Raw genomic sequence first — 52,720 nt, 5'->3', positions numbered from 1 at the left:
TTTTTAATGCACATGAATATCATTTTATTATCATTTTTTTAACCAAATATTTAGTTATTTTTGTCTGTAATCAAGTGCCACTCTAACATTTAATAAGTCAACACTAAACTTCTAAGAGGACACCAGCTGTTGTTGACAGCAGAAACTTTTGAGATTCAATTAACTAAAACATGTTTGTCAAATGCATTACAAAACACAACACTGGTGCCCCCTGATGGCAAACCAAGGACAGTGGTCAACTCCAAGAATAGTTCATACTGGATTTTATGCATGCATTCCAAAATCTATATAATAACTCATGGTCCATGTCAAGTTTGATGTTGATAATAAAAGCGAAAAACCTTGCATAATGACAACTTCGTGAAATGTCAAATCTTTTACACTGAAATTCTTTGTGGTCCCTAGAAGGAGTTTATGAAATGATTAGATTAAACAGAGAGATAAAAGATAGAGTGCTAAAATAAGACATGCAATGTACACTGAAGCGTACATAAAGACATGACAGACTCAACAGGATTTGGTGACTCTCTAAAAAGTGATGAAGTTAGCCAAAAATTGTGATCAGATAGTGAGTTCCAGGACTTTCCTCCTCTCAGAAAATGCTGTTTGAGCAAAGAATGTTTTACGAAATGAAACTTTACAGGTGCCACTTGATGCGGCTCTGGTTGATCTACAGTCTGGATGTATTTACTGAGAGGCTGAGGAACAAGGCCATTCAAACATTTAAATTTAAACTTTACATAATGAAAGTCATCAAAGTTAGCAAAACGCTTATATTTACTTGTGATGCAGCAGTGATGCTGCCTTCAAGGCCCAATTATAATGACCCTATGTCCAGATGCCAGGCAGTTAAACCATAGGACATATGAGAGAATAAAGTAATTTCTTATTATCTAAACAGACATATTTATTTCAAATCAAATTAGCAAAACATTGGGCTCAAATAATGTAGTGTTTGTGTTATGTTCCATGAAATTACAGCAGACTTTTTATTGGCTGGAGGTTCGGTCATGGTTCAGAAATTCACTTGATCCAGCCTATTTCCTAACTCACTCTAACTCATGACAGTAAGTAATGTTTTGTGTTTAGAATAATACCTGTGTTTGTAACTTTGTAACTATGCAGATGTTCACCAGATGAGGAGGGTCTGACAACAACATGTGATTGAGTACATTACTTTTTGCCTCTGTCTGTTGTGATACCCCAAAAATTGTATTTACATACTAATTAACTGCCCCATGTATTTCAAGGGGTATAACTTCAAGACACGTGTAATGTACATTTGTGTATTTGTATCTTAATGTATGGAGATGTGTACACACCTCTGTCCAAACCAACACTTAATTTATCAATAATGGAAAACATAGTGCATCTATAGAGGAAAAAAAAGTTAGTTATCACACCAGGCTCAGCACATATTTTTCATTAGCTAATGACTGTGCTGATAACGTGGTTACCAACTGTTTCAGTTAGCTCTGGGTTTTCCAACAAGAACTTGTTCATGTGACAGAGGTGAACTCATTAATTATAATTTCAAGATCATGAATAAATGATTGACATGAAATGCAAAGAAATGCTGATATCTGCAGGTAAATTCCGTTTAATCCACAAGTGATATTTAAAAAAGTGAAATGTTAATACTGATCACATAAGAAGAAAAGGCAAGAGAAAAAATCTGCCTGTATAAGGGGTTTCATTAATTGTGAGTATGTTTGCTCTTTAGACTGATGTTTAACATGTGATGCAGATAAATAAAGTTAAAATAATTCATAGTGCAGAGGAGAAAATATAAGTAGTAAATGTGTGATGAGTTCAGTCTGGCTAACATGTTCATTCATAATCAGGGGAAATTTTGAACAGTGCGTGGCAAATTTTTTTCTGTCATAAAAATTGTAGTTAAATTCAAAGGAAGCTAGTTGTGATGTATTTATTTAATGAAAGCAGCCTCTAATCCAGCTGCACCTAAACATGAATAGCTCATGTTAATATCAGACTCACATTCTAAATGTAGGCTGAACCCACACAGTTTGCAGGAATTTAATAAAATGACCCACTGCAAAAGAACCAGTTCACTTCATATCATAAGATAAGATCCACCATTTTAGGACATACTATGCGTCCTAATGCAGTGATCAAAATATCAAAATAAATAAAATGATAACTTCAGTTTGTTCATACCCAGTACACAGTAAGCAGCTCCAATGCAATGTCGTCTCTACATTTTTCATATTGTATAAATGCTTGGAAAAAAGGCAACAGAAAAAAGTACATATTTCAACTAAAAGCCAAGACAATATTAATAACGATAATAAATCTACACATAAATAAATGGCATTTTCATTTAAACATAAAATACCTGGTGTAGCACACAATAGTAGCTTAATTATATATGTGTGATTTTTATTTTTATTTTTCATTTTTTCTTTACCATTAATAAACTGATGATCCCTCGGATTGGTCTGGTGTCCCTGTTATAAAACTATACAGTTCAAACTAACTCCAGCTGCAGCTACTTCAATGGTGAAATATTACTTATACACTGCAGTATTAATTATCTAATAATTAGTCAGTGGGACCAACCAGTACTTTACCTTAATACTCTATACTACAGTTGTTCTGCTAAAATGTATATTCTTATACTCAAGTGGGATTTCTCATCCAGGACTTACTGTATATATTTGTATTTTATATAGTGGATAAATAAGTAAATACATTGTCCAACACAACATAAAAGGGAGACCACAACCAGTAATAAGTAAAATGTTAATAGCAAACACTGAGTGTGAGTTAAATCATTACTCAAGGGTTTTTTTTTTACTACAGCCATTTTGGATGTACCTTGTCATGCTGTAAACTTGACCGGGGAATTAAGGTCAAATTCTTTTTTTAAGGATAAAGTTTGCCAATAGTTTTTATTAATTACAACCAACTTTTGGGCAGTAAATATTTGTTTTTATGATTGACAGGATAAATTAATTATATCTTATCACAAATGTACACGTTATATGGACACTGTATGGATTGCTTATGGTACTATGCCAGCACAGGGTTGGATGTGAAGGAATTGTAAACCCACTCAATTCAGTTCATGTGGGAGACATTTAATACAAACTCAACAACTGAATGCAAAACTTGTCATAAGCTTGTTTGTCATCTGCAAAGTTTGTTTATAAGTTTTTGGTTCAAACAGATGATGATGTCCAGATGAGAGGTTGCTGTTGTTATAACAAGAAGAGAATGATGTGAACTGGGTGAAATAGCTGAGATGCTGTAATCACATAGATTATGTAGTTGTTGACACATGGCATCAAGTGGCTGTTATTTCCCTCCTCTCTGACGTCCCGGAACAAACAGGAGCTCTCTTGCTTTTGGTTTTACTTCATCAGACTCGTCCAATTCTGACAGGAAATGAGCCTTCAAGTTAAAAGCAAATATGTCAGGTTAGAAACGTGTGCAAAGGGAGGTTACGTTAGCATATTTGTTAATGTTGTTAAAGTAAAATTATGAATACCACGAAGTAGTACTCCTTCACAAGTAAAATTCACCCATTGAAAATCTTACTTAAAGAAAAGTGTAATCATATTCAAACTGATAATCAGATGTGAATTAAGTATCAATACTGTTCCTGATGACTTGATTCTCTGAGAGTTGAATTATTGTAAGTTAACTAATTATTTCTTCTCTAATTGTATATACTGATAATTAGTATCATCTGTGACCAAGCTCCTCTAATGACTTTTATGTAAAGTTTATAGGTTTATTTGTAATATGCAGGTTAACACAGGGTCAACAGGACAATGAAATGTGTTGGACAAGAAGAAACCGATCAGCTCAGCAGTGCAATAGTTAAATTAAAGTAAAATCAAGGTAGAAAGTGGTTACTATAAAAAAGTCAAACACAATACAATACTAAAACTACAGACATTCAAAGGTGCAGTGTGACATTCAATGCAAATGTAGTGACAAGTTTAACTTGTAAAGTAACCAGGAGCTATATTTTAGCTGTCTGATAATCAAAGTAAAGTAAAGTATAAGAAGCACAAGAGGATACCACTCATGTAAAATATAAGTACCTTATATTTGAACTTTGATTTACAGTAGTATTCTGCTAAATGCACTTATTTATGTTACAAACAGTGGGAAATCATATCTCTTTTGTAGTCTTCGCAGCAGGAAACGGATACATAATAATTTCAATGACAGTGTTCCAGAAGATGACAGCAAACGTTTCTGTGCTAGCCTTTTACAAACAATAGAATACAAATGTTAACTTCTGGACACCCTTCACATGCACACATATATATTTAATTTTGAAAAGGTTCCACCGGACGTTAGACACTATATGTGTCACTTTGATGCCAGCTTGTTAACTGTGTCCTGGTTCTATCCACAGTGAAAACACAGGGAAACGCTCTGCCTGCTTCATCAGCACATTTCATTCACTGGTATTGTATCGTGCTGATTTGACCTCCTCACTAACTGACTGTTTAGCCTTTTGTTTACTCTCGCACATTTCTCATTTGCCAAAGTTTACTTCTAGTGTTGGCCAATGGGGCTAGCCATCAGCTAGCTTAGCAGTTAGCACAGGATTAGCCCTGCTAACAATAGCAAACCACTTCTACGGCTAATAACTGTGGGTTTAGCAGCCGCGCGCTTTGCTATCCACGATGTGTCTGAATAGATCCACCGACACTGTAAATGGTTACGTTCGTTTGTTTAACGGGACAAATAGTGAAGTGCGTGCTGTGCGTTTAGCTCTAGAGCTAACACGACCTGAGTCGAAGGAACGTCATACCAGACTCCATTTACATCTTCGAACGGTTACGGTTACCTTGTTCATCTGCAAAGCCACTTTGCTGTTATCACTTGAGTAAATACACTTTTAACTGTATGAGAAGACACTCTTGAATTCGGCTCAAGTATCATACTTGAGTTTAAGTGAATTTCCCCACTTTGTGAAGTTGTATAAACGCAGCCAGCGGTTGTAGTACCAGGGCTTAGAAACGCTCGACGTTAAGTAACATGGCACGTTGTGTGTTTGTGCCCAGTGGGACACATGTCATGAGAAAGCTGCTTCCCTTTCCCTGAAGGAGACCGAATGAGTGAAACGAGTGAACAACACGTAGTAATGCAGCGAACTCCTATCCTGCGTGTTCCTCTGTATCCTGTGGGGCAGTACGCTATGCAGGGGACTAACGAGGTTTGCTCAAGTGTAACACGACTAATCGTATCTGTTCAGAATCCATTACAATAACATGCTAGTACTCTTGACTGAAACTTTGGCCCAACAGTCATGCTATCGTTTAGTAGGCGGTTTTCATTCAGCATCGATATAAACAGTGTTCCTTTTAGGTTAGCGTCACTTTGATCAGCCTACAAGATTAGTTCGATTGTCACTAACTGTTGTTAGTTACCTGTCATGTGTGGCATTCTACTGACTGAACGGCGTGTAGCTTAGCGGTCTTCAACCTGTTGTCATTGTACATGAATGCTGGTGTGAGGCTAAAGCTAGCCTGTTATTGTAGAGAGGGAAGTACAGTGTTTGTAGGCCCCAGACAAATGACAGGGTGAGGTAGTGGGGATCGTCTTTATTTTGACTTGTTACCGCGCATTGTGTTACTATATTCAGAGAGTCCCTCACATAGTTGAAGTGTGTGTGAATGGACCCATGAGCAGACTTGCTCTGTGCTGCGCTGACATGTTTCACTCTGGCGGCATGTTCAGGTGCTCCTGCCGCTCTCCACACACACGTGGTGGACTCTTGCTGTCTGCTGTTGACTTGGTCTTCTTCTTATCTAGACAGTATTCAGCAAACACTGCTCATTACTGGATGCAAGTGGATGGTCAGGATGTAATCTCATGGCGATTTTCTACCACTTCTGTTTTTCTGTGAATGTGTAGGTTGTGATCAGGACAAATGGAGACAACAGCAGTGTGTGACATTGATGTGGCGACCAGGAGAATAGTGGGAGGCAGTGATTCTCCTACGGACCTGGACAGCTCTTGTCAGGTAAACACTCAACATGTATTGTTATGTTTTGTTATTTGTCCTGCTACTACTGTGTTACTGTCAGTCTTCCTGTTTTTTAATGTCTTGCAAATAGCAAGAGTAGCAGGATTACAAAAATGTTTTTGTGCCAAAAACAAAGTGACACCTTTTCACAAAATCCTTTTGGCTAAACCACAACATCAGGACCAGCACGACAAACATAATTGTCCATGTCTGCCTCACTGAAGCCGTTTTCAGACAGGACCTCTGGAGGAACGTAGTGGGAGATTCTCTGCTCAGCTGCGTTCACAACAGCATCGGCTTCTCCTGAGTGTCTGTGGACTTTACAGTATACTGGGGGACCAGGCGGATAAATAATTTTATATCAGCAGTCAGTATTATGCCATTAAGGAGTGCAACTTCTTTCTGTTGGACACAGTGAATGTATGAGCTCTTATGACAGGTGTTTGCTGAGTTCTGCCTGCCTGCTGACAACTAGATGCCTGTTGCATTAACACCTACAGCAGACCTAAAGCTGGCAAAATTAGGTTTGAAATCAGGAACTGTCCGATCAAAGAATACAAGACTTGAGACTAGGGGTGAGCGATACATCGAATATACTCAATATATCGCGGCTTGTTCCATGTGAGATGTACAAAATGACTTTATCGCGACCATCGAGTACAAATTGTCACGTGAATGTTTTAAGCCTTCAGCATTAAATTCTCTTTGGAGTTTTGCTTCTCTCGCTCTCTTCTCATGCCCCTCTCAGAGCAGACAGCTCACTCCCCCGCCCATCCAGAAAACTCTATTGCCTGGATGTATATTTTTGTATCAGGAGAGGAGGAAAGAGAGCGTGGAGAGAGCGAAAGAAAGTGAAGAGCCCCAGCGAGTTGATGAGAGTTCAGAGACGTTATTGACAGTTTGTTCATATTCTTTGTGAACCGAACGAATCAGTTTACAAATGATGAACGTGACTGACGTGTATGTGCTTGGAGTGAGTTGGAGTTAACACACACACACACACACACACACACACACACACACACACACACACACACACACACACACACACACACACAGGTCCCAGGACTCCGCCCCCACTCTCTCACAGCCACACAGTGAGATGAGAGGAGTGTTAACGTGATGCAGGTAAAATAGAAATTTTCCTCCTCCACCTAAAGTTGTTTGAAGTTTTCTGATGTACTTCACAAAAAAACTAAATGAACACTCAGAACTGTTTTTGTTGTGTTAACAATGGAATATTAATTCATCCATATTTGCTTACTATATTTTGCAATTTTACCCTCAGGTGTGCATAAACTACAGGCTAATAACTTTTTAAGAAATGTGAAATAATTATCGGTATCGGCCATGTGAAGCTTGTAATTATCGGTTGATAAATAAACAAACAGTCCCTGGCTACGGACATATAGATCACAGACAGCTCCACAGCCGGGAGAAGGCCCGGGATCCGGGGCAGACACCCAGGGAGTCATGCCCAGCTCCACTAAGTCCACCGTGTGTGTGTGTGTGTGTGTGTGTGTGTGTGTGTGTGTGTGTGTGTGTGTGTGTGTGTGTGTGTGTGTGTGTGTGTGTGTGTGTGTGTGTGTGTGTGTGTGTGTGTGTGTGTGTGAGATCTCTGTTGTCGTTTTTTTAATCTTCTTCCGAAAATGAATCATTGACAAAAAACTTGTCAATGATCTGACAATCTTTTATTTATCATCAGCCCTAATACAAATGTCATGTGTGGATAAAGATATCAGGAACATAAACATCTTAGTGCTCTGTTTTAGTAGCATGATGGCGTCACCTCACAGACAGATGGAGCCAGTCGGCCATGCTTGAAAATCCACCTGTTTGAAGCCTCAGACCTGTTGGGAAAACTGAGGGTGGGTAAGAACTCATACCTGCTGTGTGTGTGTGTGTGTGTGTGTGTTAACAGGAAGAGGTTGCAGGGTTTGATTTGGCCTTGTGCTGTGCTGAGGAGGAGAGAGGGGAAACTCCAGGCAGAGAGGATAGTCCCAGTGATCTGGGGGAGGCAGAGCTTGATCCTGGAGGAGACCCCAAGAGTGGAGAAGACAAGGCCTTTGGTACAAACACTCTCCTCATTACATATTGTATGTGTGATGTCACATTTTTTCTTATGTCTTTGTTAACACCAGAGTTATATCCCTGTTAAATTTATTGTAAATGTATTATGTACGCGTCATTACCCAAACAGACGAAGCCCACAGTGTAACGTACACTGTATGTGAAAAGAGTTGCCCAGGAGAGATGGGTCCAGTTATACTGGATATAACTGTCTCTAGGGCTTTCTGATTCTTTCTGAAAAACACATTCTATGTACTTACTGTGTACATCAGCTTTAGTTTTCCTAGAAAATAATTAAAACGTCATTAAAAAATATTTTGTGTACATTCAAGGAAAAAAATATTTTCTTTATTCAGACAACTCGCATCTTAATCAATACAACATTGCTAATACAGTAGTTGTCTGATATCCTCAGTCTTTTTTCTATCTGAGTAATAAATAGGTGACCAGAATCTGCCTTTTGTTCAGGATAATGCTCTGGATCTTTTTATGAAGGTTGTCCAAATTACTTATCTGTCCCAGTCCTTTTTTTTAATGCTGTTTCCACTGACATCACATTGCTTTTAACAGAGCTTGTATTGACAGGAAATTCTAAAAGTTAACTCATCAATTTAAACAATGATTATAATAATTTTGCTCCATATTGGCTTTGCAAGGTTTTTTTCGAAGGGGGAGCATTTCAATATAATTATTCAAAAAAAAAACTAGCAGTCATTCTTACACCATTGTGTGAGCTTTGACATCATACTGTTTTTGGTTTCGCAATAACATCCAAGTCAGACAGGCATGTTGGTTTACCTGTCGCCACTTTAGTCTCAGGTTGTAGGTTCTTAGGTGGTTGTCTTCTCATTGGAAATCTACTTGAAAGAATTCTCCTGAATGTTTTCTGTTATGGTTTATATTCCAGGGAAGGAGGTCGCTCTGTTGATGCAGGCTCTGAATTCTCTGGCCACTCCTGAAGAGAAACTGGCTGCTTTGTGCAAGAAATATGCCGACCTGGTGAGCATCTGATTTTAAAACAAATTACTTTCTGTTCAGTTCTGTATCTGAAGTAGTCAGTAGTATGGAGGGTTTTAAGGGCCAAAACTAAATATATATACCTAAATAATTATATAAATAAATAAGTGTATAATTAAATGACTAAATCTATTTATTTGCTTATTTATTTATTTATAAATTTATTTATGAATTTTTTATACTTTTATTTATATATTTATACTTTTATTTATTTATACTTTTATTTATTAATTTATACTTTTATTTATTTATTTATACTTTATCCATAGCCTAACTTGCCGGACAGAACAAAATATAACTGTCAACTTCAGTCATTAAAAGTTTGGGGGCGGGTTAAAGGCTCTGATTGGCACAGAATATCTTCTTCTGAGTGTCTGCAATTGAGGTTGACAATTTTATTTTGTTCCTTCCAGCAAGTTACGCTATGGATAAATAAAAGTATGAATAAATAAAAGTATAAATATATAAATAAAACTATAAAAACATTAATCAATACATTTATAAATGTATAAAAAATACACATTTAGTCATACATTTAATTAAATAATTATGTATTTATATAACTATTTATGTATTTAGTTTTGGCCCTTAAAACCCTCCTTGCAGTACATACTTGCACACCTGAAAACACATCACATGACTTCTCACGTGCAAATGTCATGTGCGTTCCAGTGTAAACACGAAGCTGATCATGTTCTCTGCATTTGGTTGCTTAATTGCTCAAAATACTACAAACGAAGAACAGCCATTCTGAAAAGTGCTGGGATTTTCTTTTCTTGGACCAATGACAAAGTGTTATTGATATTAGTATTTCCAACGCTTAACATCTGCCACTGGTAGTCAAGGCCGATGCAGTTCTGTTTGAACTATGAGGGTGATCAATCAGGGAAGCATAAGTTGTGACTGATAAGCTTAAACACAACTCTGTAGATTTTAAATGGGGCCAGCAACATTCAAAAGTCTGTGGTAGGGGCTGGAAAACTCAAGAGTAGTGTGGATGCCAGATGTTAAAAAAAGTGATGCGCTTTAAAACTACAAAGTATTTGTGTAGCTGAAGGCTCAGGCTGCAGTCAACTGTTATTTTTTGATTATGAGAATATAGAAAAAGGCAGTAAGGTATGATTTAACAACTGGCCTGACAAAGATGTCAACTTAAAATCTAAGTGAAGAAACAAATGGAACAAGCTGTGGAATCTTTAATGTTGTCCAGGTAAACACTAGGTTTGTACTTCGTCTTGTGAAAACACAAAGCAAACTTTGTCCGGATGTCTACTTTTTCATCAAGTCAGTTTCATTAAGATTTGTTTTGCGACATTGGAAGAATATCATGCTTTAATTGCTAACCCTTTTTCAGGTGCAAATGCAACATGCACAATCTAAAAACTGTTATTTCCCAAATCAATGTTGCGTGGTTGTTATAAATTCAAGAAAGTAACAAAAAAAAACATGACCATATTTCACCATGATGTGAATCTTTCATTTTCTCTGTGTGTTCAGCTGGAGGAGAGCCGCTGCATGCAGAAGCGACTGAAAGCCCTGCAGAAGAAGCAGTCTCAGATTGTGAAGGAGAAGATCCACCTGCAAGGGGAGCACAGCAAGGCCATCCTGGCCCGCAGCAAGCTGGAGAGCTTGTGCAGGGAGCTGCAGAGACACAACAAAACTCTGAAGGTACAACTCAACCCACTGCAGCCACACATCTGTGTCACTCTTATCTTTTTATCTTGTCTCGACAAACAGCAGACACATTATTGCTAAGGCATCAGGAAGGTGAACATATCTTTATTCAGCGTGCATTCAAATAGTAGTTTACTGTCAATATAATGGATAAAACACTTAAGAAATGTGGTGTTTGTTTCAATCAAAAGGATACTATTTTAATTATCTGTGTCTCACTCTTCTCTTTTCTCCTCTCGTCTCCTTAATATCCCCTCAACGTCCACACCTGTCACCTGATAGGATGAGAATGCTCAGCGGTCCAGGGAGTACGAGGAGCAGCGGAAGGAGGCCATGCTACACTTCCAGATGACCTTGAGCGACATTGAGGTGCAGATGGAGCAGCACAGCTCCCACAACACCAAGCTGAGGCAGGAGAACATGGAGCTGGCAGAGAAGCTGAAAAAGCTCATCGAGCAGTATGAGCTCAGAGAGGAGGTAAGATGTCACAAAAGAGCTTTTCCTTACACTGTTGCACAACTGTAGTCTGTTCTGGCTCGTTGTGGCTATGGCATCAAGTACAAACCTGGGCAGTCATACTTCATCATGTGAGGTATCAACAATTGTCTCATTGTGGTATCGATAACTGACATATGGGTAGTGTATCACTGCTGTGATAGAAAACCCCTAACTAAACAGGTAGGTTACAGTGGTCAGGTGTAGGTTTAAATCAACTGATAGAAAATATTTTCTACCAGTTGAACAGTCACTGTTCATTAAAACGTCCAGCAGTTTAAAAACATTCAGGATAATGATTCTTATATTGCAAGTTGTACAGTCTAATGGAGATGTGATTGTGTCCTCCTTGCAGCATATAGACAAGGTGTTCAAGCACAAGGAGCTGCAGCAGCAGTTGATGGACGCCAAGCTTCAGACAATCACAGAGATGATGAAAGAAGTGGAAGAGAAGCAGCAGAGAGAGAGGGACTTTGTGAGTACTGTGTTCATCATATCATCAAATATCAGCTGTTATAAGCACAATAAATTCATTGTGGTACTCCTTAAAAGTCTTAAATTAAAATCAACGAAATTAAGGTCTTAAATTGACCATAAATTTGCAGCAAAGTCTTACATTTACAGGCGGTGCTTTTAAGGTGAATAGGAAAATTGTCACGCACAGTCCTAACATAAAAATGTCTTTAAAACTTTAGTCCTGAGACTCTGCCAGTTTTATGTTTCTAATCACAAAACACTGATGGGTGTTTATTTCTAATATACAAACAGACCAATAATAGTATCAATAACAACAATGATAATTGTAAACGATGTGTGTGTGTGTGTGTGTGTGTGTGTGTGTGTGTGTGTGTGTGTTGTGTGCGTGTGTGTGTGTGTGTGTGTGTGTGTGTGTGTGTGTGTGTGTGTGTGTGTGTGTGTGTGTGTGTGTGTGTGTGTGTGTGTGTGTGTGTGTGAGAACTACCGTTCAAAAGTTTGGGGTCACCCAGACAATTTCGTGTTTTCCATGAAAACTCACACGTTTATTTATCAAATGAGTTGCAAAATGAATAGAAAATATAGTCAAGACATTGACAAGGTTAGAAATAATGATTTTTATTTGAAATATTAATTTTGTTCTTCAAACTTTGCTTTCGTCAAAGAATGCTCCATTTGCAGCAATTACAGCATTGCAGACCTTTGGCATTCTAGCTGTTAATTTGTTGAGGTAATCTGTAGAAATTTCACCCCACGCTTCCTGAAGCCCCTCCCACAGTTGGATTGGCTTGATGGGCACTTCTTGCGTACCATACGGTCAAGCTGCTCCCACAACAGCTCAATGGGGTTGAGATCTGGTGACTGCGCTGGCCACTCCATTACAGACAGCATACCAGCTGCCTGCTTCTTCCCTAAATAGTTCTTGCATAATTTGGAGGTGTGCTTTGGGTCATTGTCCTGTTGTAGGAGGAAATTGGCTCCAATCAAGCACTGTCCACAGGAGTATGGCATGGTGTTGCAAAATGGAGTGATAGCCTTCCTTATTTAAAATCCTTTTACCTTGTACAAATGTCCCACTTTACCAGCACCAAAGCAGCCCCAGACCATCACATTACCTCCACCATGCTTGACAGATGGCGTCAGGCACTCTTCCAGCATCTTTTCACCTGTTCTGCGTCTCACAAATGTTCTTCTGTGTGATCCAAACACCTCAAACTTTGATTCGTCTGTCCATAACACTTTTTCCAATCTTCCTCTGTCCAATGTCTGTGTTCTTTTGCCCATATCAATCTTTTCTTTTTATTGGCCAGTCTCAGATATGGCTTTTCTTTGCCACTCTGCCTAGAAGGCCAGCATCCCGGAGTCGCCTCTTCACTGTAGGCGTTGACACTGGCGTTTTACGGGTACCATTTAAAGAAGCTGCCAGTTGAGGACCTGTGAGGCGTCTATTTCTCAAACTAGAGACTCTAATATACTTGTCTTCTTGCTGAGTTGTGCACCGGGGCCTCCCACTTCTCTTTCTACTCTGGTTAGAGCCTGTTTGTGCTGTTCTCTGAAGGGGTAGTAGACACTGTTGTAGGAAATTTTCAGATTCTTCGCAATTTCTCGCATGGAATAGCCTTCATTTCTAAGAACAAGAATAGACTGGCGAGTTTCACATGAAAGTTCTCTTTTCTGGCCATTTTGAGAATATAATCGAACCCACAAATGTGATGCTCCAGATACTCAACTAGCTCAAAGGAAGGCCAGTTTTAGGCTTCTCTCACCAGCAAAACAGTTTTCAGCTGTGCTAACATCATTGCACAAGGGTTTTCAAGGGTTTTATAATCCAAGTCTTCTAAGGCGATTAGCAAACACAATGTACCATTAGAACACTGGAGTGATAGTTGCTGGAAATGGGCCTCTATACACCTATGTAGATATTTCATTAAAAACCAGACGTTTCCACCTAGAATAGTCATTTACCACATTAACAATGTATAGAGTGTATTTCTGATTAATTTAATGTTATCTTCATTGAAAAAAACAGTGCTTTTCTTTGAAAAATAAGGACATTTCTAAGTGACCCCAAACTTTTGAACAGTAGTGTATGTATGTGTATATGTATATATGTATATATATATATATATATATATATATATATGTGTATATATATATATATATATATATATATATATATTATTTATTTATTTATTTATTTGTCCAAGGCGTCACGTTTTGTGTGGTTTATTTTTGCAAACAAACAAGGCAATGGCGTCCGCTGTCTCTCTTGCCCTGGTAAAAAACCATGACTCCTTCCTGGTGCCTGGCTGCCTATGCCCACCTTACCATATATATATAATATCACCTTGTGCTCAGTACCTTTTATAAGAAAAGCATAAACTAACTATAAATAACAAAAACAATATGACTCTTTTCTTCTTATTCTAAAGGCAGTTATATTAAATAAAACTGAAAAACAAATGTTTCACTATTAAAATCAAACAGTAAACAGCTCCAACAAAAGCTACCCTGACTGATTTTATTATTCTGATATCGTATGAAGCTTATTTATAAGTTTAAAGAAATTCTCTTCTATCAGTCTTAAATATAATTTATTGAGGTCTTAAAAGGTCTAAAAAAAAATAAAGCATTAAATTGTGCAAGAACATTGTCAAAGTGTGTGTGCAGCCTGTGAGAGCATTAGAACTGACTGTGCTGTTATGCTTCAGCTGCTGAAAGATGCCACTGAGTCCAGACGCAAGTGTGAGCTAATGAAGGAGCAGGAAACACAACTCAAACAACAGGTAAGTACACACACCCCCACACCCAGTTACGCGGCGGATTAGAAACACATTCCATGCAACGACACTGTTTTCCTCTGGGAACATAAATGCTTGGTGTCCAGGGGCTGTGATTGGTCCATGTGCTTTACAGGCAAAATGTAGATTTGCACTTTGTCTACTCTAATAACATTGATCCAGGCTACGTTTAAAAACCAACAAAATGCAGTCGTGAAGATGCCCACTACTACTTGTGTTTACCTCTGTACACATCAGTTCTCACAGCTCTCGTCTTGTCCCTCTTAGCTCTCCTTGTACATGGACAAGTTCGAGGAGTTTCAGAGTACTCTGGCTAAAAGCAATGAGGTCTTCACCACTTTTAGACAAGAGATGGAAAAGGTAAGAATCGATAACCTGTCAATGACAGTCTGACTTCCTGTTGTTTGCCTTCATCCGTCATGAGTAACCGTGTTTTAACCTCCAGATGACAAAGAAGATCAAGAAGCTGGAGAAGGAAACAACACAGTGGAAGACCAAATGGGAGAGTAACAACCAGGCCCTGCTGCAGATGGCTGAGGAGGTGACTTTTAAACACACTGTCTGTCTGAGGGTGAATGTCAAGCGGAATATCAGTCTCCATGTGTGTGGGTGTTAAATACTGATGTGAAATCAAGGAAGACTTAGTCAAGCTTAGCACAAAGACTGAAATGAAACAGCCAGCTTTCCTCCATCGGACTTCTCATCTAACGGGGCTTTACCAAATAGCTGCTAAACTGTTTTCAGTGTTTAGTACATTTTACCATGCTAAACTAAGAGGGTAAATATGCTCCGTATTACCTGTAAAGTAATGTAAATCTAATACAATTGAAGTAACTGGGGATCAATATTTCAAATGTAAAATTGTCATTTTTCTGTGAACTATCCCTTTAATCCTCCAGGGAAAATGTTTTCTTTTCTTTAGCAGAGATATGTCAGTGTACTGTGAACAGCTGTGTTACAGCTGCCACACACTGGACACTTTGAGCCTCCCTGTTCAGACTTGTCTCGGATTTTGATCTGACCACTAGTGGACAGTGAATCAATGGACTCTGTGCAACTTTAAGAAATGGCTTTTTACTCCTTTTGAAATGAGTAAAACAGTATCCAGATCTAAATGGCCAAATCAATAATTTTACTTTAAATGGTTTGAAGGCCTAAACGATGCCAGGGCTTTATTATTGCTACGGAAAAATTGGAAGTGGGAGTTTAATATTAACAGTTTAAAGTATACTTAATTTTAGGGATGTACGATATGGATTTTTCCGGCCGATACCGATAACCGATAATTACAAGCTTCACATGGCCGATACCGATAATAATTTCACGTTTCTTAAAAAGAAGTTCATGGCCTGTAGTTTATGCACACCTTAGGGTAAAATTGCAAAATAAAGTAAGCAAATTAGGATGAATTAATATTCCATTGTTAACACAACAAAAACAGTGTTCGTTTAGTTTTTAGGGAAGTACATCAGAAAACTTGAAAATTTCTCTTTCAATATAATTTAAATAAAATATTTTGACATCTCAAATAAGACATGTCAATGTATTTAAATAGTAATTCAGATAAAACACAAAAGCACATGGAGTATTATGCTCAATAAAGAAAAGGAAAAAGGTTGAGGATAGCTTATGTACTTTTAGTGCATGAGAGTAAGGAAGGTTTCTCTATACTTTAGCTTTCATGAAACATAAATCGTATCATGTTTTGCATAAAAATTCAAAATAAATTAAATGCATTGACAATATCTCTAAACAGATATGAAAACTGAAGGGTCTCATAGAACTGACAAGTTTCATATGGAGATCATCATCCAGCCACTAAGCCGTCAATCCAAGCTTACTAACTGGACTGAGGTCTGAGCTCCATATGTCCGTGTTAAAACTTAGAGAAAAGAAGCAGCGACTTGGCAGAGTATAGCGGGGCTCCAAATGGGCAAGCAGAATCCTTCGTCTTCTACCACGGAAAATGGCGGGTCATCAAGAGCAATAAACTCTGTGATTCTGTCATTCATTGCTTTAGTCTGTGGACTGTATCAAGAAAACATCCTGCAGTTCTCAAATGCCTGCTGGACACTCTCTTTTCTTTTCTCACTAACGCTGGCTGCAAGCACCTCGTATTCTCACCATACATGGTCGTTGTGATGACGGACTCTAAGGTCACTTATGAGATTGGTAGTGTTCAAATTTACAAATGTTTTTCCCCCTCACGGAACCTTTGCACATTTGTTGCAAATTGCAATACTACAGTCACTCTCAGAAAGTTTGAAAAACTTCCACACCGACGACGCAGTTTTCAGTTTCCATGTAAACACATCACGCTGGTATGGACAGGCACTGATGTATGACGTCATGAGCGCGGCCAGGCACGCTGTGTTTGCCGGACGTTTTATCAGCTATAATTTCTGATTCCGATAAATAAATAATAATATAAAATTCCTATTATCAAGCCGCTTTTATATCGGATTGATATATATCATGCATCCCTACTTAATTTAAATGTACAAATATGAATATTGAAAACACTTAACAACTTTACATAACAACATACCATAATCCAACTACAATAATTCAACACTAAATAAGATTGAATACTTAATACAGAAAAATACTCCAGCTCCAAACTCGTCATTCATTTTCTCCCCACTGGTCTGGCCAGTGCACCCACACTGCCAGCTGATGTGCTTGACATGGAGCATCCCTCTGTTTTCAAATGTAACCCGTGCATCGCCTGCTCCTTTAATAAGTTTGTCATGGTCCTCCGCTTACGTAGAATTGTGGATCTCTGCGTCCCAATTTCTTGTGTCAAAGCCACAGCCACACCGTGGGGGGGTTGTTTCTGGGTTTAATAAAAAGTAACCAAAGAATAGGAAAGAGGTGAGGGCGGGTGTGTGTTTGTGTGCGAGTGCGAATATGTCAATCCAAGAGTTCAATCCATATATTTACAAAGTCCATTTCAGTCTCCCCCACAAGTCCAACACAGTTCAGTTCAGACGAGGAAAAACAGATACAACAAAAATAATCCGTTCCACTGATCTTCATAAAATCTGCATTGGGATTCGGCCCGGTTGGTACAAGCTGTGTGGGAACCAGTGCCTGGTTGGAACTAGATATCATATCTGATTTAGTCTGATGTCAAATGTGTCCTCTATGGCTTGGCTGTGTTCAGACCTGAACTTGGAGCTGTCTACCTGCGATCCAATCATTCAGGACGGATGTTAGTGTAACTCAGACTGATGGACTTTTTGTCTCGAAAAGGGGATTCTGTTTAATTAACCAAACTTTTGGGTCCTTTCATTTGAAACAATTTGACAGGATAATTGTTAGGTCAAGGTAAACTTTTTTATCCCAGAGGGGCAATTTGTCAGCCAGCAGGGAATAAAAGAAAGTACTAATTCCATACATACACAAGAATACACAATACAATTGTTAGTCAGGTTTCGGTCACTAGTCCACTTACTTTTTCCAGAGCTCCAAGGCCAAGAGATGTGGTTGAAAGTTCTGACTAAATAATTTGTCATTCAATACTTTCCTCCAAACTGCCCTGTCCAGTGTGAGAAAAATGACGCTAATGAAACATTGTGTTTTGTTGTAGAAAACTCTGCGCGATGGCCACTTCAAGGCCCTGCAGGGGAAGCTGGAGCTGCTGGAGAGGCTGTGCAGAGCGCTGCAGAAGGAGAGGAACGACCTGAACAATCGGCTCAGCCTCCTGCAGGAGCAGGGAGACAAAGGGACCACAGCAGCTCCTGAAGACCAGCAACAGGAGCCTTTAGCGGAGGAGCAGGAAGAGCAGGAGGAGGAGGAAGGGGATGGGGAGGAAAAGGATGGGGAGGAAAAGGATGGGGAGGAAAAGGATGAGGAGGTGGGCTCGACACAGGGCGTCAGACAGGAGACAGAGGGCATTCACCAAGATCCCAGACCACCTGGACTTGACTCCTCTCCGGCTGCTACTGACAAAACCACTACTGCCACAACAAGCAGCCCTCCTGCAGACACACAGGACTGAGCCAGCCTACATGTGTGTGAGTATAGAGGAGAAGGGTGTGATACTAGGGTTCCACACGCCTCCAGCCTAGTTCCAGAACTAGCCAGACAAACCATCTTCAATGGAGATATAGATTTCCTCTGTTTTTTAAGTCTACACTTGCCTCTGCAGGTTTCTACACAGAAACTGAGCCTATATCTTTTTGTGTAATTGTTTAAGAAGAATAAAGGGACTTTATCAAAGATTCTATTCTAAGAGTTAGCCCACGTTTAGGTTGGTTGTAATAATTGGCTTTGTGGCGAGCACTTTGTACTCCATTTTCTACCATAAGTGTATTTTCATAAGAAATTTCCATGCAGTCTAATTGAAGCAGTTCAACGTCTTTAATTTCTTTGGTCAAATGGTCCATCCCTGTGGTGTCTCATCAGAAGTTCTCCAGTGATTCAGTCCCAAGTGGGTCCGTCACATGCTTTGTTTCGTAGGTTGGTGTGTTAATGAGATCTGAGGAGGAAGCAGGACCTAGTGTAGAGCAAGTACAATGCAGAGTTGGCTCGTTTGACATCTTCATTGTTTAGATCTTTTTTTTGTGTGTGGATAAGGTGGTCTTTTGGAACCAGAAGTATCTTAACAAAATGATCCTGTAAATCCATATAAAATGGCTACCTTGACCCACCTGTTTGCTAATAACTAGTTAGCATGCTACCCATTACCACCAGGACCATCACTTTTTGGCTACAGATTTTCAAATATTTACTGTTTAGTAATGAGTCTGAAAGCAAAATTCTAAAGTGCACAAGCGGAACAAGCTGCACAGTGTCACTATGACCTACACACCCTGTCATTATACCAGGCTAATGTTGCTTTGCTAACTAAATGGAGATGACTAGAGAGCTCTGCACATATCTCTCAGAAGACAGTTATTTCATTGCACTCAGTTGTTGGTGTGAAAAGAAATTGAATTAGTTGTGTAACAAATGAAAAGAGAAGTAGAAACCCTGGTTCCTTTTTTATTCCCCCTGCAACTGCCGATTACTAAAGGTAAATGACAGTATGTCCCCAGAGTCTAAGGACGGTTGATGTAACTTGACTGGGTAGCTGCAGTCATGATTCATTTGTATCAAATCCTTTTGTTGCTACTTGAGGTCGGGTTTTTTCCTAGCAACAGTCTGTGGTTTACGCAATATGCGAATAAAGTTATAGAATTACTTAAATAATAGTGTAAAATGTTAGGATCAGATGTGATACATTAGATAACAATACAAAATATATTTTTGTTTAAGCTAAAACCAAGACAATGTTGATTCTTCAGTTTTCCTCATTAAAACATCTCCTGTCGCCAAAGGGCTTCATTTTTATACTGAGAGCAGCAACAAGTTGAGTACGCCCTGCTAGATGACTAGGTGAACTAGTTCAGAATCTTTGATCTCGTAAATAAATAAGAGATCGTAAATAAAACATTTTAAAAGGTCATTCTAGTTCAAAATGTCACAGCTTTGTTTGAATTTTAAATGAGAAGTAATGGCTCAGATCATCGTATCAACCAGACCAGATTAAACCCATGTTTCCTCACTAGATTCAAATCAGCATCACCACAGTCCTTTTCTTTTGAACTGAACAGTGATTTCAATACGATCCATCATGCAGGGTGCACAGAGAAGAGCTGAGTCAGGAGTAAACGGCTTCATCCACTGGCTAATAACTTCCTGTAAATGTGTGAAACCTTAAATCGTGTTGGTACATCAGAATAAAGGGCCTTATCAACTTTGAAGCCTGAAAGTGGAAGAAAAGCAGGTGATTCTTACAGAAGCTGCCAATACTGTTTGAGTGGAGTCCTGATGTGTAGGAAACGGATCATTGGCAGGATCAGATGTTTGTAAAAAAGATGATCTCTGGTTTTGGGACAAAAATAATTCACAAACTTAATTGTATTCTCCTTCGCTAAGTTTGGGTCAACACTGCCTCATTGCAGCTGCTGTTCCTCAGCAGCTCTGAGAACCTAAAAGACATCATTCCTGATGCACAGCATCTTGCTAAGCCCTAAGAAAAGTTCCAGTTTGTAGAAATCATAAGAGTGAATCTGAGAAACTAAAGTGCAATGATTTTTCACTTGTCATGGAGTAATGTCCTTTCTGAAGTTTGCATCATCGTCTGAGTAAGGTCAGTGAGTCAGGTTGGGTTGTTTCAAATAGTTTTCCTTCATTATGTACTGAACAGTTGGCCTGTTTAACATGTCAATGAAATGTCCTCGAAGACGTTGCCTTGCTGTTCAGCTGATTTTCTTACTGAAGTTCTCCTCACGCATTTACCTTCACATTGTGTGGACATGTGAACTCAAAGGCTCAGTTGACGTGTGCGTACTTCTCTGGTATCAAGTGGTGGACAGTTGTTGTCACACCCCTGAGCAGCATGTTTCCTCTTTGCCCAGACTGACACTCAGGTAATGTCAGAATCTACCTCTGTAGAAATTGTGAAAGAAGAGGCACGAGTCACCACAGCTTCAGAGGGCTTTATTTTTACTGAAAAAGCCCACACCCTCTCTTTGATTGTACAATGTTCTTATAGTCCTGTCTTTCTTTTCAATAAACATTTTGTAGAATTTGCACTTGCTCTTTACTATGGATTTATTTCCTTTAGCTAAGGAATCAGAGGAGTGAAGATTGTTCTGCCTTAGTCAAATTGGAACTGTAAATGAATGCGAAACTGGCTTTAAAAAAGTTACAAAAGTCTTATTGTGATTTCAGGTTCAGGACACAAAACAGGGTCATTTATCATGTAACAAGAGAAGAGGAAAGAAAGGTACACTTGTCAAGTCCCACACCTTTCACTCGAGACACCAACTTAGCAGTTTACGAACCTATAGGAGAAAAACGGAATGTTTCTTCACAAGACAGTGATGCGTCAGCTAAATGCAAGAAAAATAACAGCCAACAATAACTCAGGTGGAACATTAAGAAAAGCTGCTGAACACTCAGAGTTCAGAGGGATGGAGGTCAGGTACTCATCTATTGTGCAGGTTCTACTACATATTTCTATCTTCAGGGAGCCTGTTTACTGGTTTCCTAGATATTCATGATCCAAATGTAAAATGACACTTTTCTTTGCATGAGCCCTCTGACATGAACAGATTAACGGCTCTCAATGACTGGCACATGACAGTTTTATGCTCAAAGCACCTTCACCACCAGATCCCCAGACACTGGAGATGGTACCGAAATGGTCGGATGTTGGCCTGCTTCAGAGTACCTGAGCCATGGTGCAGAGTAAAGAAGACCGACTGAATCCATCTGTCTGTTAACAAGTCCACAATGTCTCTGAATCCACACTGTCCATTCATGTGGAGAGCAGACGTTTTCATTTTGCACTTGAGTGAAGTAGAGAAGAGGGCGTCAGGTGGGGCCAGGTTTGGAGGAGGGGTCGTGCCTCGAGAGAGATTGGTGCAGCACTGGGTTAAGATCCCTGAGCCTCCAGCTCTGATGCAGGGGTGTTGTCTGGTTCCTCATCATTGTAGATGTTCTCTGCCTGGAAAATTGAAATGTACAATACATTTTGAGTGGTCATCAAGACTGGAAAAGCTCTATATAGTTACAGGCCATTAACATGAATAATCTGGCTCCCAGAGATGGTTCTGCAACAACACTTGGTGGATGAGTTTCTTTCCAAACAATCCTGACACAATTTTAATGTCCAAGAAAGCAGTTCCCAGAGCTGCAGATAAAAACTAGTCTTTATTTCTAACTAGTCCAATTCATGTAGAGCTGCTGAATGATGTATTCAGTGTAAAGTACTAAAAGGCTATCATGAATGAAAATCAACACTTCACATTGAAAGTGTTGCAGCCTCATGGCTCCTCCTCCCTGCCTTGTTGTTGCAAGACTTTTAGTAGGAGGCTTTTACTGGACAAGCTTTTAAGGTGAAAACATCAAAAAGTGTTGAGGAGGAAATCTCATAATGAGACTGAGGCTCATGTGAGAGCAGCAGCACTCACCATCTGCCAGACTTGCATGATGTTGTCCTCGGACACAGAGCAAATAACCCAGGGTTCGTTGGGGTTCCAGGAGAAGTCGGAGATCTTGGCGGTGTGGCCTCCGTGGATGAACTGGTGGAAAAAAGATGGACACGTTAACATCTAGAGGTGAAGTGGTTCACTGGAGAGTGAAACCACAGACATGTTCAAACTCCTAAAACATGAAAGCTCAGCACTTTGAAACAGACCAATAACATCTGTGGAGCTATTTAACCTCATTCTATTTTCAAACAATCAGTGATGTTTTATTACTGTGCAGGGGCAGCCTGACAAACCTGATCAACACCATATTTACATTGCTTGCACAGATATTTGTGCAAGAGAACAATCCTTTGGTCCCTGTGAGAACAAGGACCTGATGAGTGAGATGGAAATCCCACAGTTACCTTGCTTGTTCAGACATTACTTACCAGCAGCTCTGGTGGGCCATCCTCTGCATCTTCTGCCGACTGCTCCTCCCCAATTTTACTAGAGAAACAACAGACAGTTACTCTTCAATCAACTCTTAGTGCCATGTTTCTAATTTAAAAAAGCTAATGTTCAACACATTGTGTGATAAGTGTCTATGTCATGATGAATTCTCACACACACACACACACACACACACACACACACACACACACACACACACACACACACACACACACACACACACACACACACACACACACACACACACACACACACACACACACACACACACACACACACACACACGTTGAGAGGTTTTTACCTGAGATCCCAGACGTTGAGACGCCGGTCGGTGCCACTGGAGGCCAAGATGGTCTCATTGTGAGGAGACCATTGTACCTAATGAGTGGGACAGTCAGATGACAGCAGGTTAATGTAATGCTCAGCTACAATAATACAATTATCAATCTTTTCATTTGCAATTTCATCACATATATGGAAAAAACACTTCACAACACTACAGTTTTAAACAAGAAAATTATTAACATAAATGACATAACCTTTAATTCTGGCACGTCATAGTGATGAATCTCAAAGTGAGGATTATCAGCCTGCACACTATGATACAGCACTAAAGCAGACTGAGCACAAGTGTCTCAATACACCTCCTTGATGGAGGCCTTTACTCTCTGAGAGCCTTGTTTAATCTTCTATTTAGTAAAATAAGAATCCTTAGTGACGTCCTAGTTGTACCTCTGCTGTGCTGCACTAAGCTACGATGATAAGAGCTGTTTATAAAGACATGTTTTAGTTTGTTTCCTTGGTTATTTTGTTCAAGAAACTGCTGAAAAGAAGAGCTGCACTAAGTGGAACTGTGATAAGTCACCTAAATAAATATATTCTATTAGTTTTTTGACTGTTATTGCTTTAATGCTTTTATCCTCCATCATTGCTTTGTACAAACAACATCTTGAATAGTGAGGCAGTCTGGAAAAAACTCACAAAACCATCATCTGATGCTTGTTCAGTTATTTGGTCTCCCCTTGGGAGATTTGTTCAAGAAACAGCTGTCTCCTAAAACCCACAGCACTCGCTGTTAGACAGGCAGCTACAGTAAAAGCTGAGGTTGGCAAGGTTAGTGTTAGCTCTCTCCTGTCAATGACCAGAAGAGTCTGGGCTTTCATGAGCAGTTTATACACTTCCTGGCTATTATGTTTTCTGCAAGAAAGAAATCAAATTTCATTGTGGATTATAAAATACTGCTGCATACACTAACAATAGCTATGTGTAATGAGTATATGATCATGTCATTATTTTTTATATTAATGTTAGCACAAGACACTTAACTTTGAACCAGCCTCAGACATTACTGTAGCCCCTTAGTTAAACAAGTCAAGTAGCCAACTGTTACATTATTAATAATATCAATAACACTCATGTTTTGGGTCCAAACACTATCATGGACAGATTTAAAGTGGCAACTTTCATTTATATTATGGCTGGCTGGCCCCAGGTCATTGGTTACATCACACCCTGCCTGAGACAGGAACAATGGTTCATCTTTCAGAATGGTGATGACCCAAAAACAGCTAAGCCAATGCTAAGTGGGTCCTGAAGAGTAGGAGTTTTTACAGCCACCATGGCCATCAATATTCCGGAATCTACATGACTATTATTTATTTAATACATTTTACATTTATTTACTAATTTTACAAAATTGTGTAATTGTTTTAAATACATACAGTGTGGACTATAAATGATACAATTTAACTTAAATTGTATTTGCAAAACAAAGCAGTTGAGGTTACCTGGAAGATTTCATCTTTGTGGGACTCAAACGAGTGTAGCTTCAGTTTGAGGTTCCTGAGATCCCACAGTGCAACAGTCTGAAAAACAAAGGAAGATTTGCCTTACATTTTCTCCAAAGTCATTGATGTCAGCCTGAACCTGGCACAATCTATCAATCAAATGTTATTTGTATAGCCCATATTCACAAATCACAGTTTGTCTCATAGGGCTTTAACAAGGTGTGACATCCTCTGCCCTTAACCCTCAACAAGAGTAAGGAAAAACTACTAAAAAACCCTTTAACAGGGTAAAAAGAAGGTAGAAACCTCAGAGAGAGCCACATGTGAGGGATCCCTCTCCCAGGACGGACACAAGTGCAATAGATGTCAAGTGTAAAGGAGAACATCAGAAAGATAAAAGGTATTTGCAGCATTGATTAGAATAAACAATCCAAATGGGTTTTTGCTTTTTCTGTACCTTATCAGCAGAACCAGTGGCAAGAATGAACTCGCTGTATGGGTTGAAGCTCAGACAGTTGACTTCAGCAGTGTGAGCATCCACCGCGTGGCTGGCTTTGGATGTGTTATTGGACCGTGTGTCCCATCTGGTGGAGGATAAAGAAGGGTAAGGAGGAGGCAAGGGCATAGCATACACTCAATGAGCATTTTAATTCAATCAGCTACACACCTGCTTATTCATACAGTTGAGTCCAGTGAGAAACTGATCTCCTGAGATCTTCACACACAACAATATGGTTGGAGCGGTCAGAAAGGCTAAGGTCACTCAGATAACCATTCACACACTTTGCGGTGGATGTTTCTAACAACAGCACATCAGGCTCCTCTCCTGTCAGCCAACAACAGAAGAGTGAGGCTGCAGTGACACAGACTCACCAACACTGGACAGTTGAAGACTAAACAACGTAGCCTGGTCTGATGAGTCTGGATTTCTGCTGAGGCTGCAGATGGTAGAGTCAACAGCTTGAATCCAGACAACCTACCTTTTGTCAACAGTCCAGACTGCTGGTGGTAGAGTAACGGTGTGGGACAATTTCTGACTCACTTTGGGCCTAATACCAATCAATCATGGTTTGAATGTCACAGTTTATCTGGGTATTGTTGCTGACCATGTATATTCAACCCCTCATAGGCACAGGTTTCCATCCTCTAATGGTTTCCTTTAGCTGATAATGCTCCATGTCACAACGTAAATGTGTCAAAGTGGTTTCATGAACCTCCACAGCCACCAGATGTGAAATCAGTATAATCTTTGGGATGTGGTAGAACAAACGATCAGCAGCATGAATGTGCACTTGACAAATCTACAAAAATGATATGTCACGTCAACATGGAGCAGAATGTCAGAGGAAAGTTTCCTGCATCTTGTGGATACTGATCCATGTGACAAGGAACCTAAGTTGTTTGGAGAGCAAAGGGAGGAACTACCTAATAAAGTGCTAAGTGAATGTATTTGGTAAGAAATACAACATAACCAGACCATTTGCATTAACCTCTTACATCATAAGCTTCTGGTCGTCGGCCACTGAGCCAAACAGGGATTCATGGAGCAAATGCCAGGAAACATCTTCCACCACTGCTGTGTGGCCTGTGAAGATGGTTTTGGCATCAACAACCTTCCCTTCCTTTGGGCCAGCACCGATGTCCCATAGACAGATGGTCTGGTGAGGAATGAAAGGAGAGCACAGTGTTAGTTTATATTTTGTACATCTTGCTTGCATTGATCTGTTATAAACTGGTAAATGCCACAATTTATCAACCCATTTTAAAAATGTGCTGGGCTTTCCACCAGTGCATACAATGTTCAGGTGGGTTAACATAGGCCCTGATCAGACCTGGTATTACAATCTGTCCAGAGAGATCCCATCACAACTGGACTTGGTCAATTACGTGTGTTCGCACCTGGTATTTCAATGTGTTCTGAATGTGTCTCCACTTGTGATCGGATCTTACTTCCCTGCTCTATACGCAAATAAACACGAAGTATTTCAGTGTCCGTGCTCTGCTTTGTGAAGGCTGAAACCTACTTGTTACAGTTTGCAACTTCAACTTTGGTTGATTTAGCCATTTCTATCTGTTGAGCGTAAAAAGGGCTAAAACCCAGAATCGCAGCTTGTGAAGATATGATTTGATAATCAATGAATCATTTAAGCAATTTTGAATATGATTATGATAGTCTCACAAAACAAAACTTTACAAGACATCACCTTGGCCTCAGTTGAACTGTAACTGCTGATGTTGCTACCTACTCTGGATAACTTGTCCTGGTAGGTCTTAGTTCTCTTCACTTACATGGTCATCAGAGGCACTGAGAAGGTTGCCGCTGAGGTTGGGATTCCAAGAAAGACCATACCCTTCTTTCTGGTGACCTTTCAGTCTCATGTCAGGAATACATTCCCCACTGGGATCTGAAATGCAGAAATACATTCAGCCTTCACCTAATGATATGCAATTTGCTAAAACACTCTAAAGCACATAGTCATAAGAACATAATCACAGCAGAGCTCCAACCTGGCTTAGGCGGGTGCTTCGTGTAGTCAAAGACCAAAACATCACACGTGGGAGTCTTGGTGGCAATGATGAAGGGGTTCTGGGGCATGTAGCGGGCTCGGTTCACCTCTCCCTCGTGGTTGATTTTGATCTCGATCTCTATTTTTCCACTTACTGAACCAAATCCACCAAACTCTGACAAAAGAACAGAATGAGACTGTTATACATCCAATGTTAGAAATGGTAAATGTACTGCATTTATATACATTTATATAGCTGTTTTTCTAGTCTTATTGACCACTCAAAGCACTTTAAACTACTAGTCACGTTCATTCATTTACTTTTATATCACACATTATACGACTAAATGTACGCTGATATCTTCCGACAAGGTGCATTCAGGGACCATCGGAAAAGCTAACGTCCGCTAGCTTAGCCACTTCCTGTGGACCTTTATGAATTTCACATTTTTACAGTGATTTAGAGGAGATTTGTTTGTTGAGATATTTGTTTTAGGCCATATTGCCCAGCCCTAAGAGCCACAGTCAGACATTGGAAAACTGCAGGTTAGGCCCAATCCCATTTCAGCCCTTCCCCCTACCCCTTGTTTTCGAGGGTTATCTTGGCCCTTGAAACAGAGCTACGAGGGGTAGAGGTTGAAATCCTCCCCTACGAATTGGGACAGCCCTTCAAGAAGCTGTTACATCATCAGTAGTCGTCGATGTAAACAGACACGACAAAAAGTTTTGCCGGTGATGTCGTTTAATAACATTGTTGTGATCTTAAATAAACCAATGCTATTGTTTGCAGTTACTAAAGTGACAAACCTATAATATCCTAATAACATCTAGTCTAATGCAGATGAATCAATGACATTTGCCATTCATCCAATGGAAATGGAAAAGCTTGGATGCTCTGCATTATTACACATAAATCAAAAGCTCACAGCTTCAGTCTGTAGACAACCCTGCCAGGATGCGTTGTTATTAGAGGAGCAGTTCAGTAACATCGCTGCTATACACTAGTTCAATTAAGTGCATCGTGTATCTTCAAAGAGGGGGGATGCAACATGAAATTATGTCAAAATACGGGATCATCATGCAATAACAATGTAACGTTAGCATGCTAGCATTTTTTAAAGGTTGTTGTGGAATAAAATGATCATAATTATGCTACATTTGTGGATCTCTCCCATCTTGCAGATGATTCACAAGGCATTCTGGAAAATTCTCAAAGCCCTCGCTTTGAAGTGTGGGTCTGAAAAATCTCAGTTTCTAGGGCTGTGCAGCCTTAATACTTGCCACTACCCCTCCATCCCAACAAGAATCAGAACACCCTACTCCTACACATGGACACGCAAAATGGAGGGGAAGGGCTAAGGGGTAGAGAGAAGGGGTGAAACTGGATTGGGCCGACTGCTCATTTAGTCTTTTACATTTTCCTTGAGGGATTTTGCAACATGATGATGATGATATAGATTACTGGCTGATGAGAACTGTTGTTATTGCTGCAACAATATCAGCCAATAGCTGTGTGATGACACAGAGCCTTGGCAGAGAAAGCACACTCCAGTTCTGAATGTAGATTTCTGCCTCTAAGCCTTTCACTATCTCTGTCTGCCTCCATTTTACTCAACAACGTTGCTAGTGATCCAAACGTCCAACCAAATCCCCTGATAAGGGAGACAATGCAGGCAATCGATGCATGCCCTGTTAACTAAGCAGCACATTAACATAGGACCAGTGCAGACTACAAACTTTGATTTGACTGTCTGAATTGAATTTCTGATATGACAGGTCATTTCTGAGAAGGGTACTGATCACATTATGAGCTGCTGCAGACAATGTCCATTTCACCAAATTATTTCATCAAAGCCCAAAAACAAATTGCACTTGTACTGTTTGTCAGTATGTAGATATGCTATTATTAATATATTTTTAAAAATAAACAAAAATGATGACATGGTAAATATACTCGAACATTTGATTGTAAAATTTGGTATCCCTAGACAAAACAAATTCAGCTATCTGCAGATGTGCCACTATATATTACATGACACAACCATAATTGACAACCCTCAAGTATCCCCTATTGAGAAATTGATATTTGAAGCAGCTGGAAGGATGTCTGTCAGTTTATGTTATAAGGCTTTGAGTATTGCATCCCTGGCTGATCTGCGGGACTTAAGGGCACCTGGGAGAAGGAACTTTCTGTCACAATTTACTTTGAAAACTGGGAAGATCAATTTCAGTTTGTAATCGCACCAAAGCAATGCAATTTAGGATTAGACATAGATTGCACATTTCTCCCAATCGTAAACATTATTTTAATCCATTAACTCACTGTCTTTGGTCATGCTGTAAACTACAAAGGTATTGGTCTGATGTTTTATCTGAAATGGAAAAAATATTGGATTTTGTGCTGGAGATGGACCCAGTGTCCCTCATTCTGAGATGAGATGTGACTGAATATGTCATGGCTAGTCTGGCAAGCCAGGTAAAGTGGAGGCCAACACATCAGATGCGGTTGACCAATCACAAAAAGAGTGGGTCAGCTGGCAAATCAGAGCAGACTGGGCTTTATCAAAACCAAGTGTGTCAGACTGAGGTTAAAAAGAGGAGCTGCAGCAATGGACAGTATGAAGATATACACCCACCTAGTGTTGCGTTTTCCAAACACTAGAGCATGAACACCTTTTCAAGCAATAACCCAAATCACGTAACAGTTCCTGTACACAGGCATTGGCATGTTGTAACATTATAAAATACAGAATCTAACTGTATGCATGCATGTAGGCTATATATAATTTGGATTATTGTAAAGATAAAGATCATAACTTGTTAAGTTTAATAACATAACCCTCAGCGGTTCCGCAGCCACTGTGCGCCGGGCGTCATTCATAAAGTACCAATACTAATAAAAGTAGGCATCTGTCGTTTTTAACGGCTGGGTATCACGATGCCTTTCTGGTATCGGTATACCGTGCAACACTAGGAGTGATGCAGTTTAAAACTAAAAAGGTACTTGTGTGGATGGAGCCTACTTCTTTGCCTTCTTTGTTCTGATATGGATGCTGACTAGGTGTATTTAGCATCAAGATTTGGTATTTACCTTAAAATTGTTGTGGCCACATTAACAAACTTATACATACATACGGCAACACACCAAAGGAACAGAGAGTCTTCATCACACACACACAGCTGGGCGCCAATCAACATACCTGCTGGAAGAGAGAATATCACAGTTTCAGTATACAGACTAAATGAAAAATGGCTTGAGCGCAGCCTCATTAATTAATTCCCTCACTTTATATACAAAAGTCGCTTTAAAGATTTCAGAAATTGGGCATCTTATTGTGGGCACAATTAAAGAAACCACATAATGATTTCCAGGTTTGTTTGCCCCTTTCCTTCAGTGTGTCATAGCTGTTTACCTCCACCAAGGAGTTTAAGTTATTGTTAGTTAGCAGGATTACATTACATTTTGGAATGGATCTGAATAAATGGGCAGATCCAGGAATTTTGTTTCTCTTTCACTGCAGTGTTTACCACAGAATTAATTCAATCTATGGCAGAAGCAGTGGTGCATGTGCATGCACATGAATGTCATGCAACAGATTCAACTATAGATGCATCACTGCCACCTATAAGACTAGAGGTTTGTCCCTGCTATACTTAAGATCAGTTGAAGTTTTTTAGGATTAAAACGTATTACAGTTGCAGCATTTTAAGCCGGCCGTAACCCTCTATTCCATTTCTGCAAATAGATTATCTAGATCGAGCAGACTGTATCTTTCAGTAAGAAAATGATCACAGGACTTTGTTTGATGGTACTGCCTGCAGCCCTGAGGGAATTTCTCAACGACAGTTCCAACAATGTTTTGACCATTTGAGACTGAATTTATGAACACTCCGACCAATGGTTCATTTGAATGATTAACTCACTTTGAAAAAGTTAAGTAAGCCTGTGTGGGATCCAGGCTGCTAGTATACATAACCTACCTAAGGCAATGATAAAGTTAGACAGTTAAAAACTTTGCAATTCTCCAAAGAGATATATCCCTCTACTGCATTAACAAAATAGCAAAAAAAGATCATGTGTGTTTTGTTCCGATCTTTATTTAAGAGCGTGGTCTTTTAGTTTGCAAGCAGGACTTTCACTCAAAACCCTGCTCTCACACTCTAATATACCCTGCTTGTGCTTAGATTACCTGCACTTCAACTTCAGCTCCTCTTTTCACACTCACGCTTCTTGTTTGTGAGTGTGAAAAGTCACTCTCAGATTTTTCTTCTGGTCTTGGATTTTTTTTGCTACAAGTCTGTCAAAATTCCCCAACCAATAGTGTGGTGATGATGAATGAAATTGTCCCACCTTTGCTGTGGTTACTTTTTCTGTTGCCGCTGTTTCCGTGTTTTTATAGTTTTGAGCAATAGTGTTCCCATTAAGTTACAAAATATGAGATTTGCGATTTGATTTTGAGCTCTGCTCCTTCATGATGACCAGCAATTAACATGCGGAACTCCAGCTAGATGAAGGTGACATCATTTTTTTCTTCACGCACACCGACAGGACACCGGTGCAAGTCGTGGAGGGCATAAGTGCATGAACCTGGATTAAGTAAAAGACATAAAGCTAACACCCACACACACACACACACACACACAACAACACACAATAAGGGCGAGACAATATCACTTGTCAAGACCAAGCTACTTTTTTTTTTCGAGGGAAGGGCTCTCCCACCCTTACCCTGACCTTACTATCACAATTGACAACTCTGTGGTAGCACCCACCCAGACTGCAAGGAACTTGGGTGTGACACTCGACAGTCAACTCTCCCTTCCCGCCAACATTGATTCAACAACCCGCTCCTGTAGATACATGCTGCACAACATCAGGAGAATACTTCCCCTTCTCACTCAGAAGGTGGCACAGGTTCTGGTCCAGGCTCTGGTCATCTCACACCTAGTCTACTGCAACTCCCTCAGCAGCTCAACTGGTCTTCAACCTACCTAAGTTGACTCACAACACACCGCTCCTCCGCTCCCTTCACTGGTTACCAGTGGCTGCCCGTCTCCGCTTCAAGACACTAGTAATTGCGTACCGTGCTGCGAACGGATCGGGCCCAGTCTATATCCAGGACATGGTTAAACCTCACACCCCAGCCAGTCCACTCCGCATCGGCCAATCGGCTTGCTGCTCCCTCACTGCGAGGGACAGCTAGCCACTCAACAAAATCACGACTGTTGTCCTGATGTCAATGGGGAGCTCGTTCCACCATTTGGGAGCCAGGAGAGCAGAAAGTCTACACATCTTCTGCCGCAGACTAAAGATCTCTTCCGACTACACCTTGGTTAAGAAGATAATGGTCTAATAACCATCGTCAACTGTGGTGTTTATATAATAAAAAAATTTAATAACTAAAGTTAGCTGCACTTATATATGGCACTTACATGTAGCACAATGTAGTTTGGCTTTTTGAAGCTAATGTACTTACATGATTCTTGCTGTTCTGGGTTTCTACCCTCATGGTTGAATACACTTATTGTAAGTCGCTTTGTATAAAGCGTCAGCTAAATGATATGTCATGTCATGTAACACTACACCTGACATTCTATTGGTTGGGGTATTTTGACAGAGTTGTTGCACACAAAAAAAATCTGAGAACAGACATGAAGCTGTAGTGGAGGAAAATCTGGATGTGACATCAGTAAGTCCTGCTCTCAAACTGAAAGACCATGCTCTTATAGTAAGAGAGGGAAAAAAATACACAATGTCATAGGCAATCATATTTTTCAGAAACAGTAGATGAGATAAATCGCACACGATAACTTTTATGTAGCAATAAAGAATATGAAAATAACCATCTTGAAAATGAGGGTGGGCACTCAACGGCTATGACTCTTTCTGTCACGAATAAATATTACATCATCCACTTGTGAGAATGCCATGTCTACACCTACTCCCCTGTTCTTACATAGATATTCATCACAGAGGAATCAAGCATTAAGATGTATGTGAAAAGTATTCCACTGCAGAATGACTCCTGGTGTATTTACCTCCTTTCTCGCTGTCATAGTGTGAAGCATCAAGCTGGGCATCATCATTTGGCACTTGGACACTGGCAATCACAAGGTGGTTCTGCTCATCTGATGTATGGGTCCCTAAAACCAGCCTGTGGACAGCGTAGTCCTTCCCCTCTGGCCTGCAGAGATCCACAAAAGAGACAACGGTTCATCTGTACTCAGCAGCAAATAGCGTTGCCTATTCATTTCACTTTAACATAATATAACCTAATCTAACCCATGGGAGATTTTGTGTCTCTTTGTCTTAGAAAGACACCATGCAGAAAATACTCTATTGACTGATCTAGAAAATAATAATAATAATAATAATAATAATAATAATAGTTGAATAAATAACAGTTGGTTAATCAATAATAAAAAAAAAGATTAAAATAAAAACATAATTAGTGTCAGCCTTGGTGGGAAGCGGGTACGAACTGCTGTCACAGTTTGACACACTGCATTGAGTGTGTTTGTTTTATATTTATATAAGCTCTAATGTCTCCTTCCATTAATAATACCACTGTATAACAGCTCACCTCTGTGTGACTGCTGAACACTGCTGCACTTCCCTTGGCCACACTTTCCCTGCATATACCCTACCCTAACTGTAGACTATCATTTGTAATTATTGCACTCTAATGTATGCTTTTTTGGGGGGATTTTGTGCTTTTTTTGATACATATTTATTTTCATTTAATGCTATTTTTGATGTTGTTGGACACAGGCACAACGTGTATCTGGAATGGCAGTGGTTTGTCTCCAAGACTCCTGTGAAGGAGCTGGGTTCAGCCATGTCTGGTGCTCACTGCCAATAAAAGGCACTTTGACGACACCAGTCAGCAGACCTGTTTAGATTGAAACTATGTTATAAGACAAGTAACATGGAGGTAATGGAAATACCTGCGGACATCTGGGAGCCACTGGACAGTGAGGCTGGGCCACTCAAGTGCATGAGTCATCACCAGGTCGTACAAGAAAGGCGTGTTTTTCTTCCAGATCTTGTACTCTTCATTGATGACCCTTTCTTCCACTGCATCATCATAAACTAACAACAAACAACAACACAACATCTTTTAGGTTAAACGTATAACTGGAAACAATAGAAGCTGCTGTGCATGCATTCTTAGTTGGGTATACATATTTATCAGGAAGTTATTCACGGTACAGTGAGGCAGTTTGTGTAACAGTGTGGAATCTGCCCGAGTGATTCTCTCAGGAAGAGACGGCTGATATGCGTCAAACCAAACTAGTGTAACAGCAACATGCTGCACCGTGTTCCTCTAACACTGATCCCAGACTGGTGACCCACCGCTGCTGTGGTTCCCCTTACAGAGGACTGGGATCACTCTGCGGTGTGATTAGGTGCAGGAGGCTGTGGCAGCGTAACAACCACAGAACAATGTCTGAAGTTGAAATAAGTTTAGTTTGATGGATTGGACATTTGGAAACATACTGAAGTTAAACTACCAGTGTCAGACATGACATTCTGCAGTAAGTTTAAAACCTGGAGCGACACACAGGCAGACTAAGACCAGTGAGCCTACTGACAGGACTTAGCATGTCATGCTAGCAGCCATGCCTGGGCTAAGCAACACACGAGGAAAACGGGCCACCGCTTTCTAAGCTCAGTAGTTCTGGTGACCTACCCTCTTTATCCGCCATGTTCCGAACTCTGTGTCACGACGCTCGAAGGCAAAGGAAGTGGGTGAACGTTGATTCGGTTCTTGCTGCTGATGCGCTGCCCGGCAGTGCTTTGCTTGTTCCTTTTCACCGCCGAATCACTATGCGCACACCGCGCATGCGCCAGTGCGCGCACACACCAAATGGGACAATGCTGCGCGCGTACAGAGCACTGACGAAACCACACACACACACACACACAGTCTCTCTCTCTCTCTCTCTCTCTCTCTCTCTCTCTCTCTCTCTCTCTCTTCTCTCTCCTACACACCTATAAATATATTCTTCGTGTGCGTTGTTACGCGTCCACAACCTCCTTCACCTAAACACACTGTTGTATATGTGAGTGTGTGTGTGTGTGTGTGTGTGTGTGTGTGTGTGTGTGTGTGGTCTCAGTGAGTTTTTCTGTTTTCAGTCTTTATTCAGATTAGAGCCCAAAACCAAACGGTCCATTGAGCAGCAGCTGTGTGTGTGGCTGAAACACCTTGTTGATGAGAGGTCAGAAGAGTCCCAGTGGTTGTCTAAGTTAGCGTAGCCCATCTGTAACTCTCACATATAAATACTCTCAACAACTGTGGTGACCAGAGAAGCCCCTCAGAATAAACAACATGTTGAACCTGGAGGTGGATGGTTCTACAGCAGCAGAGACCACATCAGGCTCCTCTCCTGTCAGCCAACAACAGAAGAGTGAGGCTGCAGTGACACAGACTCACCAACACTGGACAGTTGAAGACTAAACAACGTAGCCTGGTCTGATGAGTCTGGATTTCTGCTGAGGCTGCAGATGGTAGAGTCACCACCTGGAGTCAACAGCATGAATCCATAGAGACAACCTGCCCTGTGTCCAGACTCCACTACCAACAGTGATGGTGTGGGGAATGTTTTCTTGACTTATTTTGACACCAGTCAGTTATCTGACTGTAGTTGCTGACCATGTATAGCCACAGTTTCCCGTCCTCTAATGGATAATGCTCCATGTCACAAAGTGTCAAACTGGTTTCATGAACATGACAGTGAGTTTGGTGAACTTCAGTGACCTCCACAGTCACCAGATGTGAACCCAGTACAATCTTAAGGCTGTGCTAGAAGAGGTGATTGGCAGCATGAATGTGCAGCTGTCAAATCTGCAGAAATGATGCGCTGCAACAATGTCAACATGGAGCACAATCTCAGAGGCGAGTACCCAGCGTTCAGTGAATTCCAAAGTAAAGGGAGGAACTACCCACTTCAAGTATGGTGTTCTTAATAGTGAGTGGACAGTATATCATACTACGAATTATGTTATCCTGACTAATATACATTGTGTATTATCAGTAATGTGCAAAATGTGATATACGACATGATATATTCTATCCATCTTTAAAAACAAGCTATAGTCCATAGTAATGGTTATGAGGAGGCATAATACCTATAGTGCTGTTATGTGGAGGCTGTGGCTGAGGGGGTAGAACAGTTGTCCTCCAACCTGAAGGTTTGCATCTTGAATCCCAGCCCATGCCGAAGTGTCCTTGGGCAAGATGCTGAACCCCCCAAAAAATGGCCCTAATGGATGCTAATTGTAAGTCGCTTTGGATAAAAGCGTCAGCTAAATGACATGTAATGTGGTGGGTTGTCATGAAAGATATCAGCTAGCATGCTAATGTTACCATGTTAATTGGGAACATGGTAGCAATTAGCATGGCAATAGGGAAATCTTAGTACATTTGTGGCCAAAATGGCAATATATTTCCATTTTAAACCCATGCAACAATTTAGTTTTATAGTGTGTGATGAGCATTACAGCCTTTCTTGGCATTCCAATTAGTTTATTTTGTAAAAAGTCTCCTCCATAAACAGCAAAACAGTTTACTGCAAATTACAAACCTTGAAAATGCAAAACATGTTCCAAAAAGGAGCATAACAAAGGTTTAAAGGGAATAAAAAACATGAGTTTACATACAGAAGTTTTCTCATTCAACAGTCATCAAAAATAAATAAATCTATATCTCATGACAATAGTTGGAGTAAAATAAAGGCAACTTGCACAGAGTGAAAGTCAAAGTAGACTGGTGTGATCAATCTAACAGGCTTGGCAACTATACAATGCAGTATCACACAGCATGTTGTTCACAATCATCAAAAAAAATCATCTTCACAACTGTGGTTCAGTTGTCAGCTGTCAGCTTTAAAAACCGAGACAAGGCAACAGAAAAATGTGGATTGTGTATTTTTACCTCCAAGTAAATCACATACCAACAAATATCAGATTTAGACACTTTCATAAAAGAATGATGTGGAGTACAACAGCAGAGCATGCCACTACAAAAGCTTTGAAATATACAGTGATCTATTCCACAGATACACAGAAGAACAGATGTGTCACTTGTTCCATAAAAAGATGAGCTGTTACCTAGCGCAGTCCCAGTAGAATAGTGGGCCTATATTCTACAACAAAAGTTAAATATACATATATAGTTAATATTGAGTTACAATGTGTAACCCAGTTGTGCACAACACTTCATACATCTATCCATGTATTTCCATTCATATTTTTCTGGGTACATTAAAGAGTAGCATAGTGTGATGGATAATGTTTAACCATTATTTACTATTCCAGAAGTCTATCCCATGACACCGATGTAAAAAATCTATTTCCAGCTACATCTAGAGTGATCAGTAAACCGCAATTCCCAACATATATCATAGACAGTAGACGCGTATATATATATGGAAGTCTTACCAAATGCTTTTGTACACAGTGACAGGTGACCATTAGGGATACAATACAGACAGGTATGCACCAGTATAAATATTGACTGATGGCTATCTACATTGTGTGATTTAATGGAGCAATGGAAAGAAGATGAACCACCTCAACCTCCTTATATCTGACCTACATATGACATGCAGTGTCGTTATGCTATAATATTATCTCATATACAGAATTAAGATGCGCAATTACTGTGTTGTTTACTGTGACACAGACCCCACAAACTACTGTCAAGCTGACCTGTGCAGATATAATAAGTCAATTTTCTATACGAATCACTGTAATAAATAATCAAGTTATCTTTTTTACTGTTCCATAGAACTAAATCAGGTAAGGACTGACAGAGCTGTGGATGAAATTAGGTTAAAATAGCTCACATCTAGTTCGTGAATGTTGGAGCTTTATTGACTTTAATAATGCAAGTGGCCAAATATTGTCTTAGAAATGTAACTGCATTACCACAAAGTTCTCATGTTATAATTTGAAGTTAAGGTTAATAAGGAGATTTTTCTAAATCAACAAATAGTATTAGTCTTAAGCTATCAAAGCTGTGTTACCGTCAGTATTTATTGACATAGGTTAGCATACCATCCAAATTTTGCTAATAAACATTTCCAGTAATCCTAGGTTCAGTGTGTAAGATTTTGTTGAAAGGGATCTATTGGCAGAAATTGAATATAAAATAATCCTAGTGTTGTTTTCACTATTTTGTTTAATCTAAATTGTACTAATTGTTGTTCTCTTTACACTAGAATAGGCCCTTTATATTTAACTACTTTATATTTACATTGGATTGGTCCTCTCTATGGAGGCCGCCATGTTTTTCACAGTAGCCCAAACTAGACAAACTAAACAACTTTTGAGTTTGTATGACAACTGAAGGCTACCACAGGTTCTCTGTCATGTTTGGAAGGGGAGGGTGAGGTGAGGGGGATTCAGCTGCAACATGAAACTTCACCACTCGATGTCACTCAATTCTACACACTGAGCCTTTAAGACAGGGGTGGGAAAACTCCACCGAAAATTCTGAAATACAAAATAAATAATCAGTAAAAAATGTAATTATAGCAATCATTTTTTTCTGTGATAAAAGAAAATGACATAAAATAGTAGACTGACATGTCCTTCAGGGTGGTGCATCATGACTGTATGAACCACTTCAGGATGATTTAAGCTGGAAACATGCAGCTGAACTGCATAATTTAAAGTTAAATAAATGCTCTTATGTGAAGTTTAATGCCGGAAAAGCAGCTATCACGTATACAGGCATAATTTGTGGTGAGAGATCTAATAGCTAAGAAGCTGAAACCTTATACAAAAGCAGAACTTGTGAATGAGCCTTGGTGATGCTGTGGATCATCATCATCACAATCATTTTATGCCTCACCAAAAAACTAAATAGTTTAGTATTGCACTCATAGGATGTTATAAAAATGTTAATGGCCCCTTAAAAGGATCGTTCACCGAAAAATGAGTGTTTGAGTCCACAAAACACTTTTGGAGTTTCAGTGGTAAACAGCGTTGCAGCCAAATCCAATACAATTGAAGTAACTACTGACCACTTCTTCAAACGTAAAACAAGAACAGAAAATGCCTCCATACTGCTCCTGTGATGTCATCCAAGTGCCCGTGAGCCCCGACATTCAAATTCGACTCGAAATGGCGTCATTTACACCATGTTTTAGCCTAAAAGTCCACTACCAGAAGTAGAGATGCTACCACGCACCCCGCACATGTCCTTGGGTGAGAGCTTGTGTGCAGTGTGTGCAGTGTGTTCAGTGTGTGTGCAGTGTGTGCAGTGTGTGCAGTGTGTGCGTGCAAACGTGATCGCGGCTCCAGAGGAGGATATGAGAGGATGTTTAGGCTAAAAACATGGTGTAAATGATGCTGTTTCAAGTCAAATTTGAATGTTTGCCTATGGACATCACAGGAGCAGTATGGAGGTATTTTCTGTTTTTATTCTGCTGATTTTTACGTTAGAAGAAGTGGTCACCAGTTACTTCAATGGGATTGGATTTGGCTGCAACGCTGTTTACCCCTGAAACTGCAAAAGGGTTTTGTGGACTCAAACTCTTCACCCACCCCTCCATCCGCATAGTGGTGAGAAGATAATGAGTGCATTTTCATTTTTCGGTGAACAAGCATCTTCAGCACTGCAAGCTCCACCCCAAAGGGTTAAAGTGCCCTCCCCCCTAAACTGGGACTTTTAGTGTGTAAAGAAATTTGCCCGGTTCTTTTAAACCCTGGTCTGAGCGGTTCCGAGTTCCTGCACTGAGGAAATTCCCTGTGGTGGTAATGCAACTTAAGTTTCTAGGGAAATGAAAACAACCACACCACCCAGCATTTGCTTAAGGTTCTAAAAGTGGTTTATCTTTTGACAGGGCTATTAGTATGAAGATGTAAACATAGTTAACAATATCATAGGTCTTATTGAGTGTTAAGAGAATGATGAATCTTCAAGAACTCAATGCCCCTTTACATATCCTATACTTAATAATTAATCAACAATATAAATAATCATTTATAATCACTGGGTAAAACAAATCAAAACTTGTAACCTGTCTATTTGACAGAGTTCAGAATTACCGATGTTTGACTTCTGACATTACTCTAGTTTTAAGTACAAAGGAACTGTATGACATAATGCCCAGTTTTACTGGTATCTGTGTGATAACTGGTACCAGTATCAGGGTGCATCTTTCATATAAACACATACTCAGTCCAACAAAGAAGAGGAGGTGACAATGGCAGTCAGTAGATGGTGCTGATGAGAAATCATGTTGTGGGTTCACCTTTCCAACATCACAGCTACAAAGAATGATTTCCCTTTCATGCTTTCTTTTCTTAATGTTCTTCTATGAGCAGCTGGTTCTGGGGAGACACAATATTAAGAGACAGCATTATTGGTAGTAGTATTAGACACTATAAGTTAAGTCAAATGTTGACCAACGAGCTTTGCAAAGATATTTAAATACTATTAAATAATAAAAGAAATAGACAAATAATAATGTGTTATTATTAGTGGTGCACCGATGTATCGGCCGTATATCGGTAGCGGCCGATATTCGCCTCGTTTACTGCCATCGGCGTATCGGTAATAAACTTGACTTTCACCGATAACATTGGCCGATGTTCATTGGTATGTTTTCTGCAGCCTGCCAATCTGGCATCCAGATTATGGTACACTGACGCCGGGTTTACACCGGGCGCTGAAGGCCGCCGCGCAGCGCAGCGCCAAGGAAAGCCAGGCGCCTCCCATCCACCCCTGTTAAACCTTTGTGCGGTTCACATGGGCTGCGATGCCCGCGCCGGCAGCGCCTCCACCGATGGTTTCGCGTGCGACGGCGTATCGCGCCAGGAAACAGACTGAAAATGATTTTAAACGATATAAATGACATATTTTATATGATATAAATGATCAAATATGCATCCCATACTTTGTATTCCCTTCTGTTGTCCTGGAGTTTTAATTTTCCCAATCACATAATTAAATGTCCCCTCTGCCCATCCACTACAGCCACACAAGCAGTCATGATAAAAAGAGAGAGGGGGGCATCTAAAGTTACACTTGTCACTTTTTCTGTTTTTCATATTATTCAAGTAATAAACAAATATCGGTATCGGCTATCGGCTAGATTGTTGTTTTAAATATCGGTATCGGTATCGGCCAAGAATTTCAATATCGGTGCATCCCTAGTTATTATTATAAAACTGAGGTTGCTTATACAGTATTAGTATAGTGTTTGTATGGTGTTTGTAACAAAGTGCTTAAGGAAAAACATTGCTCTCACAAACAGTTACACTATAGTCAAAAGTGATTTGTTTTTTGTCTAGTCAGCTTCTCCATTTCTAAAGAAGAGCAGGACTTCCAGGAAAATATTCAGTGAAAACTCTATATAATACAATAGACCCAATAATTAAGTCGAATTTTGACTGAAATAATCAGTTTATTTTTAGTTTTTAAATCTACAGCAATCACAGCAAAAAATATGTTCTAAGCCAACAAGTAACTGCAGCAGCCTCAAAAAAATCTGAAAAACATTGAAACACGGTGAGGTTTGAAGCCTCATTCAACTATATCTTCTTAAGAATGTCCTTAATTTCTGCAGAATTGTTCTCATCTGTGTTCTTATATTGATGAATTCCATGTGTTCGTAAATTGAAAGGGCGTGTCAGTTTTTCCTAATTAGCATAGGTAAACGCCCCACCAATGCCCATGAAAGGGCATGAGACTGCAGGGCCATGTGCACAAACAGAAATCACAGAGAATATAAAGAGTATTTAAGAAACCAGCACCGGAGTCAAACCGTAAACCAAGTTGTTATATTTTGTAGTATCAGTAGTGGACATAAAATACCACAAAAAACAATACATGGAATGCAGTTACACGTTCAGTGAAAACTAGATCAGGGAGACGTCAAGTTATTGAAGTAAAACAAAAATGTTTAAACTCAAAATCTAAAAACTCAGATTTGAAGTCAAAATAAAAATTGTCAAACACAGAAGAGAGATGGGGGAAGGAAGGAGAAAAGGAAGGTGCACAGAGTTATCTGAGCTGGAGCGGCCCAGCATTGGAAACTGCAGGTGAACCCTCAGCTGATCATCTGTGGATACTCAACCTGAACCCTGTACAGTCTATGCCTGAACATGACAGGATCCATCGGGACCGGACATGCCAGGTCGGGTTCAGACAAAATGTCTTGAATAATATTCAAGGTCAGGTCCTACTCGGTGCGCGGTGCTCACATGGTGCATCCACCGTGTGTTGCAGCTACATCTCTTGAGCCATCTCTCGTCTCAGTTTTCAGAATTTGCAAGCTACACCTGGGCGTAGCATTTTAACTAAAATCTGTAGCAGTAAAACATTATCTTGAGATAATGCATATTATGATTTGGCGCTATACAAATAAAATTGAATTGAATTGAATTGAATTAAAACTATGGAACATGTGACACATTTAATTTGTAAACACCAGTGTGTAAAACCTAAAGATGGGTGACAGTTTTTGAGACTAAATATTCTCCTCTTCAACATTTTCATGTGTTTAAAAAGGGTTTTATCTTTTGCAGTACAGACCAAACATTCTGTGTGTGTTTGCCTCGTCAACATTTCCATGCATTTAAAACAATTATAATATGACAATAACTTGTCTGTCTTTTTAAGATCAAAATAATCTAATATTATGGTAATTTACAGAAGCATTTCAGTTGTCAAGTGTGCATTAGAGTACTCTTCAGTCTGCATAGATCCTGTTCTTATATAAGAACCAATCACAGATAAGAAAACATTGGTGAAGGTCAGAATCTTCGTAAGAACTGCATAAGTGGGTTTGAAGAAGAAATTCCTTCTTAAGACCAGTTGGCAAATGAGACCCAATGTTTGTCCCAAGTTGTCTTGCCATTGCAAGAACATTTATACTGTTCAGTGCCTCTTTGTTTAAAATAAATAAAGAGTAAGGTTTGAGATAATGGGACATCCACGTTTAAACTGCGACCTGTTACTGTTCACCTGTGTCACGTGAGCTCTAACAGACAATTAGGGTGATGAGTATGAAAGCATTTATGAATCCCACCTTACTGTCGGTGGTATTTTGGATGATGTCGTTGTCAGGGTCTTCTCCCTCTGAGCCGCTCTTCTGGTCTTCATCTTTCCTGTCCTTCTGCAGGTCATCCTCTGCAGATGAGATCCTTGACAGCTTGGAGGACTTCTGCCAAAGACATGAAGATCAGGATGCAAGAACACTTGCTCAGTGTCATTAGCAACAAATAAACCAAAACACTTAGAAGAGGACAATTAGTGTTCACAGACATGATAAGAACCTGTGATCATTTTAAAATGAATTAACAGTTACACATACTTAAGAGTATTCCACAGATTTAGCATTGCACTCCAAGAACTGCTGTCTCCTGATTGACAGTTCAAAAGCAACTCAGGAACTTTCTTACTACAGAAACATGAGAAAAAAAAAACCTCAATCCAAATCCAAATCCAAACCCTCAAACCTAAGCTATCATTACATATACAGAATATGATAGATATATTCAACATTTTTATTAGCAAACTCTGTTGAGACTTGACTGGTGGTGGTGGGTGGCGAGGCAATGTGCATGCAGAGACTCCTGCAGTTTAGAGTGTTTAACCCTGGTATTACAATATAAGGATATTCTTTAAACACCTTACCTATGGCTATTGTTAAATCCAAGCTAAGAAGCCTCCAATCCCCACTCACTTACTGAAGCACACACACATCAGACTGGTGAGAGGCCTAAAGTGGGTTAGTTGCAATGAGTGAAATCTAATCCGAATGTAAAATTTACCTGAGCTGGAACTGAGTGATTTTTTTCTACCTGAACTGGTCATAATCTGTTTGGGCAGGCTGCACAAGTAGAGCCTATGTGCGGGAGACACTGCAGATTACAGATCACATTTAATCTTTTGTTAGCTGAGGAGATTCCAGTTCTACGGTGTATCCCTTTTACACACACCAGCACAAGACCCCCCCCAGCAGCGTCACATTCCTCCGGACGCACCACATGTGCTGTGCGTAATGGAGCCCAGTTGCCAGGCAACAGTGGTTGCTAAGTGATGAGCAGGATGCGTTTGACTTTTTCAACCTGCACCCATTTACAGCAGCGATGGCTTGTGCACTAATACAGTAACACACTCTGGCAGTGCTCAGCTCTGCAGCACTCCGTCCCTTCAACCCTAAAAGCTGAACATCATAATGAATACAGATGATCAGGGAATAATAATGTGACTGATTATATTAATATAGGACAGCAGCCTGGTTTGCCTATTTAAAAAATCTTGTAGTGGAAGACTTAAACCACTTTACAGCCAATACTGTGTCCATAAACAGCACAGTATCTGACCCATAGGTTTTCCATGTCCTTGCAGCAGACATATGTTGGAGGATTAAGTCATAAATAACTACAGTGTGTGTGTTCCTGGTAATGATTGAACAGTACAACAGTGTGTCTCACTCATGTGTTTTTAATGCTGTGCTGTGTCAACAGAGGAATATGATGCTTGTAGGATTTGCCTTAAGATGTCAAGTTGTACAAGCTAGTCTGTTGAAATGGGCAGCTGTGGTTCCGCAGGTAGAGCAGGTGATCCACTTACCACCAACCCTAGCTCCTTCAGTCTGCAAGTCATCTGTCCAATGTCCTTGGGCAAAACACTGAACCCCCAAATTGCCCCAGACAACCGTGCCGTTAAGACTAGAAAAGCACTATATAAAATGCAGTCCATTTACCATCACACTGTGTGAGTGACACTGCTGGTGCCATTGTCAACCTACCATTTGTACATGATCACGCAGCGACATTTACTCCAAAGCACCCAGTTCATGCAGCCTTTTTCAGAGCAAATTACAAGACTCAAAATCCCAGAGTACTGCATGTGTGCCTTCAGCTTCACAGATGGATAACAAAAGTAACCAAAGACCAGATTTTTACATCAGTGCCAAAAATGATACAGAGCCCTGACCTCTATTGTTCAGCCCAAATCTCAAAAAGACAAACATGAGATGAGAGGTGAACAAAGACTAATTCTAGAGTCATAAAATCCTCTGAAATAATTTGTCATTGTCATGTCACCTCCAGTGCTGCTCACGTCTGTGTTAGCGTGTTCCCCAGCTGAAGTAAAGTACCTTGGAGGTGGCTGTTTTTTTCCGTTTGGATCCGGTCTTATCTCCCTTCAGCTTTTTCTTGTCATCTTCCTCCTCAACAGAGTCACCCTCCTCGCCCTCACTGCTGCCATCAGCAGTGTTCCCCCCCTCTTCTGTCTCTGATGAACTCTGTTGCTGGATGGCCTGTGGATAGAAAAAAGATACCCACCATTAGCTTTGCTGAATCTTAAAGAAGAAATAGCTGATTCTAAAGTGACTGACACCCCAAATTTAAACGCGTGAGAGTGCCAGTTAAGACACATTCCTCCAGTTTTCTTATTCCAGCACTATTGTTTTTATAACAGTTATTTGTGTCTTACGGTTTGGCGAGGCAACAATGAGCTTTTGTTTAGCATCAAGCCTGTTTGGCATTTCTGCTGTTCTTTCTCTTAATAACATACATTATGTATTTTGACCTGATAGCCTGTGAACTTGACTCTGGGGTTGTTCTCGATCTCCCACAGGCCCTCATTGAAGCCTTTCCTCTTGTTGGACTTGCCAAATTTGTCCTTATACTCCTTGTACGGCAGAAGATCCTTGGTGCCTAAAAATGCACTAAAGAGGGATAAGAGACATTTACTATAACTGTAAATTAAACAGTTTGGAATACAACATAATGATTCACAAAGTAAGTGGAAGATTAAACAACACAGTTTTCAAATGTAGAGTTTTGCAGAAAACAGTTTACTGAGTGTAAAAGGCTATAAAAGTAAAACATGGCAGAACTTATTAATTTAAAAAGGTTATTGGTTTCAAATCTCAGAACTGACAGAAATGTGTCTGTAGCCCTGGGTATAAAGAATTGTCAAGCACTAAAATTGAGTACTATATTCTTCTACTAAATTATAGATATTTGCTGATCTACATCAGGATAATTATTAAGTCTGGACTACCTTGTTGTATCAATGCAAAGTTCCTCATTTAACCCTGGTGCTTTTAATGGTTTGTCATTTTGTATTAAATGACCAAATAAAAACTATGGATAAAAGCTACATGATGACAGGTGCTGGTGTATTATCCTAATCACATGAACAAAGTTCCATTCTTAAGGTCATGTGAAAACAATGTTTATGATTTGGTTGAAAGCTCCAGACAAATTCTACTGGACCTTCAGTTGAAATAATCTTGTCCAACTATTTCCATGGTGAAGACTGAACTTTAATCCTTGAGGTAAAAACCTGTTTCAAAGATGTACTTTAAAGTAATTACGGCTGCACGTGTTTAAGTGTGTATCGGTTCAAAGCAGTATTTAGTATTATACAAGGATACTTTCATAGCTAAGTATATAAGTGTATAAGCAGAGCTGAGCTCTAATAGTGCATGGCAGCTGCTTCCCTGTTAGACAATGTAAGAGTAAATGGCACATCCCATCCTGGACAACAATAGGTGCCTACGTTTCGTGGGTCCCAAAGAAGAAGATGGGATACTTGTTGGCAGGTGGTTTGACAGCTCCCTCTGGAAGCTCATCAATCTGGAGGACAGGGGGAGACAAACGGAATATTTATTATACTCCCTCCACATGATGCTGATCATTCGGATTTTCTGAGATTGCCACTCGTCTGCTGATGTCTACTCCATCACCCTAAATGACACAGGCTGCTGTGGGCTGCTGTCCTGTCACACATAAACAGTAACGCGTGGTGAAGTTGTGAGAGGTCACAAATGGAGCCCGACAGCCCACTGCACTGTGGACATGCCCAGTAACTCAGTTCGTACTGCCTGCTGTTGGTGGTGTTGGTCTACTGAGGGGCTGGTGTATAGTGCTGCTGAAACAGATGCGGGTTACTCGGGGGAAACGACTGGCTCCTTTACTCCACGCGTGACACTGACATGCAAACGTGAAGCAAAGAAAAACACGTTGAGCTGCTTGATAGCAAATATGTGTACGGTGAATGACGTTACAACTCGAGAACGAGGGAAATGAAGCAGGGCACGTTTTGAGGAAATCGCTCCGAATAAATATGACTTGTGTCCTTAATTCTAAAATGTCTACACTCCCCCTCAGCCTGGTGGAAGACAGAACAGCGGTGACATGAGAAGCACGCAGAGCAGACGTGGAGCTCCGGGCACCGTAGCATCCCTCCGGTTCCCCCGGCAGAGGAGCGGCTGTACAGTGTAAATCCACCCCGCCTCCCTGCTCTCCCAGCCCGGCCGCAGCTCAGACTCACCCTCGCTGGCCAGTGCGGGTATCCCTTCATCTTAGCGAAAACCACATCTCCTGCCTTGTATTCCCGCGGCCGTGGTCGAGCCATGTCTCTGGATTCAGACTGAAGTGCGAGAAGACTTTAAAATCCTTTATTCTCCCCGGGACCCTCAGCGCCGGGCTAAATTATCCACCATCAATGTTTTTATATCAAGACTGCAGTTTACACGGAAATAAATAATTAAAGAAAAACGCGGAAAACGGGGCCTGTGAGGGCGATCCCCTTACGCACAAAGTCAGGTGTAAACGCGTTCGTGAATGGCCTCAGTTGGACAGTACCTGTAAGGAGCGCAAAGTCTGTCACAGGAGGAACAGTCAAACTTCCGGTCTTAGAAATAAGAAATAAAAGCAACGCTGAAGTGTCTGCATCTGGTCTGCATTTAAAATAGATGGAATGAATGTCTTCTTTAACCCAGTCATGTACAGATGAGCAAGTGCTGTCTCTTTAAATACAAACACCCCGGGAAAAGAGATAGTGTGTGAATGTGTGAAAAACATAATCTTATAGAGTTAATAGCAAATGGTCTGAATCTTCAACTGTTCGTCATTAAATTACATGTGAAAAGCATCTGTCGTACAACATCTCTTTCAACAACACATTCCTCTTTCAGACTACTCCAGTATTAAGGTCCGCTTCACCCTGCAGTTTAATGACAGCTGGCTGCCACTTGGTGGGAGCATCCCTCAGGTTCAGCAAACTGATCAGCTGTTGTTGCAGACAACTCGCAGTTCCTTCCTTCCACCACTTGTATTACCCATCCTGTGCTGATAGGTGAAAGAAACAAATTCCGGAATAGGGTAACATCTTGTTTAGTGCAAAGTAGTTATTGGGATTTCTTTCTTTGAATATGAGGATGTCAGGCTGAATTCTTCCAGATTTTCATTAATATATACACAATCCACCTGCAAACTGAAATGCACTGCTAGCTGCTAACTTTACCGAACTGCCTGACCTTGATTGATTTGACTGCTGGTGATTTTAACACCCTTGATGATCCTCAGGACAGAGACACTGAAGAAATGTCTTATGTTCCTCAATAAATATAGACGGACTCAACATGTGACGACGCACTCACACAACAAAGGATACACTCTAGACTTAATCATCTCCAAAGGTTTTTTTTACATTTCTAAGGTTGTGGTGACGGATGTTGTTCTCTCTCTTCATTTCTGTAATTTCTTTAAAGGACACTATCTCAATTTAAATTCCTAAATAAGAAATGTTTATGCCGTTGCACCCACAAAGGCAAAGGTGGAAGGTGCAAAGATCTGGAAGCTGAAAACAAACATAAAAACATCTCCATCTCCATCTATTAAGTGAGACTTTGCATTTATGATTTGCAATTGAAAATAAACAATGATAATGAACATTCAACTCAACTTCCAGTCTGTTTTCGATCTCACCAGCACTGAGACAGTTGCAGAATATTATATTATATCATATTAGATTATTGTCACTGAATCTCAGGATTTAAGTATTTATGTCTCAGCAAATTTGAAAAGATCTGTCCATGAGTTGATCTTAAGTCAAATTGGTGACTGCAAGTGTGTTTACAGGCTTCTGGAGGCTGGACGTTTCCACCCCTCAGAAATACAAGAAATAAATGTATTAATTAAATAACTTTCTGCAGTAAAATAAAGTAAAATATGGTAGACAAACAGGTCATTCAGGGTAGACCTATTATTGTAGCAAAACTATTGACAAATGTGAGTCTCAATCTGTTTATGTGAATTTAGATTTGTGAATGTGTAAAAGAATCTCAGAATGTGTCATAAGATTTGTGAATGTGTGCAAATCTGTATCGAGAGAGAGAGAGAGAGAGAGAGAGAGAGAGAGAGAGAGAGAGAGAGAGAGAGAGAGAGAGAGAGAGAGAGAGAGAGAGAGAGAGAGAGAGAGAGAGTTTGCTGTCTGCTTGTTCTGTTTGATGTCAGTGTGACAAAATACTGCAGCTTGATCATAGCACTTGCAGATATGTGTGTGTGTGTGTGTGTGTGTGTGTAATAGGATTTGCAAATATGTTTTTTTTTAAATCTCCAAATGTTTATTCAGATTTGCAAGGGTATTGATATCTGTAAAGGTGAAGACAAAGTCACCATTTTCTGCTCATATGGGACTCTCAATTGGCTGTTTTTTTTACACGTGACCTTTGAGAAACTTTATCGCCGCATATCCGCAAATAGACATTTGTCTGTTTTCCGGAGCTACAGCCTTCATACCAGGGCATTAGTCATAATAGTCATGGGGGGGACGTGTCACTTTATGACTACGGCCTTACTTCATACCACTAGATGGCGGTAGCACCCAGTGATTCCAAGTTTGAAAGTGCCCGACTGTGTGTCTTTTGCTTTGAGACTCACATTACCAATAGTTTTGCTACAATAATGGCCCCATATTAGTGTTTATTGTTATTTTTAAGAATAAGAAAGAAGATGATTAAGAAACAATAAAAACATCTCATAACAAAAAAGTTATAATTCACGTCTTCTATTGTGAACTTAAAAAAACATATGTCAATAGCAAATCTGTAAAAACATCTTTTTTTAAATTGTGTGTGTCGGAGGGGGGGTGACAGAGATAGATAAAGAGACACAGAGAGAGAGAGAGAGAGAGAGAGAGAGAGAGAGAGAGAGAGAGAGAGATTGCTGTCTGCTTGTTCTGTTTGATGTCAGTGTGACAAAATACTGCAGCTTGATCATAGCACTTGCAGATAAGTGAATGTAATATAAATATGCATTGAAACTAAACATTTTAAAAACGTCAAGGTTTTGCATTTTATCCTAATCTTATAGAGCCTTATTATAGTTGTGGATAAATCATTTAAAAATAAATAAAAAGAACCATTTACACAAACATCCCACTGGGTGTATTAATTCCTATCACATATTTATTCAGCATCATAAACTACTGATGTTTGACAAAATCAGCCATTAACATTATAGGAGTAAACTGGTGTAACTGGTTAACAAGCACATGGCCTTGTTTAAAAGATCATAAGCATATATTAATATAAATTCCTATTTTACAAATATGATGAATTATTAATGTTTTCCTGGGGTCATACCGTTTGACATATGACCATAGCCTAAAAACATCACATTTTGTAATTTTTAAAGAGTTACTTGCCTGCAGCAGTTATAATGGGTCCTTTGAATGGTGGTTACACAACCTTGACATTTTAGGAAGTTGATTCACTTGATTCCCAAAATTAATAATAATATTCAAAACAATTTCATTAAATATTAATCCACACAGATGTTAGATTATGCCAAACTAGTTGATATGGTGTTGTATTGAGAATTTCACTGATTTTAAACAAGTTTAATTATTTGGTTCCAAGTTTTATTGTTACCCCACATTAAATTTTTGGGATCATCCCCCCAATATTCTCTCATAATTGATTCAATCCCCAAAATTTAAGTAGGTCCACAAGAAAATAATGTATGCAAGTAATTTGTAAGTTTATTTTTAAACTTTACCCGGTGATATAAATAAACATGCTGAAAAGCGAATGGTTCGTCTCTGGCTGTTGTTGGGAGCCCCTGGTGGCAACCTCCTTTGCCACAGTGGCATCCAATGTGGGGCCCAACACAGCCAGAGAGACCGACCAGCCGACAAAGACGATGCTGATTTGAGCAGTGGAGGAGTACGTGGTCATGTACCAGGAGCAGGCAGTGGAGAGCAGACGGCAGCTGGAGGCTCTCCAGTGGCAGGCAGAGAGGCAGACAATACTCCTGGAGTGTCTCCTGGCCCGGTCGGGATGGATGGATAAATAATAAAGTCACTGTGACTGTAGTGGATTTATGGGAATCTCATAGATTGATTTCCTATTCACAGCAACCTTTAACTTTAATGAACAAGTTCTCCCCAAAAGTGAAGTGGATTATTTTGAGTTTAACTTACATATGTTTATTTGCAAACACTATTTTGTGTTTCATTAGTATTCTAATAGAAAAACAGGGGGAAGAAAGAAAACACTCTCCGGGTCCCTTCTCAGCAGAACCAATTGTTTCATAAGGGGCAATGATTGAAATGGGGTTTTCAAGTCATAGATCTCTTCCATCACTTAAATGAAAATGCATGTGTGTTGTGAGTGTCATGTAATGAACAGGCACATTTTGAACAGGCACTGTTCTGATCTAACTAAAATGGTCCTGATCATTGCTTGTTATTTTAGTGTGGAACCTGTCATGTTGTGCCAGTCCTTGAAAAGCCTTTACTAACTTCATCAACAGGACTGTGGCTTGGTAAAAAGGTGACCTAGTGTTTGGTCTTATTGATCTCTGCTCAAAGACTTATAGTGGAACATCAAACAATGGAGCTGTGACCTTATGACACAAAATTAAAAGCTTTATGTGGTATTACCAGAGGCTAACACAAAAGTAATCATAGTTCAATCAGGAGAGCCTTCGATTCAACAGTTTAACAACCTTTATTAACATGCCCACAGAAAGTGATGTGAATTCTACAAGTCTTATGGTGTTTTAGACCCCTTTGTGATGTCATCAGGACTAGAAGGGGGTGGAGCTGAACGTAGGTGGTGGTGGTTGAGGATCCAGATAAGGTGATGATGATTCTGCTGAAGACTGGAGGACATTGGGGTGGAGGTGGGTTACACGCATCACTTAATGACGGCTGACTGCCGAAGAGATGAGAAGGGATTTAAAGTTTGACAGCAGCCGCATGATTGGCTGGAAGAGACTGCGGCAGAATCTGATTGGTCATTTAGAAACTCCAACAATCAGCTGATCAATAAGCATAGAGAGAGTGAGAGAATTGAGATTGAGTGAGTGAGTGAGTCTTCCTGATTGAATTTACGCTGAGCTTCATTAGTATCTAAGTGTAAATCACCTCTTAACAGCAAGTGCCTGGATGATTGGTTCAGATGAAAACAAATTCAGTCTTTGGGGACATGTAAGGATTAGATACAGTACTGCATACACAACTGCACAATGTTTCTGCTTTATAGGAGGTTTTCACGTCAGTAAATCAAACAAACTGAGGCTGAGTCATTTTAATAAATGACTGTGTTTCATAAAGTCCTCCAGCAGATGGCAGACAGACACAACCTACTTAGCTTGAAGTAAGATGGAAAATGT

The 52,720-nt window shown here is 39.9% G+C and overlaps 3 protein-coding genes across 6 annotated transcripts; 1 reads left to right on the top strand and 2 right to left on the bottom strand.

Moving 5' to 3' along the window:
• Positions 1-4,336: 4,336 nt before the first annotated feature.
• txlng (taxilin gamma) lies at positions 4,337-21,128 on the top strand. The gene is made up of 11 exons (XM_035152098.2): positions 4,337-4,445; positions 5,902-6,010; positions 7,935-8,082; positions 8,991-9,082; positions 10,598-10,768; positions 11,057-11,251; positions 11,625-11,744; positions 14,455-14,529; positions 14,812-14,904; positions 14,990-15,085; positions 18,137-21,128. The coding sequence occupies exons 2-11, from the start codon at positions 5,918-5,920 to the stop codon at positions 18,545-18,547; spliced, it is 1,494 nt and encodes a 497-aa protein (XP_035007989.2). The 5' UTR covers positions 4,337-4,445; positions 5,902-5,917; the 3' UTR covers positions 18,548-21,128.
• Positions 21,019-35,132, bottom strand: LOC118104852 (histone-binding protein RBBP7). Of its 2 annotated transcripts, none has more exons than XM_035152110.2 (12): positions 34,971-35,132; positions 34,225-34,369; positions 33,316-33,461; positions 27,278-27,454; positions 27,059-27,174; positions 26,267-26,427; positions 25,227-25,353; positions 24,770-24,847; positions 23,284-23,360; positions 22,961-23,018; positions 22,512-22,622; positions 21,019-22,045 (listed from the first exon to the last, which is right to left on the bottom strand). In XM_035152110.2, the coding sequence occupies exons 1-12, from the start codon at positions 34,984-34,986 to the stop codon at positions 21,974-21,976; spliced, it is 1,284 nt and encodes a 427-aa protein (XP_035008001.1). In that variant the 5' UTR covers positions 34,987-35,132; the 3' UTR covers positions 21,019-21,973. The 2 variants fall into 2 exon arrangements, with proteins under 2 accessions (XP_035008001.1, XP_035008010.1); XM_035152119.2 differs by having other exon boundaries at positions 27,278-27,451.
• A 1,657-nt stretch (positions 35,133-36,789) lies between these two features.
• hdgfl3 (HDGF like 3) lies at positions 36,790-48,010 on the bottom strand. Of its 3 annotated transcripts, none has more exons than XM_035177551.1 (7): positions 47,589-48,010; positions 46,815-46,891; positions 45,837-45,975; positions 45,403-45,564; positions 43,324-43,455; positions 40,467-40,621; positions 36,790-38,776 (listed from the first exon to the last, which is right to left on the bottom strand). In XM_035177551.1, the coding sequence occupies exons 1-6, from the start codon at positions 47,670-47,672 to the stop codon at positions 40,595-40,597; spliced, it is 621 nt and encodes a 206-aa protein (XP_035033442.1). In that variant the 5' UTR covers positions 47,673-48,010; the 3' UTR covers positions 36,790-38,776; positions 40,467-40,594. The 3 variants fall into 3 exon arrangements, with proteins under 3 accessions (XP_035033442.1, XP_035032630.1, XP_035031741.1); XM_035176739.1 differs by having other exon boundaries at positions 40,543-40,621; positions 43,324-43,458; positions 47,589-47,989; XM_035175850.2 differs by having other exon boundaries at positions 43,324-43,458; positions 47,589-47,986.
• Positions 48,011-52,720: the final 4,710 nt, after the last annotated feature.

Source organism: Hippoglossus stenolepis, chromosome 1, assembly GCF_022539355.2.
Source record: "Hippoglossus stenolepis isolate QCI-W04-F060 chromosome 1, HSTE1.2, whole genome shotgun sequence".
In the NCBI taxonomy this organism is placed as follows: Eukaryota; Metazoa; Chordata; class Actinopteri; order Pleuronectiformes; family Pleuronectidae; genus Hippoglossus; species Hippoglossus stenolepis.
Note: the sequence above shows the minus strand (reverse complement) of the source record. Positions and strands in the feature narration are given on the sequence as shown.

What these genes read in the sequence shown, in the direction of transcription:
- txlng (XM_035152098.2), top strand. Translation starts at nt 5,918, where the DNA reads ATGGAGACAACAGCAGTGTGTGACATTGATGTGGCGACCAGGAGAATA. An exon ending in GCAAGAAATATGCCGACCTG is followed by an intron (nt 9,083 to 10,597) that starts GTGAGCATCTGA and finishes CTGTGTGTTCAG; the next exon opens with CTGGAGGAGAGCCGCTGCAT. An exon ending in GACACAACAAAACTCTGAAG is followed by an intron (nt 10,769 to 11,056) that starts GTACAACTCAAC and finishes GTCACCTGATAG; the next exon opens with GATGAGAATGCTCAGCGGTC.
- LOC118104852 (XM_035152110.2), bottom strand. An exon ending in CTATGACAGCGAGAAAGGAG is followed by an intron (nt 27,455 to 33,315) that starts GTAAATACACCA and finishes CTGTTCTTTTGT; the next exon opens with CAGAGTTTGGTGGATTTGGT. An exon ending in TCAGTGCCTCTGATGACCAT is followed by an intron (nt 26,428 to 27,058) that starts GTAAGTGAAGAG and finishes ATTCCTCACCAG; the next exon opens with ACCATCTGTCTATGGGACAT.
- hdgfl3 (XM_035176739.1), bottom strand. Translation starts at nt 47,672, where the DNA reads ATGGCTCGACCACGGCCGCGGGAATACAAGGCAGGAGATGTGGTTTTC. An exon ending in ACCCGCACTGGCCAGCGAGG is followed by an intron (nt 46,892 to 47,588) that starts GTGAGTCTGAGC and finishes CCTGTCCTCCAG; the next exon opens with ATTGATGAGCTTCCAGAGGG. An exon ending in TCAAGTTCACAGGCTATCAG is followed by an intron (nt 45,565 to 45,836) that starts GTCAAAATACAT and finishes TTCTATCCACAG; the next exon opens with GCCATCCAGCAACAGAGTTC.